Source organism: Botryllus schlosseri, chromosome 10 (assembly GCF_051294905.1).
Source record: "Botryllus schlosseri isolate E-star chromosome 10, Bs_hap1, whole genome shotgun sequence".
In the NCBI taxonomy this organism is placed as follows: domain Eukaryota; kingdom Metazoa; phylum Chordata; class Ascidiacea; order Stolidobranchia; family Styelidae; genus Botryllus; species Botryllus schlosseri.
In genome coordinates, this window is record NC_137245.1 from 1,104,425 (window position 1) to 1,169,213 (window position 64,789).

The 64,789-nt window shown below is 40.5% G+C and overlaps 3 protein-coding genes and 2 long non-coding RNA genes across 10 annotated transcripts in view; 3 read left to right on the forward strand and 2 right to left on the reverse strand.

Moving 5' to 3' along the window:
• Positions 1-2,871, reverse strand: part of LOC145448318 (uncharacterized) — a 5,854-nt gene extending 2,983 nt beyond the window's left edge. For 2 of the 6 annotated variants that reach the window (XR_013917872.1, XM_080326698.1), the window contains exons 1-4: positions 2,433-2,871; positions 1,019-1,128; positions 498-677; positions 77-289 (exon numbers count right to left, since the gene is read on the reverse strand). Coding sequence is in view for 4 of the 6 variants with exons in the window: in XM_080326698.1 (XP_080182824.1) it covers positions 77-182 (106 nt within the window). In the remaining 2 variants the exon portion in view is untranslated. Of the gene's footprint in view, positions 1-76; positions 290-338; positions 678-909; positions 1,129-2,432 lie in introns of those variants that run through there. The other 4 variants (XM_080326697.1, XM_080326694.1, XR_013917871.1 and 1 more) reach the window with 3 other exon arrangements.
• Positions 2,872-14,772: 11,901 nt separating this feature from the next.
• On the forward strand, positions 14,773-17,124 carry LOC145449148 (uncharacterized). The gene has a single exon (XM_080327616.1). It carries the CDS (start codon positions 15,268-15,270, stop codon positions 16,306-16,308), a length of 1,041 nt encoding a protein of 346 aa, XP_080183742.1. The 5' UTR covers positions 14,773-15,267; the 3' UTR covers positions 16,309-17,124.
• Positions 17,117-22,118, forward strand: LOC145449147 (baculoviral IAP repeat-containing protein 7-like). The gene has a single exon (XM_080327614.1). The coding sequence runs from the start codon at positions 19,208-19,210 to the stop codon at positions 20,900-20,902; it is 1,695 nt and encodes a 564-aa protein (XP_080183740.1). The 5' UTR covers positions 17,117-19,207; the 3' UTR covers positions 20,903-22,118.
• Positions 22,119-38,741: 16,623 nt separating this feature from the next.
• LOC145448931 (uncharacterized) lies at positions 38,742-39,498 on the reverse strand. Its single transcript, XR_013918069.1, has 2 exons — positions 39,181-39,498; positions 38,742-39,109 (listed from the first exon to the last, which is right to left on the reverse strand). It is a non-coding gene; the product is annotated as an uncharacterized LOC145448931 (long non-coding RNA).
• A 9,893-nt stretch (positions 39,499-49,391) lies between these two features.
• LOC145448969 (uncharacterized) lies at positions 49,392-60,307 on the forward strand. The gene is made up of 3 exons (XR_013918085.1): positions 49,392-49,718; positions 50,437-50,768; positions 60,245-60,307. It is a non-coding gene; the product is annotated as an uncharacterized LOC145448969 (long non-coding RNA).
• Positions 60,308-64,789: the final 4,482 nt, after the last annotated feature.

A 64,789-nucleotide genomic window follows, 5' to 3' on the forward strand; every position in this document is an offset into this window, starting at 1 on the left:
ATGAAAAATGATTGCGCATGCCACAAATGCCGAGGGATTGTGCCGTCAGTGACTTGATCATAACACTGCTTTATACCTACGGTACCCAATGCGCATCGATCAAGATCGGGTAAATCTCCAGCAGACTGTGTTGACATCCCATTCAGAATGGCCTCGCGACGCGATTCGAATGTTCTTTTCATCCTATCCAGAATCGTTTCCTTGTGAGGTATTCTCCACTTGCCTCTTATTGCGTTTTGATGTATTTCGATGCTGCCCTCGTCGTCTGTGGAGAGTATACATGTTGACTCTGTAGGACAAAATAGATCCTAATCAAAACATGACCGGTTATCGGTGCAAGGTGCTACTTCTTGCCAATGTTCCTTCTAAGCTGCTCGCATGCGCACAGACACGAGGAAAATTAGACGTAACATTGTCTGTTGGCGTTATCAGTATCATATCAAAATATTCATATTGAGGATATCTAGATCAAGAAAGCAAGATACTAAAATGCTCACATTGTATGTTGTGACTCGAGAATTCTTGCAGCGTTGACTAGATTTTTCCACAAGCTGCTGAGATTTCCGTTTGCCGCAGCGTCCATGCTTCTGCTATTCCAAGTTTAAGATGAGAACTTCTTTTTCATGGTGTCTTCTCCATTCCCTCAACTTGTTGCAGAGCTTGTCTTTCCATGATCCCTGGAATGTGGCATAGTTGAAGTAAGGTTTGGATTAAGTTTGTACAAACTTCTGAGATGTGTGTCACCAACATTGAAAAATTGGAATGTAATGCCGCCCCTGCTGTATGATATTACACATTGATAATAATCGTCAATAATTGGTGCATGCATTGCATACGTTGTAGGACTAGCATATTGCATGAACGTGGTAAGGGGATTATCAGTGACTTGATCCCAACACTGCTTTATACCTGCCCAATGCGCATCGATCAACATCGGCTAAATCTCGAACAGACTTTGTGTTGATATCCCATTCAAAATGGCCTCATGACACGATTCAAATGTTCTTTTCATCCTAACCTGAATCTTTTCTTGTCACGTAGTCTTTTCGCCCACTTGACACTTATTGCTTTCTGCTGTACCTCGATGCTGCGCTCGTCTTCTGGAGAATATACCGATGCAGGTTGACTCTGTAATAAATATCTTCATTAAAGCCCAGCGAATTATCAGCTTGCCGGTAATAGCGAGTCAATTTATTGCAGAAAGAGCAAAAGTTTTTTTAGGACTAACTATTTCGTAAGAACAGACAGTTCCAACCAGAAATGAAGATAAGCAGTAGCCTAAAATTCTAAGGTAATGGGGGAAAACAGGCAATTTACATATACGAGATCACAATTTCATCAAAATTAAGATTTATAGGGTTAAAAATGTCAAAATTGTCAGAATGTCCGATTTTATCGGTCAAAATCTTCGGTTTTTAGATAAAAATAAAATCACCCTAGGAGAACATCACATATTCGTTGAAGAAGTTCATATCAACATATTCCAACATATTCTATTCGGGAAACAAAAAAGTACTAACCTATGGTAGATTAGTAATCTATATAGACCAGGAATGGCCAACCTTTTCGGCTGAAGGGCCACATGCAATTGACGAGCGAGTTCGCGGTCCACTAGCCACGCCAAGCGAATAAAATTTTCGAAATTTATAAATAAACAAGGTCAATAATATTATTACTCGAGTATTGCGGGTCTATTGTATACCGCCCGCTAGACTCAGTTTGCAAGGACACGGCTATTTGGCGTCTGGCCACATCGATATCGCCATTTCACCATTGACGATCTTTATGCGAGCGCAAACGCGAAAAGACTTTCTCCCGTAATTGCGAATACAGTTAGACTCAATCGGATAAAATAGGCGTTTTTTTCGTTTTCAGTAAGGGGTAGGCTACCAAGCAAGAAATTGTGCGAAAATTAAACACGCAAAGCGTGAAGAAAAATTTCGCTGCTATTTTACTTTATTATAATGTACGACGACTTACTGAAAAGGTGACTGGACCCTGGATCTGCCAATGCGTCGGAACTGATATTTTAGTCATCAACATCCCAAGTGTCGCAGCCAGAATTGTAATTTTTTGTTGGCATTGCAAGTTCACAATCTGAGCAATTCATTTTCGATAATATAATAGGAAATTAGCTCACGGGTCACGCAAAACCCTCTCGCTGGCCATATTTGGCCCACGGGTTGGCCACCCCTGATATAGACAGGCCAATGCGATAATTTCAGAGCCGGAGCAGCAGCTAGAGCAGGAGCAGTTTAAATTTGCGGCTGCTCTAAAGCCCTGCATAACACGGCGTGATTTTGGCTAAAAATCTATATTCGTTTCTATTACAGATATCGAACAAGACAAGATAATTTTAGTACAGTATGATTACCATGATCATCGCTTTACGACGATAATTCTGTTGACATGCATAGAATATAATTACTCACTTCCATCGTCAAACCAGTCATATTGTCCCATATCTTTGGCAGACAATTCATAAAAATCGCCGTACAATTCAAGCGACTTGTCGTAATATTCCGTAGTGAATTTTCTGTCCAAGATGGTACTACGAACTGCACATCTCACAACATCATAAATCTCAGATAGGTGATCAACTGTGATCACCTTTCTAATATTACCATGGATGATCAGCATTTTCATATTTAATAGCACAAGAGTAATAAATCGCTAACCAGTCTGATGAATCTGAAAAATAGAACGTCATGTTCAAAATTACGCAATTTTAATTACCGGTACTTTTCTCTATCGGCATATAGTTCACTATTAAACTTTGAAACATATTCTATGATGCAGTCTAATGTAGCCATCTCACCATCAATGTTCCCTCTAAGCTGCGCACATGCACAAATGCGCAGTGCTAACACGGTCTAATCCGATATGATGACCTTTTTTTAGTCTTTACGCAGTGTTGTCCAAGGGTCTGCGCAGTGAGTTCGTGAGTGTGCGCAGACTCGTCAAAAATTAGAGGGAACATTGCTCACCATACTGTAATTTACCAATACAGTATACCGGTAAATTAGAGAGTCTCTGGTAAAATATTTCACCAGGTTGTAAAACACAAAGGAAACCGGTTTACGTCATAGCCTCACAGGAATAACAGTGTAAATATCGCCCAAAGCCTGACTTGAGGATACCACAAATGTGACAGTGCCCGTCAAAATCTTCATAGAAAAATATCGTACCATCTTGATCCTGATTGACAACATGAATTCTTTTTTGCCGTATTTGTCACATAATTTTACAGAGCAAACTTGTCCCTCCATATCTTGCATTTGACAAAATGCAACATATTGGCATGGTATACACATCTTCCTAATATATCAACCGGCTCAACTTTCTTAGGTTCATTATTTACATAGTTAAGCTAAGACATTCCCCAACATGATATACTGTAATCGACTGGTTACCGTATGCACTCTGAAGCTATATATGGTAAGTGCTAAACGATATGCTGCCTCCACACGTTACCGTACTGCAGTTAAATGCAGCACACCAACTATGCACACCCCGTAGGCGCGCATATGAATCGGAAACACTTTCCCCGATGAAAACTGATGTGAAATGCATGCTCTACTAACTGGACAAATACGATCAATAACCGTCAGCCGGTAATAAACTCTACACTCAGTTCGCCAACTTTTCTGGCCGCGTAGTGATCGCCGATGGAAGTGGCTTCCCGGCACTGAAAGTTTTTCAAACCAATCGTAACGCATACGGCAATCACGTGAGCAGTGAAGTAGAACTTCCGTTTTTTTAACCAATCACGTCGGATCGTGAAATAGTGTGAGTGGTGAACTGGAATTTTACCGTCGTTCTGCAACCAATCACGACGGATACTGAAATCGAGGACCGTGAACTAAAATTTCCTGTTTTCCAACCACGGATTCGGAAATAGTGTGAGCTGTGAACTGAAATTATACCTCAGTATTTCAACCAATCAAGACCAATACTCAAATGTCTTTTTTTTATAGATAACTAACCTACGCATAGATTCGCACCACCCATCATCACCCTTGCTCGCCGTGAGGAATTGACTACTGAAGTGCTCAGCAATCTGAACGCAGCATGATCGGTTATCAATAGCTGAAGACCCGAACCCTCAAAAGATGATCTTATTTGAAAGCTACCGTCACGCTGATTCTGAAAATAATACATTAAAATTTCATTAGGACAATGGAACTAACCCGAATTAGCCTTCAAAATCTGAAAATCGGCATCGTGCAGCGATGCAGCACAATCACCATAACAACGGCCTTTGCGTTGTTGCGATTGTTCAGAACAATGCCGATTTGCAGACTTTTGGGGTGCATTTCGAGGGGGTTCCATTGCCCCGATAAGATTTTAATGTATATTTTCGGAATCAATGCGACAGTAGCTTATAAATAAGCTCAACTTTTTTTAATTTGAGTGCTCGGATCGTCAGCGATAGGATTAGCAATTATCTTGCGTTCCAATTGGTGCAATACAATTCGAATCTGGTCCCACTGTATCAATATTGCGCAGAATCCGCGTCCCTGAAACTATTTCCGTGTCCGCCTGGTGCTCATCATAGTTATCTTTGGTTTTTATATATTCAACCAATATATTTGGTAGTTGCATGGTCTTAACATAGAATGTAAAAAACATGTTGCGTTTCAGTTTTGAACTTGATTAATGGGAAAACACGTCGCGTTTTCGGTTTTAAACGTGTTTATTTCAAAAACACGTCGGCGTTTTCCGTCGTTTAACGTGTTATTGGAAAAAACATGCAAAAAACACGTTGAATAAACGGTTTATTTTTTACAGTGTATACATAACTTTATGGCCTCTCGAGTCACTGGCCTCAAGCAACTAGATATTATAATTAGGAGTGAAATTAGTGAGCCAACTTTAAGTCATCCAATAATCAAATGCAGACAAAGATCACTGTATATAACGCATGTTCGGATTTTTCACGCAAAAGTTGGTGTGATCCGCGAGAACGATCTATCATTAAATGAGGGTGCGTTTTGTGTAGCATCCATCTAACATAGTTTAATGAACACATTGATCGCGGACTACGGACTAAGAAGTCAGAAATTATAGCCTACGCTATCGTAAGCCATAGTGTTTTATTCAATCCTCTATTTCGGATTGGGAAAATAAAATGAGAATGGCGCGTTTACTTAAATAGAGCATTGATTCATTGATACGTGAACATTACAGCGCATTATTTGTGTGCCTATTTAACTCAAGTTATCTTCACGCAGGGAATGCAAATCCAGGAAATCTGGGCTAACGTATAAATGACTAGCTTAAAACATGTCTACTAACCTTATTTACTTTACAAGATTTAACTAGACTATTGGGTGGGGCTGACGACTAAAATTACTTGTGACATCGCAACCAAGTGGAATACAGTATTACATTTACCTACCTTGGTGATAGCTGGGCGTCGGTTCATGGTAATTCTGGTCGGGTATATCCCTATATATTCCATTGGAAAGGTGCACTTGTTGCAAATTCCGGTATGTCCCAAAAAAGTACGTTTATCCCAGTTGAGAAATACTAACTTCTAAGTTCCAAAAATTAACTATGCTTATAAATACAACTCGCTTTGTTGATCCAAACTTAAACATTGCGGCAAAAGTAATTCAATGACAAGCGTTTGCCACAACACGGATGAGCCGTACAGATAGCTTCCTGTACTGCCAAACTCACATTACGCTGCAAGCTGGATAATAGTGAATAATAACAATTCTGCTTGAGACGCAAAGTGATTGATCCACTTCAATGCTTAGGCTACTACGACCATAATATTGGAACCGTTCTTAAAGCTCCCTTGGGTGAAGCATTGCTTATATGTGCATGGTATCCAAATCTGTATGACGGGAGTCGCCCCAATTAATTGGTCCACCTAGAATGTTTGACATGATGGAACAATATTTGGGGTGGGTCTAGTTATGCACATTCATATATAACAGTACGTGGAGGTCATTCTCATGTCACGTTTTAAGATTGTGATATATTTAAGATCAACGGCATTCCCGTGACAATAAATATAAAAATAGGCATTCAATCTTTGAAGGCCTTTGTAACTTAAATTCCGTCTGACGCTGGGAATAGTCATATGATCTGAACAAATTTATAATTTAGGAAAACATGTAGAGTTTGAAGGGGTAATCGTCATGCACTAGTATGGTAACCGCATGTGCAAGAGGGACTTGTTAGAAATAGAAACACGCTTAAAAATTGTTGGAAATTATTCTACAAAGAACAACATTTTGTTCCGATACGGGTCAACTATATGTCAATAATTGAGCCATATTGTATGAAGGTCACAAATTAGGACTCCAAGTATTGTATCAAGCGAGGCAGATTCGACGATTAAACTACGGCCTAAATGAGATATTTTCTAATTATTAATCACTCCGTGACAGTTTAGATAGATAGTATTTAATAACTATGTCAAATGTAATCTTACTACGCAATAAAACAACTACGATACGCAGAAATTACGTCGTTTGAAATGAGTTGAATCATAAGAGTCACATACGATTTGGTAGGCTAAATATTGCCTCACTAACATTAAATTATTTGGAATTTTTATCCAAAAGAAAGGACATGATACTGAAGGTTTAGCTGTTGAACTCTTTGCGCCATAGTATGCATTTTATTAAATAGTAGCATCCACATCGGGGATGGGAAAATTTTATTGTATTCTCGAGTATGCTAATTTTTTTTTATAATACAAACGAAGTAGGTTACGCAATTAACTAATAAAAGCTGCACAATATACGTGTTAATATTAAGATTTATTGCGTATCCTTCTATATCTTGGTCGATGATATCTGACTGTAGCATTTGGCCATACAATTACTCACGTATTTTACTTGCGCGTGACTGATACAACATCTTGGTGCATGTATAGTTAACTACATATTTGTTATCTAATTCGATATGGATGCCGAAATCTGGTTTGACTCAAATTGTGATTTGACTCGTAACTTGACTTGGTTTCATGACTAGTGACTCGAAGGGAATTGGCTCCAACACTGGTGCAAAGTATTGTTTTGAAAGGCCTGTGCTGAAGCTACATTCCCCTCAAAAATTAATTATATTTTTGAAACCAAACAGAACCAGGGGTTTATCGCCGACGAATAAATAAGCAGGTGAAATATATCCCTCAATCAAAGGGTATAAAGTATCCCAATTAAATAACATAATACCCTGTTGCTCGCTCGCCTATGTACTGGACTATACTGAACCATAAATCTACATTTGCGAAAGCTGGTCTTCGGCTCATTGTATTACGGATTTGGTATATCCCTGTAAATACCGTTCGAAGGTTACACCCTGTTGCGAGTGATGATATATCCCATATTGCGCGGTAACCTTGTTTGAAGAGCTCTGGTCTATAATTCTAAAACTAAATTGTGCTTTTGCGGACAACTTGGGTTGTCTTAGCTAAAACCTGATGCAATAATACGACGCCAAGCATACAGTGAAGTAAGGCCCAGTCGCATAGAATGACTTCCTGAAATTAACTAACTCGCATTGCAGTGCGAGGCGAATGTTATTGATTACTGACAATTGCGCGTACGTTATAAACTATAAGGGCTATGGAATTGTAAATCTACTGTAAGCCATGATAAACCTCGGCTTTTATAAATAGTACTGTTTTCAAACCTTTCTTGCGTACTGGATTATATATATATGTGCTTGCTCGTGCCATATTAGGGACGTCCATTTCAAAACTAGTGCGATTGGAGACCTCTACAATATCAACTTAAGAGTGTTCTAATTGTCAGGACATGATTAAAATTCACCAGAAATGGTTGTGCGGGTATGGTAATTTGTAAGATGATAGCTGCCTCCGTCAGCTGGTCTCTCCGAGATATTTTAAATAATGGAACAATTGCTTGGGGCAGTTATAGGATTTTTTGCGCCAGTCACCTTGTGATTAAATTAATCTAGGAGCACTGAGCTGAAATAGATGTGAGTGTTATTTTCTCATATTATGCTTCAAATGTCGTGTAGTTACAAGTAAGTGAAACTGAGAGCAAGATATAGGGTTTGTGTCAGTAATAGTGGTGTTCAAACCATTTATGTATACTTAAAAATAAAAGTAAAATTGGCCAGATTTGAATATACTTAAGTAAGTAGGTAGACTACAAAAATATTACCAAGCGAAGCTTGGGTAGTAATAGATGTTTGTTTTTGATAGTAGCCGGTAGCAGGTATGCAGAACAGGTATTTTGAGCTATGGTTGCATGTCTACACCCACAAAAGTACGTTTTAAGTATTGTTGAAGACGGCGTAGGAGGTATAGACAGATACTTCGGCAGACTAAACGCTGGCCCGCGAATATTAGACAATTGTGAGAAATTTTTTATTATCAGAGATAAGGGCCAGGATACTCTTATAATGGTTCTTTGGCTTCTGCGGGTAGTAAAAGCTACATTTTTAAGTTGTATTTTGCAAGGGTAGTTACTCGAAACAGATTGGTTTTGTGGAAAAGATGAATAGTTCATTAATAGATTATTAGTATAGGTAACACAGACTATTTAAAAACACAAAAATGAGTGTCGTTCTATATCAGTACAAAATAATGTACTAAGTAGCAGTGCGCGTCAATTATTGTATCTTCTAGAAAGGTTAATGCGAATAGACCAAGAATTTTCGGTCTTTGTCAAAGATCAAATATGACCGCAAGGCGATTTGAGTGGCTGCAGGATGCATCGAAATTTGACCCTATATGTTCTGGCCAAAAGCAGTTGGGAGGTGACAATTGAAAAATCTGTCGCATTATATTGTGATTATGAAATTGAAATGAGTTGTCGCATTTGGTGACAAAGCTATGCGAATTGGAGCATAATTTTGCGATTTGGAATATTTTGATCCGTGGGTTATTGGCGCCACTATGCGGCTGGTTTAAGCCAAGCAAAAATGTACGTAATCAAAATGGCGCAAAATCGCGCTTGTAAAATGGCGCATTTAGTTTTTTAACTACATGCCATGTAACCACTTGATTTATGTCACTTTTAGCTTTAATATCAAGTTTTGACAATGAATGAATGCCTACTGTAATGTCCGAGTTAGATTGAATCAATGAAATAAAATAAGATTGGTGTACAGCCCGCAGCCCTTTGTGTGGTGCTCGTGGAGAGACCGTTGACGGTGGACCGCGAGCGGGAATTTTTGATGTATGAGGATAGTAGCTTATTAATTAGAATATACAGACAGCTGAACATCTAGGAATATACAGTAACTAATTTGCTAGGTAGTCAGCGCGCATCTAATAAGTACGTACTTCCTCAATTTGCGTGCCGCACAGAAGGTCACGAGCCCGAAGATTTAACCTAATCTTTGGGATTTTCGCGTAAATACTGATCAAATACGCCCATCCGAGGCTAGTTATTATTTATTGTGCAGATTAAGAGTTATCAAATTTTCCATTGTCAATCTTAGAAAATGGCGTCGCGCGTTTTGTGTTGAGGCTCTATCTTGTACGCTGACAGTTCACGATTATTTAATGGCGAGCCGTGTCTGCAAAGAAAGTTGGTGATTTGTTGTTGTGATAAAACAGGAGGGATAAGGTTCAATGAAAACTCGTTACTATATACAAAAGATAGAAAACAAATCACGCAATAGTTAAAAGCTAGGAATATGCTTCACGCAAGGCCTGGTCAGTCAGTCAGATATACGGCCTGATCAATAGAAATAACAATATCCATGGGTTAGTATTTAATCCGCAAAATAATTTAGTTTAATAATGAAATAACAGCCACAAAGTAGATTGTAGCATAATAAAACTTCGCTCAAATTGATGTACGAATGATTGACAATGAAATTTGAAGACTTGTATTGCACGACGCGGTGTGTGGACATTGACTTTTTCCGCAAAGAGGGGTAATCTTTTAAAAATCAGGTATATGAACTATACGATGGTGTTCAGATTGTAATTGCTATAAACCAGATTATAATTACGGCACTCCATGACCATAAACTGAACGGATGGCTAGGCTCTAAAGAGCCCAGAATCATTTCACGAATTATTATTCATCATGGACAGTGACGTTGGAAATTTAAACAACTTTTTCCTAAAAACTTTCGCGTAATAAATAAATTCTAGCCGTCAAGTATTTTAAATGCGCAATACTTGTAGCAATGAGCATGACGTCACTGGACATTGCTGCGCCACAGTTCACCAAGACTCGTCAAAATAAATATAACCTTCCTGCTGGTTACTTAGAAAATTAATGACACATGGACTTATTGCATTTCCACAGGCCTGGTATATATAGGGCTCAACAACTACAATACATCTCTTTGTTGGTACAATTGTGGCCATGACAAGTGCTGAGGCCATGGAGCCCTCTGTTCTAGATGAACAGATTTGGACTGGAAAGTGGATTGTTGTTATAAAAAATATAGATAATATTCTCAAATCATGCCAAACATCGCCTGAAGCAGAAGATAGTGATTCCGAGAAGGAGGAAAATGATGAGAGTAAACAAGGAATTGACGAGGCAACCTTGAAAAGCTATTTCGAAAGGAATCCTTCGATTTGGGGAGACAATACTGATTCGGAGTTAGATCTCACAGACTCAGATGAAAGTTTGAGTATCTCGTCGGATACCGACTCTGGAAACGATGTTATAGAATCCTATCTTTTCCCACATCATGAATTAAGACCTTATCCAAATTCCGAGTCCGGTGATTTGACAGACTCGGATGAGAGTCTGAATACCCTATCCGATACTGACTCTGGAGTTAATAGTAGCGATTCCGATCTATCCTCAGATCATGAACAGTTACGACCTCTTGACGAAGCAACTCTCAGGCGCCTTGATAGAATATTTTGGCGCCCCTGGAATAACGAGTAGAATTGTAAAGCTATGCGATCAAAATGTACAAATTGATGTGATCAGCAAAATCTTAAATGTGCATTAACAACGTTGCAACTGTTACAGGATGTGTTATGTTTTCGGTGACTCATAGTAAAACAATTACATATTGTGAACGACTGTGTTTTCGTTTGAAAAAAAGGAATTCTTGTGTAACCATTGAATAAGGACAGGTTATTCAGTAGATTTTAAGAGAGAGAACAATTAGGCTGGTAGGTGATACAAAATAAAAGGTTGGTTTAGCCAAGGCTGGTTAACCTTTTTCAGCCTGAAGGTCACATTCGATTGACAACATACTGCGCAAGCCACTACCGCGCGAAGCGAAAAATACTTTAGAAGTTCATAGGTCAATGATATTGTAACTTGGCCGTGTTGCGGGCTTACCGTATATCGCTGGGCTAAGGTTACGGGAAATAGGCTATTCGGCACATGGACATATAGATAATGAAAGCTGCGACCAACATGCGTCAATCTTTCCGTGCCTAGGTTTCATGGTCAGCGGTATTACTGCGAACACAAACGCAAGGTCACACATGTTCAACGGCACTTTGTCTCGTCTCATTAGTACAATCCATTCTTGATATTTGAAATTTCGGAAATTACCTCGTAGGCCACGGATTAGCCGGCACTGAGTTAAGGAAATTAAGAACTGATATGTTGACAAGTGGTCAGAGATGACACTTTTTCTGGTAAAGGAATAATTAACCCCAAATAGGATTAATAAAGAGTTAGCAAAGTCAGTGTTTGGAATATCATTAATGATATCTAACAATAATCTCGGCTGAAAGAAACATTATTATTTTTTAAGGTGTAAAAATAACACGGTGTCGTAAATTAAATTATGTCTGCATCAATAACTAAAGAACAATTATGGGAGCTATCTATTGAAAATATCGAACTATGGTATGAGGAACTTCGAGGGGTGAAAAAGACAGAGAGATTACAACGATGGAATGATTTTTTCGAAGACATTAAGGACAAAACTAGACAGCATGCTGAAACCTTCTTCGAAGGAATGACAGTGAGCAATGAAAAGGTCAAAGAATGGCCATGGCGAAATGACTATCGTAGAAAACATTTGAAAAATCGAAAGGTAGCAAAAGTAAAACCATACTTGCTAATAAAAACTGCCTCAAATAAACAGAATCGGAGTGCAGAAATAAGAGAAAGCTCTTCGACATCGTTACGTAATACTCTTTTGACATCATCTGCAACAAACAATGACGCACCGCCTAATAACAATATCATGTCAAATGGAACTTATGCATCTTTTGGTAGTATAATGTTTTCGCAACAATCATCTTTTTATCAGTCTCGACCTACAACATCGCATCGCATTAACGAATAATGAAATTTGGTAATGATGTGACTATTATCGAGGTAATGGACTGTATATATTATGAATGAATATAAATAAAAAAATTGTATTGTGTTAAGATCATAAATATTGAAATAATTAAAGAAAGAAATGTGTTACGGGCTATTGTGCAGTCCTAATACGGATCACAGGGTTGTCTACGAGTGGGCAAAGCAGTACGATCTTACGCATAGGCAGCAGATGGTAATGGAAACCATAAAAACTGCGCCGGTTCGGGATCGTTTGATGAGCCTTTTGTTCGGAACTTGTGAGCGGGACAATCCAAGGGTACAATATTGGCAACAATGTATGTACACCAAGGAGGACTGGACAAAGCTAGGAAAGCCTTTTCACCCGGTTGGGAACAGTGAATGCAAACAATGTTACCTTATGAAGCACGTAAGACCGTATTTCAAGAATACCAGGCATATTTTGGAGCTTATGAATTTATGTCATGCCTATTTGATAGAAGCTTGTAGTATGCACAAAGGACTAGATCAAAACACCGAAAGAGATAAAGGACATATAGTGCTTTATGTGTTATATCCAGAAGCGATAATAACCGCCATAGCTCTCCTGTTACAACAATATCGGGGGAAAAAAAACATGCGAACATTTTGTTTTACAAGATGTCGGATGGATGCAGAATATGAGTTCCTATTCGGGGGAAATCCTGAACAATGGAGGTTTACATACGGGTCCACAAACACGTTTGGTTATGTGGGAGGTGTTTTTATTCTACCGATTGACCAATTGTCGGAATCAGATTTTGAAAACTCGATAAAAAAAGAGGGAGACAAACAAATAGCCAAAAATACCAATTCGGAAACTACATTGGCGTTTAATATTGAGCCTTCGACCAGTAGAGAAAGTAGGCTTCCGAACGGACTAGGGGCTCCGACCCGAATGGTAGCTTTACGGAGACCCAGTTTAGACGGAACCCGTGCTGTTTCTGGTGTTAATAGGGGCTGACTCTAAAATGAACTACTAATAAATTGATCTAGAACTGTTTTCAGAAATACGATACATACGTAATATGGAATTATGGGATAGGTTGATCGGACTTTTAGGGATAGCCTTTAAGACAAGCCGCAATAACTAAATTATTAGTAATGACTGGTAATGGTTTAGGACAAATTTAATTCGGCACCATTACCTAATGTCGAACTAAACGGAGGAAAAAGTATAGAAGCCGGTTATAGTGAAACTTGAGATTAGCAAAAGTGGAAACTATATACCTGTATTTTGCGATATATATATACTCAGTTATTAATACAGTTTCCCTTTTTATTAAAAGATTCCGATACATTGATCAATCGCTGGGATTGTTCCCACTATCAACTCCCCTAGAATGACATCCCGGGGACTAAGAAACTTGAATAATTGAATGCGAGATCGACCTATATTTGTTGCAAAAATTTTTAAATTCGAGAAGAACTTGTAATTGAAAAGTTTAAAGAATTGTACGGTGTTTGTTTCCTATAATATTGAATGTTATGTACGTTTTTTCGGCTGCAATTTTTGTGTTGAGCTTTAGTCTGTAATGGCCCCAGACCACCTATCCTATCACAAATCACCTCATGTTCATACTAAAATGTTATGCTAATCGAATTATATTTTATAAAGGCTGACGTGAGCGTAATTTTTTCCGTTTTGCCCACAATTGTCACTCTGCCAAGATCTCTTTGTATGAGCCCCACACAAATTTGCTGCTATTTGATTTATTGTTATTATTACAATATTTTTCTGATTATGTAAATTCTTCATTGCACTGTACATAACATGCGTAATAATTGACTTAACCTCTAATCTTTTATCCAATAATTGATTATGTAATAGTTTTGAAAAGTATAATTTTGCAAATTGCTCACATTCCTGTCTCATGGCACCCTTCTTCTGCTTATGGAAGGGAAGGCAGGGATGATGAGTAATATTACTTTTCCTGGTCCTGTTTCAATTGATATATTGTATAACTTTCCCCACCAAAAAAATCTTCAAAAAATATTAAAATGTCGGAATGTGTTTATAAATCATAAAAATGGATAAAAATGATTGCCAAAACCGAATGATAAAAACCATATACTGGATAAAATCTTCATACGAGAAAAATTATATAAATGAAAACCAGAAAATAAAAAATTACAAAATAATTAAATCCCTTGTGGGGGGGAGAGATTTATTGCCCAATAAGTATTGGGTGATTAATGAGTTGATAAATGTCTTAACGAATATGGAGTATACTTTATAAGTTATGAATGAAAAGCAAAAGTGTTACATGAATCTTGAAAATTGTCATATCCTGTGAAATGATAAATTGTGCGAAATTAAGATTTGTTTGAAAAAAAGGTGAATATGTCGATTCAGGAATGAAAAGAGAATGTTAGATTTTGATTATATTGAAGGATACAATCCATCTAATTGGTGTCTTTTGTACGATGTATATGATGAATTGGATCTATTGAATCTGAAAGAATACGACAGCTATTATGAGAGATACCAGTTAAACGAAAGAACATGGGAATTGCTTACGGACCGAGTTGATTGGGCTAAACAAACGGACAATGGCCTAGAAGAGGCAGCCCTAGATGAGGAAATAACCTCAGAAATTTTTGATACATTCAATCATGTGGTAGAAGAGATATTTGAAATAAGAGCGAAGGAATACACCTCTTTGGGAAGAAGAGTCATGTTGTATGAATTGATTAGAGGACTTGTGATGAAACTTACCAACACTAATATAACAAAGGATGTGTACCAGGAGAGAGACCATTGTAAAGATCCGCCACATATGGAACAATGGAATTGTCAGAATAATTTGGGAATAAAAGGCTATTCCAGTTCAATACATCGGCGAACAAAAAGGATAAGGTGTATAGAGATACATCCTTACCCCTATGAAGGGGAAAGTGTGAATATTGACTCTATAATACAGGAACAATTATGAGTAATGACAACGAATGTAAATAAGATTTTGACTAAAGACACCTTTTCCGAAGATATAAAATAACAAAGTGGGTTATCTAATTCATAAGTAAAATGAACCGCGTGGAACTACTAGTATTATGGCTGGGCATGTGTTATGCTATTTATCCGGAAACAATAGAACAAAGGAAGTGTACAAACAATGAAAGACGAACCATGTTATATCCGGAATGCATGCAAGGAAACAATTTGGTACTTTGGTGTGACCATTCTAGTTACACAAGAATTCCGGATCCTGATAAGATATACTTGGCGAAATCTTGTAGGAATACATTAAAGATATTCATCAACGACAGCTGCCTATGGGAAATAACCAAAGAACAATTGGAAAAATATAAAGAGATAGAGGTATTGCATTGTGGTTGGAACAAAATTCAAATGCTGCAAGAAGGTGCCTTCTGCGAAAATGAAAAGCTCAGAAAGATAAACTTGATGCGAAATTACATCACAAAAATACAAAAGGGAAGCTTTTCAGGCCTACACCGACTGGAGGAACTGTATATGAGTAGCAATTTGTTGGAAGAGATTGAAGGATCAACATTTGCAAGTCTGAAAAACTTACGAAGGTTATATTTGGATAATAATTTAATAAAGAGACTAAAGAACGGAACATTCATTTACTCGCGTCGTTTAAGAATACTGGACTTATCAAGAAACGCCATAAACGTTATAGAAGAAGGAGCGTTCAAAGGACTGAGGAAACTGGAAACTTTAAACTTGGACGAAAATAAGCTGGTTGAATTTGATATGACAATACTTGAATCTTTATGTAATTTAGAGAGATTAACGTTGTATTATAAGAACTTGCAATATTTTTCTCTGTCCTCCAACATTTCGTTCAAATATCTACATACTATTGATCTTAGTTATAATCATGTACAATTTCTTAATGACTCACTATTGAGAAAATTGCCAGATTTGGAGGTTTTAAAATTAAAAAAATATAATAATGGAACGTCTACCAAAAGACCCTATGTCCGTAAACAATCAAGATTATATTATGATGAAATGAAAAATCTTTCTAATCATGTGACTATACATTCAAAATGTACATTTGCCGTTAGTGTTTGGTTAGTCACTATTAAACTGATGTAAAAAGTTGATATAGATTGAAATCCGGTGTGGTATTTTAAAGATGGCATTATGTAAATGACCTTATGTATTCTGTATTAAGGATTTACTAAAAAGTATCAAAATGTGTTTGGGATTGCGTTGTGATCTGGAAATACAACATTCGACATGGATACCCAAAAAAGAAACACTAATAGATAAAGGATTAAAGTCGCTGAAATTTCTGTTGACAACATATACCTTAACGGATCACTTGTGTGATATAATGTACGACGAATTAAATCCACGACTACAATATTGGAAACAAAAGTATGGTCGTACTACGAGTAACAATCATTGGCCTGGTAAACATCTGGTTGAAGACGAGTGGGAAGAAATTTATACAGGAAGCATTTACCCTGAAAAACCGATACAAATGGCTTTTGCAGAAATCTGCATAAATTGGGTAACAATTTTAAAAAGAGTAAATCCGGAAATGAGGGAATTTCTAAAAAAAGGGGATTCTGAAAGAGATCTCATAATGTGGATAATCTTTCCGGAAGTTCAGATCTACGCGTTAGCAAAGACGCAGGAAATATCATTAAAGGAAGCCGATTGTCGATTTATGACTCTGAAAGTACCTGCATGAAACTTACCTTTACAATGTTTATATATGCAGAAACTATTTTTGAAAAACGACAATTAAGAGTTTTAAATAAAGATGAAGATTAAAGAACCCAGAAAAAGAAGAAATTTATTCAATCTTGCTCGATGTGGTATAATATCAAATGACCGAAAATGTATAAAGTTTCTGCGATCACGGCAACTCCTTGTTCAAGAGGCAACATGTTTTAAATGCGGACAACAAATGATTGAAGAAAAATACAAAAGAACTATGGATGGATATAGATGGAGGTGTCCGATTTCAAAGTGCCGGACTACCACATCCATAAGGAAAAGATCGCTATTTGAAGGAAGCAAAATAAGACTCACTAAACTTGTAATGATGATTTATCTTTGGACCATAGATGTATCTCAACGACAAATAGCTTTTGAAGCACACGTCAGCAAGAGAACAATGGTAAATTGGACCAAGAAACTTCGTAAGATATGCTCTGGTGAGATGGAAAGAAGAGGTACAATAATAGGGGGAGTATCACAAGGTAAATCACATATAATTCAAATTGATGAGACGTTTGTGGCTAAAAGAAAATTTAATCGTGGAAGGATAATACGCCAACGCTGGGTTTTGGCTGGAATAGATATGGAAACGCGAGAAATGTTTGCAGAATTGGTACCTGAAGAAGGGCGAAAAACCTCGGTATTATCAGAAATAATTATGAAACACGTAAAAGAGGGATCCACTATATGGACTGATTCATTTGCCAGTTACCGCAAGTTGGAAAGCCTGGGGATGAATTATAAACATTCAATAGTTAATCATGATCGCGAATTTGTTACCACAGAAGGTGTAAATACACAATTGATCGAGGTGTCTTGGAATTTTTTCAAAGCTGCCATTAGAAGACTGAATGGGGTATCAAGATCGCTTATTCCCCATTACTTACAGGAGTGGCTTTGGAAAAGAAGAGTAGCTTTGGAAGAAAGATTTCAGCGATTTCTTGAGATAATTGTCCTTGATTCCAATCTCCGGGCATTGGAATATTGAAAATGTTTGTCACTATGAGTAATATCATCATATATGAGTGATTTGAATCTTCAGGGAAACAGTAGAAGCATGTATTATAATCTACATGCTTAAAAAACCTATGAAATGTTTCTATTAAAGTATATATATGAGTTGAAATAATGATATAAGCGTATTATATTATTGTTGTATCATAGTGAGGGAATGTATTATATATATGTCGTATGAGGTATTTAATACCGGAATTTAAGGCATTGAAGTCTTGAATTGAAATCCTTTTATTGTTATTACAAATTATTGTTATATCAACAGGGATGAAATGTATCTATCTGAAGTACAAGATCATAATACTGCTATCTTTTGTAAATTGATGAATCAATTAGACAAAATTGATGTACAAAAAAATACTGGCTGTCTAAAATTGCTGATGGATATGGTGAAGATTTTTTTTGAACAAGAACATAATTGGTACAAAAGACAACTTCCAGGTGGCGACAGAAAACCTCATAGTGGGACACCGGAGGACGAAACGTCTAGTAATACGGACTCTGACGACTCCCAAGATTCGGCCATTGTGAAAAATTCATCACGACGACGACGACTCATAGTATGGAATAAACAGACAATACGACCTGAGGACAATACATGGATTATAATTATGGAAACCTTGATGGGAGTTGTCCGAAGAATACCTCCCCTATGTATGAGGCGAGTGATATATGAAGTGATGCGAGGAGTCGTAATGGGCTATACAAGGTTGTTGGTATGTGCAAATAGTCTTGCTTATGTTACAGATGCGAATTGTAAATGGATTTGGCACAGCCAAACTAATCTAGGAGTAAAAGGTTATATGTTATTGGATTCTGATACCTCTGTTATGGATGCGTATATATACATATACTCGAAGAAAGTAGATAAGAAAGCCCAGTCCATGAATCAATATCTGGAGAACTCATATATTTCTGATTGACATCTCCATTAATTATTGTCGCATATTAACGATCAAATAATGATTTTACACCTAATCCATGAAATTTATTGAACTAATGCTAATTTTGAATCTCGAAACATGGGAGGGATACGAAATTAAATAAAACTAAAAATCGATCTATTGAGATTATTGTTATTAAAATGTTTCTGTTAAATAAAATTTTAATGATCCTGGTTTTTATTTAAGAACAGAATGTTAATGTATTATTACTGGAATGTTGGATTAGAATGAGTGTATTTGATCTGTAATGATGAACGCCTGTTCCATCAAAAGCAATTACACCGAGAAGCGACCAAATTGAAACTATGGGCATTCTGATGAAAAGAGATCGTGATCCTCCTGGACACAATTGCATTTATATTCCACCTGGAGATCACCGAATTGAATATTACAGACTTGCAACGTTCAAACATTTTCCGAAGGAAATTCCTGTGATACCGAGTTATCTAGCCGCTGCTGGTTTCTATTGGACAGGATTTCAAGATAGAGTAAGATGTTACTGCTGTGGCGTATCTGTGGAAAAATGGGTCACTGGAGATGATGCTTTTGATGATAAGTGGCACAAATCTACTTGTGACATGGTGACCGGACAACATGGTTATAACTTGCCTATTTCAAATTGCTCAAGGAGGCTCCTTTTTGAACAAATCAGGTGCCACCTTAACTTCACTACAAAAAGTCAGCAAATTAATCGGAATGTGCAAAGACCAACTATCAAAGAGGAAAAATGTCCATTACCACAAACTGTGTTTGCGAACATTTGTGACCAAGGACATGAGACTTCATTGCGATCAGCAAATTTGAGAAGTGAACTCGAGAGAAGAAGAACCTTTGACAAATGGCCTTCCCATCCCACTCCATACTTGGTAGGGGAGTTGGCAAAACAGGGATTTTTCTACCTAGGAAACCTTGACAGAGCACAATGTTTTTCATGCTCAGGAGTACTGAGAAATTGGGCACCCACTGATAATGTCCTTGAACAACATAAAAGACATTTTACAAAATGCAAAATGGCGAATAACGAGTATGCGGGAAACATGTCCTTGACAGACTCCGAGAGAAATCAGGCAGATAATGAACTTAAAATAAAAATTGAAAGGTTAACTGCTAATAGGGGAGAACCTCCGGATCCATCGCCAGAAGAACAACTACAGTTGGTGGAAAGATTCCCTTGCCTTTACCCGATGAATTTGCATATGATATCGTTACAACAAAGAATATCTTCGTTTAATGAAAAATGGCCTAGGATTCTAGCAACAGTGGAACAATTGGCTAAAGCGGGTATGTATTATCTTGGGGATTCGGACAGAGCGAAATGCTTTTATTGCAATGGAGGATTACAAAACTGGAACTACAATGATGAGCCGTGGACAGAGCATGCAAAGTGGTTTCCTGGTTGTGAATATGTTTTACAAATGAAAGGTATTGACTTCGTTTTACGACTAAGAGATGAACATCCCAATCTCAATCGACCATCGATAAGGAATGCAAAATGTCTTGATGCACCACGAGAGGAGATACGAAGGAACCATAATCGACCAAGGTTATCTGGACAATACATAAACAGGATGCAACTGGAAGACATGGGATTCACGAGAGATCAAATAGAAGGAACTATAAATAGGCAGACTAATGATCATTTCTCTACCAGTGACATAATACAGGATTTACTGGAAACAGTAAAAACAATTACCGCCAGTCCGACTAAAACAACACAACAACAAGGCACTAGCATATCTGAAAATAACCACGAAGTGAACACCGACAAAGAAACGAAAGAAGCAGTTGTTGCAGAAACAATGTCGGTGGATGAGATAGCTCAAAATTTGAAAGAAATACAAGAGGTCGTGCTTTGCAAAAATTGCAAGAGAAACAAAAGTGAAATCACTTTCATACCTTGTGGACATTTTTGTAGTTGTGTAGTATGTGCAACAAATTCTGAAAAATGCAACATTTGTGGTGAAACAATACTTGAAAAGATAAAGGTGTATAGAGCTTGATGGAGCAGGCAGGACTATTATTTTGTGGCATGAATGCTATTAATGCATATGTATAATGCATGGCGTTACTAGTTATCATTGTGCATATGAATTAATTATTCGTAAAATTGAACGTATGATTTTAATGTGCTTTATTATGTATTAAGATGGCTAGAGTATTACAGAATTGGGAAATTACGCTAGCCAAACAACAAATTAATGAATACTATGATGAATTTGAACAGGAATACCATCACCAAAATTTTGAGATATGGAAAAATACTCCAAAGGAAAAATTCAAACAATTAATAAAGAAATATCTTCATCATTGTTTTGCAAATGTGACCGAAAAGCTTTTTGATAAGCTTTATGAAGCACATAGTGATATTGCTCGTGTTTTTGTTACAAAAGATTTTGATCTGGCTCAATATACATGGTTTGGTCTTGTTCTAAAACTACACCCGGCTCATAAATATCTACCAGAAGGATTTTTGGATGAAAGATTACCACAAATGGAATTGCAAGATTCTGCAACATTACTTCTAAATGCTCGAGAATTTGAAACTGTTGCTATTCCGATTTTAGAAGACGCTTTTTCGAAAGTTGTTATATTACACAATTGAGAGGAATGTCGCAAAGGACCATAAGTAACAAAGAGCTAATGCAAATGGGACATGAATCTGCAATAAGTGACTTGAAATATTATTTTGACATGTTTTGTGAATACTATGAAGAAGATGTGGAAATTTCCGACAGATGGTCAATATGGGCTATGACAAGACCCAATGATATTGTAAGAATGCTGACGCTGTATGTTGACAAAGTCTACGGGAGTGCTTTATCTCCGCAAGGCAAGGCTCTGGGTTATCATGCTGCTATCAAAGAACATAATCGGATTGCAATTATTACCCTGGGAAACTACAAGGAAGCCAAATTTCTTTGGTACCGACATATTGTTCGTATGCATCCTATGAAGGAAAACTTTTCGGAACAATGGATAAAAGAATGTTTGAAAGATGATTAAATGAAATAATACATATACTGCATCAAATTTTCCACTATATTAATTGGATATATAAAATACTTTGTGATTTCAAAAACCATGTACTATGTTTATTACTATAACTAGAATTAAAACTCTAATTTGTGTATTTTTGTTGACTTACTGGTTAAGAATCGATGAATGTTTAATGATATTCGGATTTTTTGTGTAAGGAATTTTAAAATATTAGAAATTTATTTGAACTATAATTGTGATATGTTGGAAGTCAATCATGAAAAGTATGAATATGTGCCCAAAGACCCACAGAAGAAAGAATTGAATCGGAAAAAGTTTAGACCGCGTCCATACCATACGATACCTGACAGCAGAGTTGCTTGGCTGAGGATGGGGATTGTACATGAACGAATAAAAGAAAGAATAGAAAACTTTCCAACTCTGACAGCCAAAGACATGGAATACGTGTTGAAGGATTTTCTTGTCTGGTTATACCGGGACCATGAAGTGGAGGAACAATTAAAATGCGCCAAAAGAGTACTGGAGCAAATTGTGGAAGAAAACTTTGGAGAAAGCCCTGCATACTATTTGTATGTATTTCTACGATATGTGTTGGCTATAGCTAATGTTGATGAAGATTGGAACATTACTAGCAGAACTATTGCCGGTTTTTCACGGGCTATGTATACTATGGATAAACGACTGAATTGATAATGTTTTCCTTTCTTTTTATGTGCATTAAGTCTTGCTGGATAATATTAATCTACACCGAATGGCAAAACATAGATTACATGTTGAACGGCGAAAGATCAATCAAGAAATTCAAACAAATCCTGTAATTTTGCAAGCAGGGCCTTTGGACGAATCAGATATCTATGTTTGGCAAGCACTTTTGCGTGGACCCTCAAAAACACCATATGAAGAAGGGACATTTCTCCTTAGAATTGAATTTCCAACGGAATATCCATTCAAGCCTCCGAGGATCAAATTTGAAACCAGAATTTTCCATCCGAATATAAGCCGTAAAGGTACCATATGTATTGACATTCTTGCAAATGAATGGTCACCTGCTTTAACGTTGGGAAAAGTATTGGTCTCGATTTCGTCATTATTGGCTTCCCCTAACCCAGAAGATCCAATGGATATTGAAAGCGCCAGACTGTATCGGGATGACTATGATAGTTATCAGAAGACGGCACGAAAATGGACTGATATGTATGCTAAGTAAATTGTCATGTATCCAGTATGATTATCACAATTAATGAATATTTTAGAAATGTTGTTATACTTATATGAATGTAGAAAATGTTATTAAGAGAGATTTCCGGTCCAATAATCAATATGAAATTCTCTATGTTAAGAAAATATGGGGGATAAAATTGCTAGAGTAAAGCATGAACTTGACGTTTTCTTTGATTCCTTTGAAAAGAAATATGAACACAAAGACTTTGGCAAGTGGGCTGCAACCACACGGGATGAACTGGAGACATTTATGACACCTTATTTGAGGATTTGCAACCTGAGAGTATCCGATAAACTGTTTGATGCGTTATACAAAAAGCATTTAGCCATCTCCCGCATGATATTGTTCGAAAATTATGAACATGCTAAGTTTTGTTGGTTTGTCTTCTGTATTGGATTACATCCTGCCTCGGATGTCATACCTGAAGGCTGGGTGTTGGAAAGAATGCCTTGTTCTGACAGAACTGGATTTTGTATTTATACCACGGATAAACTCTTTAATGACACTTTTCCCTCTGATGTGAGAGCTGCTATACTTATACATAAAATGAAATGTAATGGCTGTGATAATTATGAACAATGAATGCATGGATTGTATGTTTCATTTTTTGCTAACTTGAATGTCTATTAATCATGTATGACGTGTATGCCAATTTAATTGTGCTTTACCTCGTTTCCGTCTGCATGACCAAATGGACCCTTACCTGGATGATTAATTTCTTTCAGAAAATTGAGTATGAGTAACGCGGTGATAAATGATAATGGTGATGTTGATGTCACCAGAATAGTTGGATCTAATGTGGCTGAACAAGATTTGATCTTTTATTTTTGGTTATTCAAAGAACGGTATGAAGCGAGAATACTTCCCTCTCATAGATGGTACGAGTGGTCAAAGACTCCACCCAAATACATCAAACTTGGATTGAAATGTTTTTGCAAAAGAGTTAATGAAACCTTATCAAATGAAAAGCCCTTTGTTATTGACTACCCTGGAATATTAGAAAACCACAAAATGATAAAAGACATGGCCTCTGGAAATTATGAAAGGGCTAAACTTTTGTGGTTCAACTATATGGCTCGAATGCATCCTATGGAAAATTTGATTACGGATGAATGGGTGAAGGAACAAGCCGAATCTACGGAACCCTTTTACCCTGAGGATACTGTAAATGTCCTAGTTCTATGAGAATTATTAAGCCCATGAATGCTATTGTTTTAATGTATTTCTACTGTATGTATATAAGGCGTTATAGACTGCTACGCCCTATATTTTAAGCAGGACCCTAGGGACTTAAAAATCACTAGTTTTCAGGAAAACAAAATCCAGAATTTTACGGTGCGAACCCTTATTATAGGCTAAAAGAAAACAAAAATCACGACTCCGTCACGTTCACGGTAATACGCAATGTCTCGAGTGACTTGGCTGCCTACTATTTTAACGCTTGAACAAATTAAAGTGACCGCTTGTTCTTGTGTGTATATAATGTGCTGTATATGGCTGCACTATAAGCCAGACCCTAGAGACCATCATCACCCTCTAGTTTAACCAAAACAAAATCCTAGATGCTTTAGGTGCGAATGGTTATTGAGAAAAATAATGAAAAACAATATAAAACTTAATAAAATCTTGAACAACTATACCCATTAAGATTACGAAATAACGAACACCAAAATATGTTTGAACAATCTGCAATGCCTGTATTAAGTGGCATCTTAGTTAAGGGTAGTATCATGCGGTCCGATTAAGAGGATTATAGTGATTTTGATTGCACTGAAGACATGACGTCCTTAATGTTGATATGTTTATTGAAAGATTTTGAAACATTATAATCACGAGTATACTGATGATTATTATGATGAATATGCCGTTTAATAATTGAAATGCATTATAAAATTTTCGGCAGGACAGGCCGTCGCATGAATTATATGCGTAAACAAACCTTGGAGTATTGAAAATATTTATTAATTGTGTATGATGATGTATAGGTTAAACCATGCCTTGTGTTATAATTGATGAATGATGTGTATGCCAATTTAACCAAGTTTTGCATAGAGTTACCTCATTTCCGTCTACATGATTAATGATTGGAGTATTTGGTTGTATTAAGCTTCTAGATTATCAGTAGATAAAGGTAGATTAAAATTCTGGACCCCAGGGTCATTGTCAACTTTAGAAGGAACAATCTTACAACTGTTGTTGCTCCAATCACCATTTACAGACGTCGTCAGGATACTAACGAAAGGCAACGAAAGGCAACGCTTTACTAGGAAGTAACCCGAACAAGTGTGGACTACTCGCATAACAATCGTTGTGGAGCTGCACTATAAAAACATAATTGGTGGCCAGTACGGGGATACTTCCGGTGCTCAGACGTTGACCAATCGATGCTTTCTAAGACGACTATCGTAAAGCTTGTACTTGTCGTATCCTTGCTTTCATCGTCTGTATCTCTCCTGATCATATTGGCAGCAATTTATCTGCACGTATCGCCTGGAGCATTTTCTAATCTGTTGAACGTATTTTTGGGATCTAACAGCAGCGAATCCACTGCTTACGTCCAACCCACGAATACGCCGCAGGGATCTACAGTATATTTTAACGTGTCTTCACCTGATCTACTACCTTCTGTCAACAGTACTTTCTCCGGTCGATAGAAAGGAATGCGAAGGATGTTGAAAGCATTTAAAAGGAAAAAGCCGTCAGAAGTGACGGATGAACTCAAACAAGGTATTACTTTGCTTAAAGCGACACAAAAACGTCATGAAGATGTACGAAGACAAGAAAGACAACTTGCTAAGGATGTGGCCGAACAAACGGAATTACTAAAAGAGGTGAAAACAGCTCTGCCGGAAACTATGAAAGGTTTAGAGAAGGCAAAGAAAGAGGTTCGAAAAGCTCAAGCGGACCTCAAAGCGGTTTGTGATGCCACAACAAAAGTTAGCGGGAAGGTCTCCACCGACGTGCTGAATGAAATCCTTACGTCAGAATTTGAGCTCGGAAAGTCGCATACACAAGCTACGCGAAATAGCATCCAATCCCCCGTTTTGACAGTAGCTCCAACGGCACCAGAATATGATCCTCCGGCTTACGTTCCTCTCGCTGATCAACAGTCTGGTAGCGTAAAACAAGGACCAACGATGACGGTTCGCAAAGGGCTGGATTGTCATACGGTAACTGCCGTCTATCCTAAGCTACCACGCTCCGATTCGACCTCGCTGTCAGACTCTCGAATGAGGACGAAACCATGCTTCCACGTGGGAAGTGGTGCACGCGCTAAACAGACTAAGAAAAAACCCGCAGAGATGCCAAGCATCATTGAACTTGGGGGGAGCGAGCCCCCCGTCGCGTCGAAAACAAAAAAGAGTCCCTTGGATAAGTATATGGGGTATCGAGGATGGCAGGAACGTCGTAACGAGGAGAAGGATTCTCGAAGACGAGCGGGAAGTGCGGATGGCGAATCTCGACGGGTGGCCTTCCAAGAACAGGGTGATACTGGAGAAGATGCGGAAGACACTAAAGACGACGATTATGATGCTCGTATGCGATTATTGTCTCAAGAAATAAAAGAGATTTGGAGGCCTCTCCAAAGTTCCGAAAATTCGTCGGAGGATGATACGGAGGAGGGCCGACCTAACAACCCGACTTATCCAAATATGCCTCGTTTTACCTCCACTCCCAGCGATCGTAACAGAAGGCGACGACAGCAACAACAGCCGCACCAAAATCCCGGTGTTTCGGCCCCATTGCTCAATGTGTCTGCTAAAATACAATCAGAAAAAGAAATGCTTCAGCTTATGATGGACCCTGGTGACATGCCATTGCTAAAATGGATGGAGAATTCCATGCGACGAATACGCCACGGTACCGGGAATACAGATGCTGATGTTATTTTGGCTAATGCGATGCAGAAGAAATTGCGGGCGGCTGGCAGACACAAGCAGGCTACCCAATTGGGAAATTTTTTTAATACCAATTCAGGGGAAGCAGAATGGGAATCGGTTATGCGATCTCTTTCATTATCTAATCCCCAGGGTTTAGTAAATGATGAAAAGATCATTGGGGATTTCCGCAGAAATTATCGGTGGGAGGATGAGCCCCTACCTTTGCTTAATAGCGCTTTGAAGCAACTGGAAATAGACATGGATAGTTTCATTGAAGATAATCCGGATGGATTGCGTCTTTTCCGAAATCTAAGACAACGACTTCCCGAAGCGCTCAGATTGATGTTACGAGGCTGGGAGGAAGAGAAAAGATGGCGGGATGTTGCGGAGGAACTACAACTTGTTTGGAACTCCGAGTTTCTGGACGAACAAGAGACGCGCCCCAGGTATCAGGAAAAAAAGGAAGTACGTGATACAAAACCGTCCTTGCCGCCGGTACACATTTATAATGTTCAACCTGCAGGGCAAATAATGCAGAGTTATCCCACCTATGGTAGCGATGACAGTCAGCTCAATACTCCTCCTCCACCCGGTGAAACCCCACCGCCGGTGGTACAATCACCTTCGCCCCTGCAGCCACTGAATAACTTTGGGGGGGCAACACCTCCTGGATCACCTAGGGGGATCTCACCACGTCAGATTACCAATGCAGGCCAGGAACCGATACCACGTCGGAATCCTCAACGTACAGCGCGCGACAATCGTTTCCCTACCCGCATCATGAATGGCAATGGATTTGGTAGGCGAGGACGAGGCTCGAGGGCCAGGCCCGTACAACAACAGAATGGGCGCACTGCATCATCGAGACCTAACGGACAGACAACGAGAATAACAAGGTCTTCACGTGCAAATCCAGGACCGGGAACCTCGAACCGAAGTCCACGAATTGCGAATACACAAGACTCCGGGATGGGTGCAGACAGCTCACAGATTACGCCTTCCAGCAGCCAGGAAGCCCGCAACATTGCGGATAGTCAAGGTGAGCGATACAATTTTCTTGGAAATCCGAATATTTTTGCCCCTCTAGGCTTGTATCTAAATCCCACCCAGGGACAATCCCTGTCCGTCTGTTACTACTGTAAGGCACCGGGACATCAATCCCGAAATTGCGTGGCTAAATTCATACTGTGGCTAAACGATAAGGTTCTTGCCAGAGATGAGGAATTAGGATGGATAATTCGTGGGCGAGCACGACCTGTACCCCCTCATGTTAAAGAGTCTGCTGAACGAAACTGGAAACCGTTTCTGGAAAGAAATAACATACTTACAATTGAGGGTCTTGATCGATATCTTGCTGCTCAAGGTTCACCCTCATTTACACAAAGAACCGCTCTGTGCGAAGCCTATTATGATATCAGGCCAAAAAATCGTGATAGAACCCACTGGCATGATAGGGATCAATGGGGTCCTCATGGACCACCTGCACGTCCATCTGGGGGAAATACCCACGTGGCCTGGGCGAAACCTCAATATCATGAGCGCCCGCGTCGATATGATGCTTCATATTGGACGGACGAGGAGCTAAATCAAGGGGTGCGACTTTCAAAAAACGCCATGGGGTGCTGATTGATCCGGTGAATCAGCTCCCAGATAAATTGATATTTCAACACATAAAAACTGTACATAACTCTTCTTTACCATTATTTACATTTCTTGATGTGCCGGATGACCCCCTACAGCCCAATTTTACGGAATTGTTTGGCAGCCAACTGTTGTATTTGGTTGATACAACAACTGGTACGAAATTCCTAGCTGACACGGGGAGCATCCCCAATTTAATAATGAAAAAGGTTGTTATAACTAAATACCCACAAAGTTGGGAAAAACGTCAACCAATAGACATGGAATTGACTGGAATAGGTGGCTCTTCCCAAGTGGACTCCTTTGTAGTGATTGATTTTGATGGACTGTCCGTTCCATTTGTGACCGGATCAGGAGTCCCACTTAATATCGTAGGGCTGAAATGGATTGAGGAAATCCAACAATTACCAAGCATAACTACGGAATTCAAAACCCCGTCTAACGCAAATGAAGAGTTGTCTTTAGCATCACTACTTGAAGAGAATCATTGTGATCAGAGTAACGGAACCAAAGTTGGAAGCAGTATTAGCTACACTGTAACCGACGATGGGTTGATGGATGCTGCAAACCAATTTAGCGTGGAGCGGAAAATGGCCGCTGGCGCAAGTACCGAGATGGAATTAACCACTGGTGCGAGCGACGTGTTGAAAATAGCAACTAACGTCATACCTAATCCATGGGAAACTAATGGTGTTGAGACAGGAATGCCTGCTGACACCGTTAATGAATACGTCGAGCGTGGAATCCCCACTGGCGTAAAAATGGACCTGCACGAGAAAACTGGTCCCGAAAGCCCTCGCGGATGCACTTGTCCGAAGAACCTTGATGAATCGGCCCATAGATGCATGACGACAGCCACAGTAATGAATACTTTCCCAAAAGGTTCAATCGAAGCAGCAATTGCCGGTCAACCGGATACTTGTCCGGACATGTCCGACAAGGAGTCTGGGGATTTTAAGATGCACGTCTCCCCAGAAAAAGGGCCCCCGGCGGAAAAGGAGTCCGTCGGTGTGACGGTAGGTGCGGGCACGCGCCGAGATCAGAGGCCTACATCGAAGGACCTCGCCCTCTCTCCACCAACACCGAAAACCCGGTCATCACGAATCTCAAACCAGCCTATGGCTGGGCCAGTTACTACGTATGTTTTACAGAAAGACACTCATCCACGCGTTAAGACTGAGCTCGAAAATCTCTGCGCGCAATCGGTAGCGCTGGCTAAACTCCCATACAAACCTCCTGATCTAACGACTCCAGAAAATACCATTATCGCTGATGATGTCTGGAAAGCCATCTATGCACCGTTTGCGTCCGAACTCGAGGACCTACGGGGCCACCTTGGCGCTCTACAAACCATGAAATACAAATGCGACATTGAGCTTAAGGATCCTTCGACGAAACCATTTGTGTCTGGTCCCTATAACCTGAAGGGGGAGGGCCAGGCGAAGGCATTGAAAGAAGCGGTAGACAACTTCCTGGATTTGGGCGTCATTGAACGAGGTTTTGCCGAATGGAAGTTGGCTATATTTGTGGTCCCTCAGAAAATGAATGAGAGACAAAAATAGGAGGACGGATGGAAGCAAGCCTGGAGAGTAGTACAGAATCTCCAACCCCTTAATGCGGCCATAAAATCAATAGAAGTACCCCCACCCCTTGTACCGGACGTAAAACAGCTCGCCCAAGGCAGAGAAGTGCTTTCTCTCCTTGATTTGAAGAAGGCCTATTTCCACATGGATGTAACGGAAAGATCTAAACAATATGTGGGTATAGCCATCAAAGGGATGCATGTAAGATGGCGTAAAATGCCGATGGGGCTTAAAACCGCTGTGGCTCTTTGGAGCGCGAATATGCAGGAATGCGTGGTGAAACCAATTACGGAAAATTATCGTAAATACATGAAGCAAATTGGTCGGTCGGATGAGGAGAATGCGACGCCTATGGAGGCCTACATAGACGACATTTTCCTTAGCACAAAAACGGTAGAGGACCATTTGCTACTGCTACGTATGGTATTTGAACAACTCGCCAAGATGAAGCTAACGGTTAGCATCAATAAATGTTTCATTGGAAAACGAAGGGTGAACCTTTTGGGGGCAACCTTGACGGGGAAAGAAATTGAGGTTCAGCCCGAGAGGATAAGGGCTTTACGAGAACTCTCACCACCCCATAATGTGTACGAGCTGCGGGGGTGGATTGGTGCCCTTCGCTATATCTCGGAACATATTCCTGAGTTAAGTTTGAAGCTGGCCAAATTCGATGCGCTGACAGGAAAGGTTCCTGCGACACAAGGACGAGTGACGCCTGTGCTATGGACCAACGAATTACTGCAGGATTTCAAAACGGCACAAGCAGCCCTCGATGACGCTAAGGTTTTGTACCATTTGGACCCAAATCTTCCCATTTTCGTGGAAACGGACGCTTCAGATATTGGGTTTGGATCAATCATTTTTCAGACAGAAAAAGGGTGTAAACCACCTTTCGAAAAGGTTTACCCAATTGCTTATTACAGTCAAAAGTGGGCGACTCCCACGGCAAAAGCTTATGATCCATGTACAAAGGAATTGAAAGCCTTAAAGGATTCGGTTGAAAAATGGCAGTCAATGTTGAGAGCCCTATCCTTTACAATAATCACTGATAACACTGGGGTATTTGGGCTCCTCAAAAGAATGACAGATAAAGCAAAAAATCCAAGCCCAAAACCCCTGATTCAGAGGTGGCTCAATCATCTCGCAGGATTCCAAATAAAAGAGGTAATTCATTTAAGCACGATGCAAGTATTTACGTCAGATGGATTGTCTCGATCTTATTGGATGGAAATGGCTGCGGGAGAGGATGATCCACATGTTTGGGCAACAATTCCTAAGAAAAAGAGTAGTTCGTACCTACAGAAAAGACCCCGACCGGAAAAAATACAGCAGATGCTGATGTATCATTGCCGCCATGAGCTTTGTGACAACTCGGTGGACGGGTTCCATCCCTGGGATGATATTTGTGGCGTCCTCCAGAAGAAAACTGGGGACCAAATGGGAATGGATGAAATACGAAGCGTCATGCAAAGGTGCGACAGAGCAATAACCTCGGAATATGGTCTGGCGGCCGCCCATGGGCATACAAAAGGGACGCCCCCTCCGTACTGTAAATATGAAGGTAACGAGGTATTGTACCACATGACGACCGAAAACAATGCAAGACGGATAATGTCCGCGGGCATTGAACGGATGAACAGGAGATTCATTCATTTGAGCAAAACTCTAACGAAAAAAAGCAAAAGACGTAATGTAGCAATTTGCATGAAAACAGCAGATCTAAGGAATGAGGGACTCGTACTGCTGCAATCAGACGTACAAGAAGTGGTGTTGTGCGAAGGCCCTATACCACCCACAGTCATACAAAAGATGTAAAGCTGTTGTTGGCAGAGTGTAAATATGTGATATAATAGGGGTGAACGGCCGAAACTCTTATAATGGGTGTAAACGGGAAAAACTGAAACCTCGTAACTAGAAAAAATGCTGAGTCAGCATTTTTTACCTCGTGTGGAAAAACGAGAGAATAAGAAGAAAGAAAGGTTTAAGTGATGTAAGAAGTTAATTGAATTTAATGATCATGGGGAATCATGATGAATAACGGCAAGTAGACACACGAGTAAAGCGGGCATATACTGCACTAGTTCCAACCCCAGACCCCCCTCTGGTTCTACGCTATTTGTCGTACTTATCATTTTCATTGGTGTCGTCCAATCGCGCGAAGTGCGAAAAATGTAAATAATTCATGGTTGAATCCAGTGGCGGCTCGTGACAATATCGGGTGGTGGGGCAAGGGCTGCGAGCGACTTTTATCAACATGACGTCACAATGGCGTTTTCAAACGTAAAAAAGTAACTTTATGAAGGTCACATGAATTTCCCGACAACAGTGATTTTAGCGTAGGTGCCGCGAGAGGTTTGCCGGTGAGCCATGACTTGAGGTGTGGTAACAAATGTTTTATTCATTTTTTTTAATCAAGGGATTATTTTACAAAATGTACGTGAACTAAGAATCGTCCCTATGCCGCGAATCAATTATCAGGTCATCCTTAGTAGCATGCGTTATGATTTCATGGTAGAGTTAGAGATTACGCAAATCGATGGGCACTAATTTTTCTAAGCCCGTCCGAGAGTGTTTCGTACACGATCCTGGTGTGTTACGACCACTGAGCTGGTGGTCACCACTAGGGCTGGACACAATGATTCGAGTACTCGAATCTGAATCGAGTATTAATTTTAATGATTCGAGTCGAGTAGTAAAAGACGATTTTTTAGAGTACTGAAATTATACGCTCCTCACCACTGAAAGTTGATTTATCAACGATCAACGAGTTTATGCTAATTTCACTGTTGAAGCCTTGAAACCTAGATCGGCCGTATCGTAGCATGCGAAACATGAAGTACAAAGCTACGAACGTTACTGGAAATAGCACATTTCTGAAGTCATGATCATCCCACAATATTGTCACCAAGTGCAATTAAATCGGTATGGTCGAAAAAACTAACGAAGTATCCTTAATATGATGGATAACAGGCATTATATTCTTTGTGGTCGCTTGAGAGGTACATATTTGAACTTTGACGAATAATGTTCTGCTATGACGTCATTATGAATGATACTCGATTACTCGACTCGACTCGAAGCATTTTACGTGATTCAGAATCGAATCACTCAGGTACTCGATTTTGCCCAGCCCTAGTACGACCAGGTGATAGGCAACCAAAGCGGAGGTACCCGGCGTACGATTGGATCAATGGACTGGACAATTTCTCGAACTCTAATTTTCGCTCTAAAATCTAAAGGCAACTGCGTAAACTGCGTACGGAGCAAAGATTCAATACGATTCATGTTCGCACTTGACTTGACCACACTAATTCCAATGACTAGAACTCGAGAGATTGCGTAAGCCCAACTGCAAATGTCAACGAGTTCGGACACATACGCAATTGTTATCTAAAAGATTGGGCCTGTCATATTGAATCCAGCCAGAACATCAATTTGAATAGTCTTTGAAGAACTAAGGACAGCAACCTCGGAACTCCGGTCTCGGAACAACATAGTAGCCTACATTTTGGCCTTCAAACTGGAGATGTGACACAGCACATACAGCTAACTGTCTATAAGTCTGCTCCGAAATCGCCGTTGGAAAACATATTAATCAATAAATACATGAATGAAAGCCGTAAACTAAGTATACCGTTACATGAAATCGTCGAAAAGTAGTATTCGCAATCTCATAAACCATTCCGGCAAGGTACACTGTCAAAATCAATACAAACTGACGAACACCGAACTTCGAGTAAAATAGATCGAGGAATAGGCTGATCAAATGATCAGCTGTTAGCCGACATTGAATATGAAATAGCTATCGCATTTGACAGGGGATTGTAAGCAAATGGTTTGAAGGCCACAATTTCACAGTGAAATGGACATTGGCGAATATAAAATTATGTGAATATTTGAATGCAAACCGATAATCTTAGTTAGCTGTTTCATGCGATCATCGAGATATACGATTGGAAATATCATCACCGATCTCGTTATGGAACGCAGACTAGATTAGAACAGACGGACACCGGCTTTTGCGTGAGATCCGCAATGATGTAGGTAGGCTAAGTATCAGATCAGCGCGCATCTCTACCATACTCCACCTCGAAAACGAAATAACTGCCTCAATCATTGAGGCCCGTATTCAAAGAAACGCCTCGAACTCAAACTCAAGGCTTGCTCGACGGAGTGTAGGCGGAGTTCAACTACATTGGAGTAGCTCCTTGGTATTCAAAGACAATTTCTAGCTTTGCTCAGTTTCGAGTCTTACTCGACACGTCTGGCATCGTTCGCAACTGTGCGCTCGCTCGGTATGAACTGTTAAGATGCCGGGTTGGAATCCCGGTACGTTTAGCGTAATATATTTGGTGTGCAGTATCACACCGTGAGGACAGTTAGTAGAATCTTTGGTGTGCACGAGACACCGATTCCATATTGGCAGATAGGTATACGGTACGTGTTTCATTCCTTTCAGATAAAATAGCTATTGACATAGATATGTTAGAATATTACATGCAAGTGAATGGAAACGGGCTGCAGCAAGTACGGAAGTACCTTACAGATTTTGATAATCCCGTGGAATACATCACTGAGGAACTGTGTTCTGATCGCTATAGGCTTACGAAAGCCGGTGTTAGTGGATTATGGAGATCCTACATGACCTTACCAGCCCATCCAGCAAAGGCCTGCCCCTGCCCCCGTTGTTGAAGTTCCTTGTTGTTTTGCGCTTTTACGCCACAGGAAGCTTTCAAGTTGTTGCTGGGGAACTGGAACATGTCTCCCAGCTCACCGTTGGTTGGTGGATTGGTGAAGCTAAACAGTATGGCCATAGCTCATAAAAGCTCAGCTTCAGCATACATCAAATTCCCACAAGTTGAAGTCGCAGCCATTGAGGCCACACGATTTTACGACAAACAGCTGCTGAACAAGGTTCTAATATCCTCCAGAATAACTATAGAGAGGACTTTTGGAGTGTGGAAGAGCGTGTTCCCCTGCTTATCACTGGGTCTACGGGCGACACATCAATGACTGTGATTGATGTTCACAGCAGTGTTATGCAACTATGCCAGAAAGCACAGGTAATATATTTCTTGATTTTTTTTAATATCAAGCGCTTAACTTCCTTCAAATTTAGGTGCATCATCAACAATGAAACTGATGTCCCTGTCATCCCATAAGAAGTTGTAGAGGCACCGAGAGTTGTACGAGGCTCCCTGAGAGGCCTAGCTCGGAGACGACGAATCGTAGAAACTCACTTAACGAATGAAATTTAATTTGTTATCAGAAATAAAGAAACTGTGGTATCACTTGTATAGAACCGAACGAAATGGTGCAGTGTAGAAAGAAAAGAAGTGGGACAGTAACTATCAATATTCCACGGTTACATGGGCATAGCGAAAAAAGCATGAATATCACGGTGCGGTGTTGCAAGTCAAGGCTTATGCAGTTAAACGGGCATAGCAAAAGAAACGTATTGATGTCACGGTACTGCAATTAGAGAGAGAGAGAGAGAGTCTTTATTTTCATCGAACCAAAATACATAACAAACGGCAGTGATGGTGGTACAGTAAATATGCGTGCACAGTATTCGGTATTAGATAGGAATGATCGATAAGACCGTGAAGGTCATCTAGTCTGATAACACCAGCATCAAACAGGTACACTTGACTCCGAACAGTCTGGCTGTAAAAAATGTTTAGTTAAGAAAGGAAAATAGCAAAAAATCAAACAATGGTAGCAAATGATCAATGAAGCAATGTCTGGGCGAGGTAGGGCAACAGTGTTAGTGTAACGACAAGAGGTGGTCAAGTAGGGCTTTTTCGAATCTATTATAAGGCAATTCACGGATATGTGGTGGTAATGCATTCCAGATGATAGGTCCCGAGTAGTCGATAGATCTCTTAGTTAGGTTGCTATTGGGTGGGGGTAAGTAGATGTTTCCTTTAGACGAGGATCTCGTGTAATGGGAATGGACATGTTTAGCAGGTATGAAAAAGTCATCAAATACAGGAGGCAGACTATTGGAAAAATATTTGTGAACAACTTTTGATACTTCGAAGCGATATAGTTCATCAACTCGAAAAATTCGATGCTTTCGGTAGTAAGGCGATAAATTGGTACGTAAAGGTACAGATGAGATCAGCCGTATCGCACGGTTTTGCAGGGTTCGAATTCTGCACAAAAATGTTGTGGATGCATTTCCCCATACTACGATTCCATATTGCAGATGAGAGTGGAAAAGAGAGAAGTAGATGGTTCGTACTACTGATCTGGAAACCAAAGATTGGAGACGGGTCATTATTCCCACACACCGAGCTAGTTTTGATATTGTGCATTCAATATGCTGCTTCCAAGACAATTTGGAATCAATGGTGACGCCGAGATATTTTGCTGAGTCACATATTGAAATTTGTTTATGATTGATGTTCACAGTGAAATTATGACTGGCATTATTTAAAACGAGCATCTCGGTCTTATCTGCATTCAAACTTAGTTTGTTTGCTTGGAGCCATCTCGACACTTTTGGGAGTTCCCTATTCACAGATGCATGCAAACCATCGACAGTGTTGAAGGTTATGAAGAGGTGAGTATCATCAGCAAATAGCGTTGTGCGGAATAAAGATGCATTAACAATGTCGTTATTATAAATGAGGAAAAAAGTCGGTCCAAGGACTGAGCCTTGTGACACTCCACAAGTTATATCTCTGGTAGTCGTTCTTAATGTCCCCAGTTTAACAAATTGTTTGCGGTTTGCCAGGTAGCTTTCAAGTAGAGTTGCTGCAATACCCCTGATTCCATAGTGTTCTAGCTTGTATCTTAAGATTCTGTGGTTAACTGTGTCGAAAGCTTTGCGGAGATCGATAAAAATGCTGCAGCCATTTTCTTTTTGCTTGATGGTTTTGTAATAGTCCGTTACAATTGATAGTATTGCATGGTTGGTGTTGTGGTTGGATCGGAATCCATGCTGAGTCGGAGACAGTACTGCATTCAATTCAAAAAAGTTTTTGAGTCGGCAGTCAATCAGTTTCTCAAAAACCGTGGCAAGATTTGGCAAAACAGATATTGGTCGGTAGTTAGAAATTAGCTTTTTACAGCCTTTCTTAAACACTGGCATTACTCTGGCAGTTTTCAGTGCATCTGGGAAAATGCCTAGACGTATCGACCCATTAAAGAAAATGCATATAACATCACCAATAATATTAAAGACTAGAGGCCTAGTAACTATCAATAATGCACGGTTAAAAGGGTATGGCACAAGAAAAGCATTCATGTCACAACTGCAAGTACAAGCATAGTAACTATCAATATTCCACAGTTAAATGGGTATGGCACAAGGAAAGCATTCATGTCACATTGTTGCAAGTACAAGCATAGTAACTATCAATAATCCACAGTTAAATGGGTATGGCACAAGGAAAGCATTCATGTCACATTGTTGCAAGTACAAGCATAGTAACTATCAATAATCCACAGTTAAACGGGTATGGCACAAGGAAAGCATTCATGTCACATTGCTGCAAGTACAAGCATAGTAACTATCAATAATCCACAGTTAAACGGGTATGGCACAAGGAAAGCATTCATGTCACATTGCTGCAAGTACAAGCATAGTAACTATCAATAATCCACAGTTAAACGGGTATGGCACAAGGAAAGCATTCATGTCGCATTGCTGCAAGTACAAGCATAGTAACAATCAATAATCCACAGTTAAACGGGTATGGCACAAGGAAAGCATTCATGTCACATTGCTGCAAGTACAAGCATAGTAACATCAATAATGCGCAGGTAAATGGCACAAAAAATATTTGCATCACGGTGCTGCAAGCAGAAGCAATGAATCTTAAATCGAAAGCTTTTATAAAGTAGGTAGACCAGTTTCTAGTGGGACTGGTGAAGGCAAGCCTTCAAGCTTTTGCCTTGCATCTGCCATCAACAGCTGCTTGGTCACAAGTACCGACTGCAGATCAGCAACGGACTGCTGCTTCTCTTCTAAGAGCCTTTGCTGTTGCAAGCAGTCAATTTCCAATTTAATCTTTTCCGCTTTCAACTCATACTCCAAGAACACGGCATTCGATGTGAAGTTGTCAACTTCAGCTCTTTTTGGTTTCTTCCTTGGCATCTCTGTCTTTTCCGTTTCTTTCACCACCGGCCTTGAAGCCGGAGTTGCAGTCGTGAAACTTACATCTGAAATTGGAATATATGATATAGAAAGCACTCATTGCATAGCAAATGCGTATAAATTCTAAATAACGTATATATGCTTATAAAGCTTTGCCCAGAATTTTAGTCATGTATCTGTATATATTTACACAGATTTTAGTTAACGTTCATTAATAATAAACATTATCGATGTCAACATCACATCGTGGATATGCCCCAGACCCTGATCACCATTAACTGGCTATGGTCCTCATGACTATCAATCAATGCGCAGTGCTAATTCTGGTCAGTGTTAGCTTTCGGGTTTGCGAATATAAGGTTTTACAGTTATTATACGAAGCGATTTTGGAGGTATGGCACAAATTTGGTATGTACAGGAATCGCAGCTAAGCGGCAACCCAACACGCAGCAAAACCTACATAACCAGAGACAGCGATGCTCAAATATCAACAGCGAATACCGTTGACTACTAATAGCGGGGATCACTGCTTGATATGGTGCTTCTATCAATGAAGTGTGGACCCATTATCATGGAATACCGTACCTGCAGATGTCGATGCTACGGAAACGTTCAAAAACACCACTTGGTCAGAATCAAAATCGTTCTGGAGTGGCTCGAATTGTTCCGGTATCTTGCTATGGATCATCTGTGACATCTCTGGTACTGCCTTGGTTGGAGGACCTCCGCCAGTTGCAGCCAGGTGGGTACGTTCCTCTGTTATATCTTCTTTCGGTCTGTTGAAATGCATACGCTACGCATTAGAACTGGCCTCGGCATATTCCTAGAATTTCATCAAAAATCTTACCTCGCCTTCATGTTATTCCAACATTCTTAAGCTGCTTGGATGATACCTTTTGAGCATCCGGGAAGGAATTGTATTGAACGGCAAGATCTTCCCATGCAGCATTTTTCCTTTGAATAGAATTTCCATCATTTCGTTTATCCTCAAGTACATCCAGCTTTGCGCTTACAAGAGTCATAAGACTGCTCTTGTCAGCCAAACTAAACCTTAATTTTGACATAACTGTAACTGGAAAAATGTTTCTGTTGAAATCCAACAATATAGTTTGCTTTCCTAAACATTATCATGTGGCAGACACATCGAGAAAACTGCGAAAAAGCAAGGCTTGTATGTACCACATCACTGACATACTTCACAACTACCATTTCATTGATATACAGTACACTATTATACAGCTTATTAAAGCGAGATATTACATGAAAATGATCGAACTCTGTGGACTTTACAATGTACTATACCGGTATAGTTTACCATTAAGATCATAAATACGATTAATATATGTGTGTGGCAGCCGCGCTCTATACTGCCCCTTACGTCAGTTGTAGTATTATCGCATCGTGCTTTCACTTCCTCTTTGGCTTCTGGCCGCTTCGGCGGACGGACGCATAATAAAGTCTCTGCAGCATTGATGAATCGTTTGTGATCAACTACAGACGTAGGTCTGTTACAATGGCGAGCACGCTAAAAACGTTACTTCATTAATTTGGCTGCAATTCTGAAGATTCCTGGACAGTACCGGTATGCTGAAAGATGGGCGGAAATTCAATTACGGCATTGGCTATCTAAACCGATTGAAGAAGCAGTTTTGCATCGATGTGAGAAGTTTGAAGACTTGACTGATGGCCTCACTTCGTAATGACTGTTTCACTGGTGGAACTGATGTGAGCGCGCGTGGAGGGGATGGAGCTTGTGACTCTCCCGGTCCGATGTTATAAATAGGGGATGGAGCATGTGACTCTCCCGTTGATGTGGCGCGGCGTTGTTAGGGTTTTAGTTTAGGGAATTGTTCATTGATGTTAGTTTAGGGCTAGCGTTCTGCTAATGTGATGCGGTCATGCGGATGTTTGCGATTTTGTTGATGATTTTGAACTTGTCGGTTTTGATGTTGCTGTTTTTTTTTATTGTAGTTTGTGAGAGTGCTTTTATAGGCACTTCTCAAGTTTGGCGGGGAATAGTGTGGCAGCCGCGCTCTATACTGCCCCTTACGTCAGTTGTAGTATTATCGCATCGTGCTTTCACTTCCTCTTTGGCTTCTGGCCGCTTCGGCGGACGGACGCATAATAAAGTCTCTGCAGCATTGATGAATCGTTTGTGATCAACTACAGACGTAGGTCTGTTACATGTGCACAGCCCATCATCCCGCAGCATACTACCAGAAAAGTCAGTGCAAAGCGTTCGAGTAAAGCCTTGAGACTAGAGCCGGACCGATTATCGGCTCGCCGATAATATCGAGTCGATATCACGCTTGGAGAGAAATATCGGTATCGGCCATTGAAGGTCAAAAAATATCGGCCATTTTCGTGACGTCACAACATGGTGGCAGGTAGTCCGAGAAGTCGATAGAAGACGTGAGGACGGTAAATTATAAAAATAAATGGCCAAATGGCTGCATATAATGCATACTGCATACAGGAAGTCGGCGTGCCTATCTGAAAAATATTTTAGATAACTTACCACCGTTATGCCCCACTGACTTCGTGGGAATCACCCTGCAGTAATCGATCACCATGAAGACAGAGTGCAGCTGGATGGATAGTTGTCTCCAGAAGATTTCAATCAGTAAGAGAAATGAGAACTTCAATCATGCTGGACTGACCCTCGTGATGATAAGAGAAAAGCGTCGCATCGAAACGTTTTTCTGAAGATAGTGCTATTGGTTCCGTACCAAGACCAACAGAGCTATTTATACCAGTTATGTGAAGTCGTCTGACTGAGGCCTGCGGGGCCACCATAATAGGAAATATGCGAGCATAGAGGGAAAGAAAATCAAGCAAACGTGGAGTAAAGCCAATAATTGATACAAAAATATTTGATTCCATGATGACATTGGCCAATTATTATTGATCAATTGATTGTTGAAATGCTGGTCATGGTCTAGGCCAGTGGTTCCCAACCTTTTTCGACTCATCGCCCCCTTTTCAAACTCCACACCGATCATCGCCCCCCAAATATTGGTAACCGAAAAATGGGCATTTAGTCTGAAATCACCGGCGAGTTGACTAAGAAAAAAGGTCAACTTTTCGGCTGGACCTCCAAATTACACTTTTCCAGTTAAACATTGGTGAGTTGACTAATAAACAAGGTGATTTCTCCGACTTGATTCCAAAAGGACCGTAACAGCACTTCGTCCGCCCCCCCCCCCCCGCGTTGGTCTTGACCCCCCCTCCATAGGGCGATAAAGCAAACTTCTGCACCCCTCAGACCCAACTTCCCCGATACCTCTTTACCGCTACTTCTCAGCACAAATTGTTGGACTGTTTAGTTAGTCGTCTTAATTCGCGCGAAGCGCGAAAAATTTATATCATTCATGGTTGAATCGGTAAATATGATCAGGAATTGCATATTGCTGTCAATTTTTTATCCTCTCTTTGCTCATGTATTCAGATTTACCGGTAAAGCTGCGTGAGGTGTTTTGGAAAATGTAAGGCTCCTAAATAATAATTGAACATATTCGAGCGGACCCGTGGGTAGATTGACTTCGTTACGTGATGATATTTCGTGGCCTGTCTGCTATGTCAAAAGCTATTCAAATCGCCCATACGTACTAAACTAAAAGACGCACAAGACTAGAAATTGGTATTTCTGCACTGGCAATAATTAATTTTTCTCTGCGAGATGGGATTTTTTGTGAGGTTCTGATTGCCAGGACAGGAACATTTGGCGCCAGCCATTTAGGCGCCTATGGTCAATTAAATATATATATGTATATCGTATATATATCGAAGTCGGTCAACATAAAGTCAGTCCATTTCCGCCAAGGTTTTCTCGTTCTGGCACACTTCTCGGAGTCGCATGTTACATGGCCTGAAACTTCATATGTCTTGGTGCGTCATGGTGTGATAATGGCTGACGCCGAGATGTCCATTTCTATAACTCATGCGTATCATTTCTTGGAGGAAGGGTATCCAATAAGCAAGAAATACGTGACCACGAAATGCCGCGCAGCGCGAAAATTTTTCGAAAAAGTTGCCTAAATTTCCAAAATAATACTCTATAATTAATGTTAATTCACGAAAAAATTGTGGGTTCCCTTCGCGCTCGGGCCCCCCATCCCAATTGGGGGTTTGGGTGTGGCAGTTACGGTCATGGACGCCAATATAGCCATTTCAACGCGCCATCGCCCACCTATCGCCCCCTTCGTCCGTTTTCGCCCCCCTATCGCCCCCTTGGCTATTTTCGCCCCCCTGGACCGACAAATCGCCCACGTTGGGAACCAGTGGTCTAGGCCTAAGGGCAAGGGGATGGGTGGAGCAGTTGCAGACGTGGACAATTTGAGTTGATTTGCTCATCCACTTCAGCTATTTGTTAATGATGTGCTGAAGGCTCCAGGTGCACTGCCAGAGGAATATCAATATTTAGTGAAACCTTGAAGGAAAGATCCCCTGCAAGGGAGCGGTGGAACCGAAATGAAGAAAGATTTCCAATTCTTGCTGTGCCACTAACTATGGTACCAAGTGAAAGACTGCTCACTGTGTTTGGTACTATATACATCATTTATGGAAGACCACAGAAGTTCACTCCTTGGAGAAAGGGCCGAGAAATTGTGCTTCGTGAACTGTAATCTGCAACTGCTGGATTGGTGCATTTTTGATATATTTTTATAGCCCCTAAATCATTTATTTCATGTTCAAGCATATCAATGGCTTTAAAGTTGTTGAAATAAATGCTATGAGGTGTTAAATATGGACCTTGAGCTAGATTCCACATCTTTTGAATATCGGCTGAATATGTCGAGGTTATCGTTGGAGGTACTGAATATCGGTCTTATCGGTATCGGCTCAGAAATCCAATATCGGTCGGGCTCTACTTGAGACAGCCCCCGGCTCGACTCGGAAATCGCGCACTCGACTGCCAAATTCTCAGCTCGCCAGCTACCGCACATCGTCTCTGAATACCAAACAGCTCGAAGTCGAGCTCGACAGACCGCGAAGTCCGACTCCAGCCGTGCTCAAACTCATTATTGAGTTGCGCTCTCTGAATACCGATTGTTACATGAAGAGTCAGCTCTCACTCGACTTTGGAAACGAAATTACCACCCACATAGTTCAGTGGCAAACTTGTTACAGCGGTCGACACTAACATTAAGACTTACCGTGCCAAATGTCATGACCGATCTCGGTATGGAACATCGTCAAAATCAATGGAGACCAATACCGGCTTTTGAGTAAAATCTGTTTGCTGTACAATGTACAGTACATGATAGATCAGCACACACTGAACTTCGGAAACGAAATTACTACCCTTATCTTTAAGTAGCAAGCCTGAAACTTGGAGCAGTGCTAAATACTACCTTCACAACATATCATACCAAGTTTCAAGAATTATCATGGTGCGAAACACCGTCAAAATCGACCCATACCAGCAAAGGTCGACTCAACGCATATTACGGTAACCGAGTTCAGATATAGATACGATGGTTACAGCACACTTTAGGGGCAACCAGGCACAGTTGCCCCACTTGCTCGGCCACTTTACGAATATGAGAGAGTAAAGCACCGTTTCTTTATTGTGCGCGGCTTTGAGGTAATAGATAGTGAAAGCTTGTTATGAGCGCTACCGGGGCAAGCCCCGGCTAGGCATTCACAAAGCGAAAACAGAAGAGAATTCGATTTTCGCAGAGACTTCGCTATGTATGGGCATTTGCAAGCGAAAGCACAAAAAGAACGCGGGTTTCTCTGTGATCTCGGTATATATTGATTGCTGTACGTCTATAAATGGTTAAATTGTTATTGAACAGAATTTTAGGTGGGGCAATGCCCCAGTTGCCCTATAGGACGAGCCGCCACTGGTTGAATCAGTCAATATGATCGGGAATTGCATATATATTGCCATCAATTTTTATCATCTCTCTCTGCTCACATAATCAGATTTACCGGTGAAGCTGATCGAGTGAGGTGTTTAAGAAAAGGTAGGCCCTCCAATTAATAACATAACATCTTCGGGTATACCAGTTGGTATAATGACTTCGTTACGTGATGCTATTTCATGACCTCCTATCTGCTCATGACCTCCTATCTGCTATGTCAAAAGATATTGAAATAGCTCAAACGTACTAAACTAAAAGACGTAACGATTTCTTTACTGGCAAATAATGTTTCCTCAATATGGCGTTGGTCTTGTTGTGGGACTCGGATCGCCAGGACAGGAACATTCGGCGCCAGGCATTTATGCGCGTATGGGCAATTAAACATCGATGCATATATATCGAAGTTTTCGGTCAGCACAAGGTCGGTCTTTCTTCTCGCTGCTTATCATTCAGGCGTAGGCTACTTCTCGGAGTCGCATGTTACATAATCTATAACAGAGACGGGCAAACTTCTGAGCTCGCGGGCCGCATTGAACATCTGAATCCATTCGTGGGCCGCACTGTATAAAATTTTGATTGTAAACCAAAACGCAATATTCTTATTGTATTATATCGTGAGGACATGGGGATAATATATATGCTTATTTCAAATAAACCAAACATTGCTTTGATATCGTTCACGCATCAGAAACAGTGGTGAGATTTCACGGGCTGTCGACCCCAATAACCAATTTGTCAAGACTATAAAGATGAAAGTTTGTTGTTCCGATTCTTATAACGGGATTGTAATTTAAATCTTTGAGCAGTGATCTCTTCATAGATTTACTAATTCCACTTTTGGTTCAGTACCAGGACACACAATGCTGACAGCATCATAATCATAGTAATCATAATCTAGGCTTACCATACGTCCTCTTTTAAGAGGATTTGTCCTCTTTTTTGACTTTTTCGAAAGTGTCCTCGGAGGACGCCCTTTTGTCCTCTCTTTTTAGATTTTGTCCTCTTTTTTGAAAATTGATGTCAAATTTAGAGGAAAATGCGAGTGATATGCCGCAAATAAGCGCAGAAGTGAAGCTCCGGCGGGTATTCCGGAAGGAAAAGCGGTGATTTTAGCTATGAGCGAAAAGTATACTTTTTTTTTTCAGTCATCCACCTGGCAATGTGGAGAGAAAAACGTTATTTTGGGCTCTGAGCGGAAGTGATGCCCCTGCAGCAAACTTTTGATGCCTTGTTGATACGGAAAAGATGACAGTTATCGTATCAAGTTATCGTTGTGAATCGGACTTTTCGGACATGACCTTTCTCTAAAATAAACACAGAGCACGCCTCACTAATGCACATCTGGAACACTCACTCAGATGTGCTGTGTCAAGTTATGTAACACAGTGATATAATATACCACAGTGATATATTGCAGTGTCAGGCTTCCCGCTGACTGATATAGAAACAGATACCATGACATCCAGTCTATTGTGTGACATGGTATATTTGAGTTGACTGTTGTTGTATAATTCATACACACATGGCGCGGAGAATGCGTAATTTCTTAAAACATCTTAATGGTTTGCTAGTTCAAATGAGATGTTTTGACTCTCTTATAAGCAATGTTCCCTCTAATTTTTGACGAGTTTGCGCTCACTCGCGACCTCACTGCACAGACCCTTGGACAACAGTGCGTAACGACTGAAAAAGGGCATCACTTCGGATTTTTTGTGCGCAACTTAAGATTTTCTGTGCGCAGAGAACGTGTCAGCACTGCCCATTTGCGCACGTGCGCAGCTTTAAGGGAGCATTGCTTATACGTCTTACCGCAATGTGATTCCTGCCCAGTGCTATGAATATCAAAGGGGAGATTACGGCTGGTACGGGTAAATGTCAAGAGTAAATGTCGCTTCAATCAGTACCCAAGAAGTAGCTCTTCGTTGCAAAAAGGTTGATGATCCCTGCTCCAGATGCGTATATATACATTACATGGATGCAAAACGCATTTCCATGCAGATGGTATAAGCTCCTGTGAGGATAACAATACCTCAATAGTCTTACTGGCAGCCAGCCGCTGTTCAATTGTAGTTCCAACAAAGCGGGATAATAAACCTCAGCGTCGGTGAAATTTGTTAACTGATATAATTTGATCAACTTTACTTCATAATTCTCGAATTTGTCGCCTGCAACATTACGTTGCGCACTAAGCCTACATTTTACCTGCAGTGCTGGCACGCTACCTAAAAATCGCAATGTGAATGGGTATGGTGGCAATTCTAATTTGTAAACGTGAACATGACTTCCAAATTAATTCATTTCTCGGTGATGGGAATGCCTTCATACGTGTTAGAGGTTTATACCCAGCAAACACAAAACCGTAAAAGGATCATCCGGGATCATCTCGATTAGGTTCTGATTTTCCAAGTGTCGAGGGAATGTCTAAAATACGTAGTAGGGTGGTCTTGTGGTTATATTCAATCAGAATAAATTCATACTCGGTGTTGTTCCATCTCATGCATTAGGCTTCGTTATATCCGGTAGTTAACCTAATAATGCAAATTTTCTATCTCTCGCGGGTATGACTAAAATACGTAGAAAGGATGACTTTGTCGGTACATTCAATCACGATGAATTCCCGTCCGGTTTTGTTCGATCTCATGCGGTAGCTTCGTTCTATCCATTGGAAAACAATGTTCTCCCTTCGTTTTATTGCGTGAGGATGTCACCGGTGTTGTATATTCGTGTTGTTGCTCTAAGGTCGAACAGTTTTGTTTTCTTCGGATATATATGATCTTCATTATATATATATTCGCTCTTTCGGTAATCTCGCATGTTCAATGAGTATGGCTAATAGTTTTATTCAGAGAATAACTAAATAAGTGAGATGTTGTACGTTTAGGAATATGATTATCGATGCGTGACTTCTAGAATATTTCGGCGATTCAAATTTTACGTCATCGCGTGGTCGCGCCTGACAAGGATTTGACGCGCAACAGGTCGCAGCCTGGCATATAGTTCGCTCTTCCTGTATGGTAAATGCCGTAAATATATAGGAATTGTGACTGACTGAGGTAGCGGGTTAAAAGTATATACGCAGTAGCATATAGCTTATGGGGTATTTCGAATTGCCTGTAGTATATGACGCCTAGAGCTGTTTGACTTTCTGCAAAACATAGGCTTACCATATTTTGGAAATGCAAAAAGAGGACACTTTTCAGAAATTTCAGACATGCAAAACTGGAGAAGAATTCTCAAAAACAGGTAAATTTTTCCCACTTCGTGATCGGTTGATTAAAAAAAAAGGTCTTCTTTTCGCTCAGAGCTAAAATCACCGCTTTTCCTTCCGAAATACCCGCCGGAGCTTCACTTCTGCGCTAATTTGCGGCATATCACTCGCATTTTCCTCTAAATTTGACCTAAATTTTCAAAAAAGAGGACAAAATCTCAAAAAAGAGGTAAAGGGCGTCCTCCGAGGACACTTTCCAAAAAGTCAAAAAAGAGGACAAATCCACTTAAAAGAGGACGTATGGTAAGCCTAGCAAAACAGGTGTAGACAACTATAGAAAAGTTTCAGCTTTCCAGGTTAAAATTAGAGCTGAACCGTTTTTTTTTTCGAATTAGATTACAATTATATTGCTGGCATTTCGCTCTAATTTAGTGAAATTAGACCACTATAATTATCTAGTTTTCCAAGTCGCTTCCAACATCTGAATTACCGGTACCTATACCTACGGTATATCATAATATTTTTGCTTGAATTTTCTAGGTATATAAGTCATATAGATACATACCTGTAGAACACTGATTCGTGATTTTATAAAAGTTGGTGCAAGAATGGACATTCTCAACTTGATGTTGATTAATGGAGCAATATTTGATATTTGAGTGCAATTATACCTCGAATCCAGTGACAAGATTATTAATCGTTGAAACCAAACGCAGCTTGTTTATGTTGGCCCAGAGAATTTGGCTAGCCAGACCATATTGATAGAATATGGTCACAGTAAGATAATATTTTGGGCTATTTTACATGAACTTTCCATTTGATTTGATATGTCCGCTAAAACAGTTGTTATTCTGCTTTCGAATAAGACCTAAATTTCTAGTTTCAATGGTAACTGTGTTAGTCAAAGGCTGTAAAGGTAATTTCTTTTCCATGTTAGATGTTTGTTTGTTTTCTTGTGGTGTTCATGGTGGTGGTTCGACTACACTGGTCATTTTACACCAGGCCGTTTCTTATTAATATTATTCCGTATCTGCCCGATTACCAGTGAACTCGGCACTTAGTGAATTCGGCACTTGGTGAATTCGGCCGTGGTAGATCTCGTAGCGGTACCGGTCACCATGATTGGTTGCTGGAATGTTTGCCGGTGAACTTTGGCACTTTGAGTGGTTGTCAATGTTGTACGGGGGGTCAGGGCATGCGTAGATCACACAGTCACGGCGTGATTAGATCACAGATTGCGTAATCGCGGGAAATAACGCGATGCTCTTCATTTGGTGAACTCGGCCCTTGGAGGAATTGGCACTATTACACCTTCGCATTAGAAATGCATTTAATATGTATGAACAGTATCAAAAAGGAAATTTAAACGTGCCGTGGCTCGCGGTAGATATCGTAATCTTGGGATCCTTCAACCCTGTTATCGAGACACCCTAACCCCAGAGTGGAATCGTCTCTCCAAAGGCAAAAAATAATTTATTTTGACGTGATCATGCGAAACATTTGTTGATGAGCAACACTGGCTTGTCGTGATCGATAAACGAAGAAGCGCCGCTTGATCTTCCACAGTTTCGATCTCACATACAACGCCAAGATCCATCTTCTCAAAACTTACTCGAAACAGGCCCGTCCCTCACGCCATCGATTCTAAGCAGACCGCGCGTGGTCGGTATATGAGCGCTGCGTTATTTCCCGCGGCTACGCAATCCGTGATCTAATCACGCCGTGACTGCGTGATCTACGGATGCCCTGACCGCCTTACAAGATTGACGAATCACTTGATAATACTATTATTAGCTTGATAATTCATATTAATAGCTGTAAATACACTTCATTTCAAAATTTCCCGAGGGCCGAATTCACCAAGTGCCGAGTTCATCGGCAACCATCTGCCCACTTATAGCACGGCCCACTCCTAGGCTTTTTAAGACATGGCTATGCGGATCAGATGGCGAGGAGGAGCCTAGATAAACGGCCAAAACTTCGGTAGGACTTATGGAGTCGACGTGTCAGGCTTGAACCCGCAATTCATTGGTGTTTAGCTATAATGGAACGTACCACTACGTTTCCTCGCCATACCTTGTAAAATGAGACCGTAGCATTTGGCATTTCGTGTGGCAATTGACTTTTGTGTGGAAAATTGTGTCCGTTTTAGAACTAACCGAAACTTTTATCCCGCCATAGATTGTATATGATAAAACGATATCGGAATTAATCCTAGAATAATTCCAAAGCCACTCACCACAAAGGAGGATTTAAAGAAGTTTGATGACAAATTGAATGAAAGCAAAAGCCTTTGCAAGAGATGTGGTATGTTGAATCTGTTTTGTTATTTTTAAATACTTTGATGTGCCCATAGCAGACGGTATATATAAACGTAAGATGTGGAAGCTATCAAGGTGTTACGTTTATTATTTTTAGAAATTCAGTCAGTCAAAGTGGACGATCGTATTGCTTGGATTATATTTAGGGTTAGGCTATTTTAGCATATTTGAGATGCAACTCTGAACGTGGACGGTCATGAACAGTAGGGCTCTTCAAAAATGACTTATTTTCTCAAATCGTACTGGCTACTTGATAAAATTGTTAGGTCACCTAATTTAAGCCTGCACACAAAATTTGGTTCAATTCCAGCCAGTAACCGCTTTGCTACAGGAGAAGAAAGTTTCCATTTATTGTATAAAAATGAATAATAAAAAATTTGAAAATTTTCTGTTCACCCCATGAAAGTGTTAGGCTGTCTATAGAAACGATGCTCACCAAATTTGGTTCAATTCCAACCAGTGGAAGCGGAGTTATTGCTGTCGAAAAATTTGGATTTTAATAAAATGGTATTTACGGTGAGCACAATTTTCTTCTCCTGTAGCAAAGCGGTTACTGGCTGGAATGGAACCAAATTTTGTATTTAGGCTTAAATTAGGTAACCTAACAATTTTATCAAGTAGCCAGTACGATTTGAGAGAAAAGGTCATTTTTGAAGAGCCCTAATGAACAGTCAACTAATTCTGTTCCTATATTGACATATCAGACATTTGCACTCAGTACCGTTGGCGGCGACAATATTGGTCGGTCAGCAAGAATCATCATGAAGAAGGTTGCCAGTCTGGTGTAATTATAGCAGAGTCGGAAAGAATGGGAAATACGCTTTCATCAACCTCCATTTGAACAAGATCACATATGGTAAGAGACATTCATGATATGCTGCAAATGTGACTGTGTTCTTTGTCTAGTCACCCCGCTCATGTAACTATTGAGGCTTCATGCCAGGGTTGTAACCAATTCACAAAGGCTCCGAGTCACAAGTCAATCTCACTTTTATAGTTTTGACTCGATTCATTTTCAATTCACCACCGAGTTATGGTATTATGACTCGAGTCAGAGTCTAAGTCATTGTGTTAGCTGCTCAGTTTCCAATTCAAGTCTTGTTAAACCAACTTTTTACATTTTTGTGATATCGAGTGGGTCGCATTTATAATATACTAATTTTCCTTACTTTTAGCAGTTTCTGGTCACATTTTCAAATACCAGTGTCAATAGACGAAATCCCAATAGCGGTTTACTGTACTATTCTTTGAAATAACCATGAAATGTCGGTCTTGGCCGTCTGAGTCTCAAGTCATGCGCAATGAGTCAAGTCATTTTCGTACTTTGAGAAGATGACCTGAGTCAAGTCGAGTCAACAGAAGATCGTGACTCGAGTCATTACAACAACTGCTTCATGCAATGAGCATTTACTTTGAAGATAGATAGTAATTGGATAACTGGTTGGTGGTACAAAATTTTAATACTGCTTTCAAAAGTACCATCATGATAAACGTTATTGAAACCCGAAGAACAGTATAACAGCGTGACACAATTCTTTAATTATTTATTATAGTGGTGCCCACCGTAAATACTATTTTATTCAAATCCAAATTTTTCGATGGCAATAACTCCGCTTCCACATGTTTGAATCGAACCAAATTTGATGAACATCGTTTCTATACAGAACCTAACACTTACATGGGGTGAACAGAAAAATTTCAAATTTTTTATATTTATTTTTATATAATAAATAGAAACTTTCTTCTCCTGTAGCAATGCGGCTACTTGTTGGAATTGAACCAAATTTGTTGTGTAGGCTTAAATTATGTAACCTAACAATTTTATCAAGTAGCCAGAACGATTTGAGAAAAAAAGTCATTTTTTAAGAGCCCTAATGTCCATGTCAGAGAAACGTTTTAGGGTAGGCCTACTGACATGTCTCGCAGCGTTCTCTACATAATTGTCAATTGCGATACAAACTGTTCGCTTGTATTGGTAAAGCCATCCAACTTCGAATTGTAAAATGTTGGGAGTCTTGAAATAAAATTTTTGAAAGGTGCACTTTGAGAAGATTTCGGAATCTGTTCAATTATACAAAAAAATTTAACAAATTCTTTGACATATTTCATATATTTGGGACTCGATCAAAGTAAAAGAATTGGTAATTATTTTCTACAATATATTGTAGCTGAAGTATAGTAATAATTCTTATGGTTACCGCACTTGTAACGATTCACGGCCATAACTGGAATAATTAGAATGATGTAACTTTCAAATTGTCATGCATTTTGCAACAACATTGTTCTCAATTTTCAAGGTGCTGACCATTGGACGAGGAATCACCCTTAAGCCGGGAATTCACGATCCGTAAACGCGTCCGACTGTATCTCTCAAGCGGAAGCGACAGAGAAGAGGAACGAAGAGAAATAAGGAGCAGAAATAGCAAGAGTATGACAAGTCGCGTCCGTTCGCTTTAATGCGTATTCCCATCCGCGAAGCGCTAAGTAGTAGATGGGAAAACTAATGGGGCGTTTCGTTAGCGCTTATATAAGGTTGACTCCAGCGCTGTATTTGCTAAATGTTGCGGTGAAATAAGGGTGGTGTCATTTGGTATCAATATTGACTATTAAAAGACAATTTGTTAGTGGTCATGGATTTGTTCGGCCAGTATGCAGTAATTTCTGATGGTCACTTCCCGGGCTTCTGTTGACTAACCCCTCATGATAGTTATTCTGCTTCTAGTAAGACTGTCGATTCTAATCTTTTATCGTATCATTTGTCGGAGATTTCGCTCGCTTTATTTACAACGTTTTGCTCTCTGCTAGATCAATTACTTTCCTGGCTGAGTATCACTACAGCCTAAGAAACTGCACTAATTCTCATTTTAATGTCTTGTTGGTTATCTTGCTGTCAATTCTAATAATTAGGTAATGTCTAGTGCAGCCACTTAAATGTTTTGTTCTCTGTACACAATATTGTTTGGTCTTCAGCTTTCCAGGCAGAGTATCATTCCACTTTCTAGACTTGAGTATATATCTCTCCAACCTAATCCTTGCGCACTGTGCCATAACTGTTACATAAACCTCTCTGTCACTGAATCCATGCAATCCGCTGACCTCAGTATCTACTTCCGTAATATGATGATATTTGGGTGCTCTCGGTTCGGTCTATTGACTATACAGTTAACTTTTCATGTGCTGTATCCTAATATGTATCGATTTTTTTTTTCATTGTAAGCTGCATTTTTGTCATAGTAACTGTAATATTTTGTATCTGCCTACACTTAAAAGCAATTTTATTACTCATTGCAGAGACATATTATCCACTCAGTTATGTTTCTCAATTCTCGTTTTATTGTATTGTTAGTTGTCTTGGCTTTTTCAATAATGTCAATTCTAATTTGTTTTCGCTTCTCCAACTCATTTCATGTTATTATCTGTTTTATGATCTTTATATAATACAAGGTAATGGGTAGTGGATACCATTGCATATGTGACGGCATGCTATTGTGATCAGGTATGCCTAAATAGGTGAAGCAGGAAGGGAGTGTGCCAGGGTGGTCTTTTAACCAGCGGATCTACATCCCACGCGCTGATGAAAAACGCTGTAGTATCTGCTTAATATTTACATTCTTGAAATACATGGAAAAGACATTGAATTGAGTCGACACAAAATCCCCCTTTCTACGACCTGCCGAGCTCTAATATCTACTAAATCAAGTCAAGCTTTTCTACATCTTTGGTCTGTAAAGTGTTTATTGGGTATAGGCTCCTATACTCGTCCTCCGATCTGCAAAGCAATGTCTTACAAAAAGTGGGCCTTTCTATAAGTTGGCCTCTCAGGAATCAAAATAAGTACTATCGGTATGGTGTAAAATGATGAAGAAGACATGGAAATAATACGACTACAAATAGAAACAGACAAAGGTCATCAACCTACGTCATGTCCCTGTTTTGCCCACAGTTCTGATTGGGTGACAGGTAAAAGGTGAACATCTTCGGCCGCACCCCAATATCACGGTCCAATTGCCCGAGTTTATTTATTTACCACAGTCCTAAATACTGCTATATGTGGGCAAACTAGCGTATCAACCACACCCATTGACGGTGGAGGCCCCAGTTTGATTCATGACAGGTTAGTAGCAAGTTACGAAGCGTCACAGATTTATGCGATTCTTTGACCCTATACGTTGCTGTGGTCAGAGCATCTTTACAATAAAAAGCCAGAGAAATACCCAATCCATTACCTAATGGGGATGCCGGATTGAGATACTAGATTGAGATACCGTAACGATGGTCGTCTTGACATTCTTGCATCTGTTCACTGCATCGGATTTTACATCGTGTGTTTGTTTGTTTGGGGTACCCATGGTGTTTGTCAACTACAACGGTCATTTACACCAGGCCGATTTTCTGGATTTTTGATTCCGTATCTGCCGACTTGTAGCACGGCCCACTTCTAGGCTTTTTGTAGGACACCTCTTACGCGGATGTGATGGAGAGGAGGGGCCCTAGGTAAACCACCCCCAACACTTAGGTAACAGAATTCGGAAGTCGACCTCGGTAAGACGACATAAAAAAGTAGATTAGTCTGGAGTTCACCAGAAATGGATATGAACAGTGGTGTCCATTAAGTTGATTGCGAGTATGTCCTGGAACGCGGCAGTAGGCCGTATAAGTAATCGAAATTCGGGAGTGAATAGCAAAATGGTTGGCCACCCCTGCTCTAGTACCATACTTGCAGAAAAACGGCTGGATACATTACATTTGGGGTTGATTAAAAAAAATTAAGGTTCAGTGGTCCGCCAAATGTATTGTGAAATTTTACCGGTCCGCGAGGTCAAAAAGGTTGAGAACCACTGCTCTATACTCTATGTTAATTTTACTTTCGCAAAATAATTCCTTGGGCCCAAATTTGGGGGGAGCGGGGATTTTCAAATCGGACGCTTCGCACGGCGGTAAGTATGTCTCTTCAAGGAATGCTTACCATGCTTACATTATGATTGATTAGGTATCCACAGACCCCAAAGCACCTGGTAGAATACTTGGAGTTTCCAAATTATGCAGAAAAAGATCACCTGAAAGTGGATTTGACACTAATACGTTACTGAGTTTTCTATTGTTTTCTTTAAAAAACAAAACCAGGCAGAACACATCTACTTTTGATATTGAGCCAAGTTTGATCAAGATTGGAGATCATTTGACACGAAAATTTCCTTCCGCAGATGAACTAAGAAGCTTAGAAAATCAACTTTGAAAATTGTATTTGTTAAAAATTAGAGCATATATGCAAATTTGATGCTTTTCCAGTAATCAGGTATGCTTGAATTATGATATAGCCAAATTTGAAGGGGATTGAATGTACCTATATGCATGCTAAGTGATATAAAGTATGACGCGTTTTGCCGATTTTGACTCAAAACTGCTATTCCATATGTGAACGTTTTCAAACATTGAAATGGACAAGCATAAGATCACAGTTGGATTCAGAACAGTTGAAATGACAGATTTGGATCCTTGTGACACTATCAAAATTCACTGTTGATGTTGCTCATTGAACATATTATGGCAACATTACACTGGATTCCTTCAACGATACAATTGTATACAATCAAATTTATGATAAAAATAAGGCATGAAAAATTTATTGATGGAGTAACGGTACAACAGGGAGATCCCAGAGCCATGGATGCAGTTCGGCAGTCTTGGGATCAAGTCACTACTTTCGAGTCACGAGTAATTTTGAGTTATTGCACATTTTAACTCGAGTCAAGTCGAATCAAGTCACGAGTCAAGTCATAATTCAAGTCAAGTTGCCTTTTCGAAGTATGAGGCATTATTACGTCGTTGCATTTTTCTAGTTGGCTGAAATATAGATTGCGTGGTCATTAATTCTGAACCGATGAACGAATATAGAGTTAAATTACACGCATGAAGGCCCTGTATCGCTCACATAAACGTGGCATAGCTCCAGTTTACAGTTACCAGTCAAGATGGCGAATAGATAATAGAAAATCGAATTCATAAGATGCAATACATTACCCATTTACAAATTGATATTATACCATTCGAGCCTGCGCCAATGGTTGAGGAACATAAAAACTATGTTCGAATTCAATTTCAATAAAACAAGGGGTTTGGCTAAGGTACTATAGTTTACGGAAACGCAGGCTGACCGAGCGAGATAGTGTAATGGTTATGCGTCCGGCTTCTCGAGCGGTAGGTCGTGGGTTCGATCCCCGGCCAGGTCATACCAAAGACTCGAAAATTGGTATCCGCAGCTATCCTGCTAGGCGCTCAGCAATCACGGATAGCATGGAGGAGAAAAAAACCGGCGGCGCAGACTAGATGACCTCATGGGGCCGTATCGCAACTCCGTCGTCAAAGCATCTCGATGGTGCAGGCGAAAAAGAATATCATATCTCTCTCTCTCTCTGTAAGCGGCATTGCGGAAAATTTATTTATGAGAACAAGGGAGGCTCAGTAAAATGCACGATCATTGAATGATTTGTCGCTCTCACGGCGTTTCACACCAGCGTTTCGCGAACAATCCGACCATATACTATATACAGTGATTTTGACGATTACCTGATGACTTGAATAAATTGACTCGTGAATTTTGCTCCGAGTCACGAGTCAATCCACATTTCTGATACGCCGAGTCGAGTCAAGCCGAGTCATTTTAGCAAAGTGACTCGAGTCAAGGCAAGTCATACGAAAAAGGTGACTCGAGTCATCTCAACACTGCACTACGGATATGATTTAAATTTCCTTGCATCAATTTTAGAATATCATTCGTTTTCGATTACGGGTTATGTCAAATCGGACGTCAGATTTTTCAGTTCGAATCGCGTTGTCTCTAATTCCTGCATATCTGACTCTGGGGTTCATCGGAATTCGTGCCGATTCGGATACATCGAAGAGACCTGTTGCACCGGTGTTTCATCTTATCACTGCTAGAGCTGCCGTAACTTTCAGGTAGTCTCTTTCAACGCAAGTCTCCTCGGAGCATCGCTTCCATAGGGTTCTATGGAGGCACTTTGCGTTTGCAAGTTCAGGCACTTTGGAAGAAGATCAATACTTGCAAGATCCTTGAAGACGGTTTGACCGCTTGATACATCTTGGCTGTCAGCGGATACTTGCGGATTGGATCGGTAGCACCTTCAAGTTTTGCACCACTTTTCATCCCAATTACCGCGCATTGGTTCTTTTGGAGTTGAACTGTTGGGCATCAGTATTGCCCACACTTTCTTCGATGCTTTCCGTGCATCTGATACACCATTTACGATCGCATTATAATAATACTGGCGACAACAGGATAGCTAATGACACATCTTGTGAGTGCTTACAACTGATTTGGCAGCCATATAATATTATGATATTCATCCTTGAGTGATTACAGATATGGCACTTTTTTTATAACTATCTAAATCAGCGGTGGGCAAACTTTTGAGCTCGCGGGCTGCATTCAATATCTGAATCCATTCGCGGGCCGCACTATATAAAATTGGGAGTGTAAACCAAAACGCAATATTGGTATTTGATTAGTGAGGACATGAAGATAATACATATGCTTATTTAAAGCGATCCAAACATTGCTTTGATGATATCGAACACGCGTCAGAAACAGTGGCGAGAGGCTGGTCGACCTCAATAACCAATTTGTCAAAACGATAGAGATGAAAGTGGGTTGTCCCGATTCTTAGAACAGGATTGAAATTTATATCTGTGAGCAGTGATCTGTTCATAGATTTACTAATTCCATTTTTGGTTCAGTTTCAGGACACACAATGCTGACAGCAGCATAACCATGTTAGCTTCAAACACGCTTCTACTATGTGTAGATAAAATATAAATACCCTAAACTAGTTTTATGCATATACATAGAACGAGTCTACCTATAAGACACACAAGAATCGTTTTTCATAAGCACATCACTGAAGTAATTAAAACTGGAGTGGTCAATCTGAAATCACACTGGTGATCCGAATTATGTCAATATCGTTTAGGATTTCTGTGATATCTAGCAGTTGAAACCTTTCAAACTGCGTGGGCCTTAAGATCGGGCTGGCGCGTCAGAAATTAAATATAAAAATAACATAGGAAGTATTTACATTAGAACAGTGGTTCTCAAACTTTTTAAGACACGCCCCCCTTTATGACGGTGAAAGATTTCGCGCGCCCCTTATCGTCATATCACATGATGGCATGGACATTTACGACTGTGGATGATAGACTTTGAAATATAATATTGAGACGAAAAACAGAGCTATAAGTATGAATGGGATATAAATCTTACGAAGCGCGAATTTTTTTTCCGTTGCGCTCAACTTCGCGCCTCCTTCAGATGCTTTGAAGTCCCCAAGGGGGTGCGCCACCAGTTTGAAAACCACTGCCTTAGAATTATCATGGCGAAATAAACTAAGAAAAAATTTAATCTGGTCGCTGGGTTAATTCGATTTTTAGTTCGCATTTCATCATTATTTTCAATAAGTTTCTTTAGACTCTCGCGGGCCGCACAGAAAGGTGTGGCGGGCTGCATGCGGCCCGCGGGCCGTAGTTTGCCCACCCTTGATCTAAATTATAAAGACAGGGTGTATAGTGACCTGGTTGAGCTAGTTAAAAAATATGGGGGGCTGATTCTAGAATTTTCAAGAAAATGTGATATTTTTAATGGAAGTTTAACCTACTTATAGCTTGAAATCATGCCAGATGATTAAATATTTTGAAAGAGCCAGGATAATACTTTGTAATTCTGCAATAAAAATTATGAAAAATTTTGATGATCTGGGTGTGCCTTATGAGACTAATTATATTGAATCGAAATAACGGTAATATAATTCTATTCAAATTTGTGAAATATGTCTTTGTTTTAGTTCAAATGCTAATCAAATTTCTGGTTATCATGAAAGCGCTATTCGGGAACTGTATGGTGAAAAATGAGCCTAGCTTGGAATGCGGACATTTGCCATCTCACGGAAAACACTTTGTTTAAAAGCTTTATATTCATGCCATAATTGTTTAAATACTTTCGAAAAACATGCCGTGTGATCCGACTATTTGCAGGCCGTATACGATATGGAGTGGCTGGAACCCTCGATATCGTCGTCGAATATTAGATATACAGCATTGGTACGGAGTGAATTTTCTGAATGTTCTGATGATGACTGCCGACCGTAGGAATGCTGCATAACGTCCTTTTTTTAAATATTTCTGGTCTGTTTACGATCATGTGCGGCATTACCTACAACCAAGAGTCCTAATCGCGTAGCAAATATTGAAGTGATGCTGGGAGTGACAGATCAGTTCATGGATACTGACTCTGGTACTAGCAAATCAGATCAGGCGACGAGAAAGATCAACGCCTTGCGGGCAGAGACCACTCCAGACATCAACTGCTATGCTCGAGGATGAAGATGATATGGTCTTGTCTGCTTCTGATTTGAGACAACATGTCGGCTTGATATTAGAACAGATATCGGACGATTCTAGCCACCAACATTTCCCCTTTCAAGATTCGGAGCCTGGAATTATTCATTTGGTGTGATTTGCGTCGTCATCTTGACTGGCATGATTTTTAATCGTCCTAAGTTTAGTTGTTATTAGTAAAAAATGACCAAAATAAAAAAGTCATGGTTTTAATTATTGGTTCAATTTAATCGATTCGAATCAGACATTTCGTCATTGACGTGGGGTAGTTTGCACTTTACAGTACACATATACACACATGCTTGACTTCGGTGACAATATTGCTAGCTTATACATTGACTGAAAATCTTGAAATTTGGAATAGTATTTTATGACATTGTCAAGATATACCTCTACACATCTGTAATTGTTAGTGGCGATCGTGATTACATCGACTATGAGGTAGTGGGCAGACTTTATTGTCAAGCCAATCTTATGAAATTAACCTCAGCATGAAGTTTAAACGAGATATCAGCAGGCCATTTATGTGGTAACAGAGGTAATTCAAAGCCTCACACGGAATCAAAGAAATTTCTTATTCCTGCCTGCAATAAAATTGTGAAAAAATGTTTGGGAAGAATTGAAAACGACCCCCACGTCAATTGTTACCATTAATAGACGTATTTGTGACATGTCCTCAGAGATAAAAGAAAACTTAATTTATTCTTTGAAGCAGATAAAAGCCTACTTGAGTGCTCCGAAAAGGTAGAAATTAGTGACCACCTACGTAAGACTGTAGTTGCTGCCATACGCATTCTGGTAGTTTGCCTCTGCCGTAGGCCAAAAGAGGTCAGAACCACTATGCTAGTGTGCCGCGAACTATTTTTCGTTTTCAAAGTGTGCCGCGAGGTCAAAAAGGTTGAGAACCACACGTTTTCTAATCAAGTCACACTCAGACATGTAGGCCTATCTGTGGCGGGGTTGTAACCAAGTCACGAGGCTCTGAGTCAGAAGTCAATCTCACTTATATAGTTTTACTCGAGTCAGGTTGAGTCATTTTCATTCGACCAACGAGTCCAAGTCAGCGAACAGGGTCAAGTCCGAGTCATGGTATTATGACTCGAGTCCGAGTCCAAGTCATTGTGTTGACTGATCAGTTTCCAGTTAAAATCTTGTTAACCCCTTTTTATAACTCTGTTTGGTGATATCGAATGGTTCGCATTCATAAATATCAATAGTGTAGGAACTCGTATCCTACTGAGTAGTTAACTAACTACGTAACTCTAATTTCCATACTTAGAACGCCAGACGAGTACAGCTACACTCAATCCTTAATCAGAACAACAATAATATGAACATGCTCTCTGACTGGCACCTTTTGGGCGTGACTTTCGACCGTTGGCAGGCGATACAAGACCTGCTCCACTGGTTCACGTCTTTTGCAAGACCCTTCCACACATATTTGCCGCTTACCAAATTCTTGGTAGTCCTAATGCCAGGGTGCGACAAGGTGTGTACAGCGTCGAAAACCCGTCGTCGCCAAGATGGTGGAACCACCGGCCTCGGTGTCCCAGTGCTGACATCACACAGCAAGGTGGACCACCTACCGTCAAATGGAATCCGCTGTAACTCGAGGCTAGTATCGCGTAGATCAAGGTCCGTTTGTTCTCGTGCCATCGCTTGGAAATCCAGGCCGTCGTCGATAATGTTGACAGTGGTACGCGACAGTGTGTCCGCTACCGAGTTGCTTTTTCCAGAAACGTGCCGTATGTCAGTTGTGTACTCACTGATTGCGGCCAATTGTCTGGATTGCCTGGCCGACCATGGCACACATTTCTTCGCCATAGCAAAAGTCAACGGTTTATAGTCGGTGTAGACTGTAAAGTGGCGACCTCCCACAAAGTAGCGGAATTTTCTGATGCTCAGATGAATCGCCAGCAGTTCTCTATCAAAAGCACTGTACTTTCTTTCAGCATTATTCAGTTGACGGCTAACGGCTTCCAAATATTCCCCAGCTTTTGTTGGAGGACGCCCCCGACAGCTACATCAGACGCGTCTACCGTTAAGGCGGTTGGTGCATCTGTTTTTGGATGTACCAGGAGTGTGGCCTTGGCTAAAGCAGCCTTAGTAGCGTTGAAAGCTGTGGTCATGTCCGTTGACCACTGGACAGTTTGAGTCTTGGATTCACGACCGGCGGTTGCTCTGTATAGAGGCTGCATGATTTCCGCAGCACTTGGTAGAAATCTGTGGTAAAAGTTCACCATTCCATTGAATTCCATAAGCTGCTTGACCGTTCGAGGCGCAGGAAAATGTCGGATTACCTCCACTTTCTCAGGAAGAGGCTTGATGCCGCTGGCTGAAACTCGATGGCCAAGGAAATCCAGCGTGGACCGGCAAATTGACATTTGGTGGGGTTTATCACAAGTCCGTGTTCTCGAAAACAGGAGAATAATGCCCGTAAGTCTGCTAAGTGCTGTTCCTGGTCTTGGCTTGCAATTAAAACGTCGTCAAGATAAACAAATACGTTTTGAAGCCCTTGGCAGACAGAATCCATCAAGCGTTGGAATGTTTGTGCCGCGTTTTTCAAACCGAACGGCATTCGTAGAAATTCAAAGAGTCCGAAAGGCGTGGTGATTGCAGTCTTCGCCACGTCCTGTGGCCTGACGGGGATTTGAAAATATCCCTTCACGAGTTCGAATTTTGAAAACACCGATTTGCCATCCAAGTTGTGTGAGAAATCTTGAATGTTGGGGACCGGGTAACGATCAGGTGTCGTGGCATCGTTCAAGCGCCTGTAATCGCCGCAGGGGCGGCTTTCACCATTGGCTTTTGGTACGACATGCAGGGGAGACGCCCACTGGCTGCTGGACCTGCGTATAATCCCCAGTCTTTCCATGTTGTCGAACTCATCTTTTGCGGCCTTGAGACGGTCTGTGCGCAATCTGCGTGGCCGCGAAAAGACGGGTTGGCCGGTCGTTACGATGTGGTGTTCCACACCGTGTTTCGGCTGTTGAAGTTCAAAAGACGGTTTAATAATCTCGCTGAATTCATAGAGAAGCTTTGAGTATACCGTGTGCGGATGCTTTTCGACTACATGGAGTTGCGTGTGACGGGACCATGACAGGTGGCCCACGACAGCTGTACGACATGTTGAAGCTTCAAGAAGCCGTTGCCCACCTATGTCAACTAGGAGTCTATGCCGCAAAAGGAAATCTGCTCCAAGAATGGGACGAGAAACGTCCGCGAGGACAAACCGGCACTCATACGTCTTGGTGCCGATGTGCAGTACTTCCGTTTTGTATCCATAAGTCTTGATCTCTGAACCATTTGCAGCTACCAGAAGGGGACCGGTATTGCGAGAGAGGCGATCAGAGCGTAGAGCGGGAAGGATGCTAACCTGGGCTCCTGTGTCTACCAGGAACCCGCGCCCGGATTTGGCATCGTTGATGATCAAGAGGCAGATACGAATTCCACCAACCACGTCAGCCTCTAACCGCGATCGGCGTCGTCGTTTCCCTGTCGGGTCTTTCTGCGACGGGCGTAGCGCACCGTGTGCGGTGCCGAAGATTCACTTTTCTGCTTAGACACCAACTGGGCAAATGAGCACCCTTGTTTGCAGTTCGTAGCCTTCATACCGAAAGTTTTGTGGTAGTGACAGATGAAAACTCCGGTTGCGCTGTCTACTTCTGCCTGTGGGGCGATATCCCGCGCGTCATGGCGTAGGGCGCTCACGTTGACTGTCTGAGTTGCGAAAAAGACTCTATCCGCAACTTCGGCCAGTTTTGCAACATCTGTTTCTGCGGATGTGGCCAGGGCTGTTCGCACTGCAGCAGGTAGCTGGGCCAACCAGAACGCTCGCAGTAATGTCTCTTGACTACCACCAAGCGCACGCATGTGTCTCAACAAACCAGACGGCCTTCTGTCTCCTAAGCCAGCTATGTTAAGAAGTTCAGAGTTTTTAACTTCTTGTGGCTTGCCATATACTTTGATTAGCGCGCTTTTGATAGCAGGGTACTTTTCCGTTGCTGGCGGTTCAGTAAGCAGAGAGGAAATTTCGCTAGCAGTGGCGTTATCTAACACCGAAACCACATGGTTAAATTTCGTATCATCTCGAGTGATGCTTGCAGCCTCGAACTGAGCTTCAGCTCTAGCGAACCACAATGTAGGGTTGTCAGTCCAGAGTGACGGAAGTTTAACGCTTACCGCATTAGCTGACGAAGGGATGACGAGTTTCTTCAGTGCGTCGGTCAATCCTTGCATAGCGGCGGTATCCATGTTGGAAAACGTCCGTATAATCCTGGCTGTGCACAATACTTGCGGTCTTCTGGAGTCTTCCAGGTAGTTCGGGGTCACCAATGTAGGAACTCGTATCCTACTGAGTAGTTAACTAACTACGTAACTCTAATTTCCACACTGAGAACGCCAGACAAGTACAGCTACACTCAATCTTTAATCAGAACAACAATAATATGAACATTAGAGCCCGACCGATATTGGATTTCAGAGGCGATACCGATAAGACCGATATCCAGTACCTCCACCGATAACCCCGATATATTCAGCCGATATTCAAAAGATGTGGAATCTAGCTCAAGGCCCATATTTAACACCTCAGAGCATTTATTTCAACAACTTTACAGCCATTGATATGCTTGAGCATGAAATATATGATATAGGGGCTATAAAAATATATCAAAAAAGCACCAATCCAGCAGTAGCAGATTACAGTTCACGAAGCACAATTTCTCGGCCCTTTCTCCAAGGAGTGAACTTCTGTGGTCTTCCATAAATGATGTGTATAGTACTAAACACAGTAAGCAGTCTTTCACTTGGTACCATAGTTAGTGGCACAGCAAGAATTGGAAATCTTTCTTCATTTCGGTTCCACCGCTCCCTTGCAGGGGATCTTTCCTTCATGGTTTCACTAAATATTGATATTCTTCTGGCAGTACACCTGGAGCCTTCAGCACATCATTAACAAATAGCTGAAGAGAATGAGCAAAACAACTCAAATTGTCCATGTCTGCAACTGCTCCACCCATCCCCTTAGGCCTTGACCATGACCAGCATTTCAATCAATTGATCAATAATTATTGCCTTTACTCCACGTTTGCTTGATTTTCTTGCCCTCTATGCTCGCATATATTTCCTATCATGGTGGCCCCGCAGGCCTCAGTCAGACGGCTTCATACATTACTGGTATAATTAGCTCTGTTGGTCTTGGTACCCAACCAATAGCACTATCTTCAGAGAAATGTTTCGATGCGACGCTTTTCCCTATCATCACGAGGGTCGGTCCAGCATGATTGAAGTTCTCATTTGTCTTACTGATTGAAATCTTCTGCAGACAACTCCATCCAGCTGCACTCTGTCTTCATGGTGATCGATTACTGCAGGGGGATTCCCACGAAGTCAGTGGGGCATAACGGTGGTTAGTTATCTACAACATTTTTCATATAGGCAGTTAGGCACGCCTACTGCCTGTATGTAGTATGCATTATATGCAGCTTGGCGATTTATTTTTATAATTTACCGTCCTCACGTCTTCTATCGACTTCTCTGACTCCCTGCCACCATGTTGTGACGTCACGAAAATGGTCGATATTTTTTTACCTTCAATGGCCGATACCGATATTTCTCTCCAAGCGTGATATCGACTCGATCGATATT

What these genes read in the sequence shown, in the direction of transcription:
- LOC145449148 (XM_080327616.1), top strand. Translation starts at nt 15,268, where the DNA reads ATGAACCGCGTGGAACTACTAGTATTATGGCTGGGCATGTGTTATGCT.
- LOC145449147 (XM_080327614.1), top strand. Translation starts at nt 19,208, where the DNA reads ATGGGCATTCTGATGAAAAGAGATCGTGATCCTCCTGGACACAATTGC.